This window comes from Marmota flaviventris, chromosome 6 (assembly GCF_047511675.1).
Source record: "Marmota flaviventris isolate mMarFla1 chromosome 6, mMarFla1.hap1, whole genome shotgun sequence".
Lineage (NCBI taxonomy): Eukaryota > Metazoa > Chordata > Mammalia > Rodentia > Sciuridae > Marmota > Marmota flaviventris.
Genome location: NC_092503.1, coordinates 132,591,378 through 132,663,466, shown reverse-complemented (window position 1 = coordinate 132,663,466; position 72,089 = coordinate 132,591,378). Strand labels below are relative to the sequence as shown.

At 39.6% G+C, this 72,089-nt stretch overlaps 2 pseudogenes; one reads left to right on the top strand and one right to left on the bottom strand.

Annotated features, from left to right (window-relative positions):
* Positions 1 to 12,336: 12,336 nt before the first annotated feature.
* On the bottom strand, positions 12,337 to 64,693 carry LOC114079480 (E3 ubiquitin-protein ligase SH3RF1-like; annotated as a pseudogene).
* A 4,192-nt stretch (positions 64,694 to 68,885) lies between these two features.
* LOC114084081 (melanoma inhibitory activity protein 2-like) lies at positions 68,886 to 71,235 on the top strand (annotated as a pseudogene).
* The last annotated feature ends 854 nt before the right edge of the window (positions 71,236 to 72,089 follow it).

The window sequence follows — 72,089 nt, the reverse complement described above, 5'->3', positions numbered from 1 at the left end:
ATCTGAGGCAGGTTTAGGAAGAGGCAGTTCCAGAGGTGCACCTGAGGGAAGGAAAGGACCAGGCTGCAGCCCAGGCAGGAAGCTGGCAGAGAAGGGGGTGAGTGGGGAAGCTGAGGTCTGCCACTGGACAATGCCAGCTTCTTTGTCTGCTGCATGGTTTTTCTAGGCAAAATGAAAAGGAATGGTGAGCTGTCAAAACCAGTCCTGGCTCTCCCAGTCACTTGGTCAGCCGCCTCAGTGCTTACTTTTGTGAGGGTTGCCCATGACCTCATTCTGGCCAATAGAGTCCTAGGAATGATCTTATATGTTGTCAAATTAGGAGTATAAAGAGGCTGCTCCCCAAGTGGCCATTTTCCCCTTATTCTGGGCAAATCCGGGGTAGGTAATGCCTGGTGTCATCCTTCCAGGTTTTGTTCTAAATTTCTCAGCATTCTCAGAACTTACTTAGTTGGGAATGTGGTTACTTGTAGCCCAAAGCATCCCCATTACAGTGCCAGAGACACCTGGACTTTCTGAGGTGGCAACACACCTGTCAATAGAGCCTGAAGAGGATGGGAAGCTGGGGGAGGAGCTGTACTGGAGGTGGGTAAAGAAAAAGAAAACTTTGTTAGAATCTTCCAGGGGGTATGTTGACAGTGAATTTCAAGATCTGGGTCTTGGGACAGAGGCTACAGCCTGTGAATAAGCAGGCAGACCCCAGGCCCAAGGCTGTGGATTATGTCACAGGAGGGGAATCCAGCAAGTTGTCAGGGATTCTTGCTAAATAGGGACTAATTTTTCTCCACATTTTCAGATATTTCTCTTAGGAGTTGGTGAGTTCAGTTCCTGGCTGGTTTACTGCACTTCCAAGCCCTCCAAGGAAAATAAACCACATCCCTTGTAACTATACAGCCACTGTCCATTTCTCCCAGGAGATTTTCTTTCTCCTGTTCTGTGCCGTTGTTTTCTACTTTTTTTTCTCTTTGCATTTTTCAATGTTCCAAATGCAGCTTTTGCCACACTCTCTATACCTGTGCATTACCAGCATGGCCTGCAGGAGGGATAGAGCCTGTGCAACCAGGAGGAGGAGGGCATGGAGGTGTGGGGTGCAGGCATAGTACTGTGTATCAGGAAGCACAGGCCTCATGGTGAGTCAGCATTTGGGGGTGGCAAGGAGGCATGGGAGGACACCTGGTCTGCTAACCCCTCTCTCTTTTAAAATATCCACCTCTAGTGACTTTAAAGCAGGAACAGATGTGGGTAAAGTGAGTCACAGAGTTGCCTTTTTTCTAGAATCAGGGATCAATTTGGCATTGGAGCCAAATCTCCCTCTTGGTCTTGCTGTTTTCCCTTCTTGTCACTGAGAATAAGATGAATAATCAAGAGAGGGCTTGGACCAGAGGACTCATAGGGCCTGCTCCAAGCTGGGGGACATCATTAAGAGTGCTGTCTTAAGCAGAAGAGGCCGGGAGTTGTTACAGGCCTGAAGGGCAAGAGGTAAAAGGCTGGGATAGATGTAGCTCAGATCCAGTGTGGATAGTTGAGGAAAGCTTGTGGCAGGCTTGGTATGTTCCAGAGATGGGGTTGATTGTCCAGATGGACTGCTGAAAGTGATGTGACAAAGGTGACTCCCAGCTTAGGTCCTGAGTACTGGAACTATGATCCTGCCATTGACTGAGATGATCCAGGAGCAGCAGGTTTAGAGGGAGGTTGTCTCCATCTGTGCAGGCTTCTAGACCCAAATACCATAGTCCAAGTAGATTATACATGACATAACTTCATTCCTCACCATCCTGGAGGCTGGACAGTCTGAGATCAAGGTGCCAGCAGATTCCATGTCTTGCCCTTTCTGGCTCATGGAGAGGCATTCTGAATGCATCCTTGCAGGTGAATGAGCTCCTGGGCCTCTTTGATAAGTATGCTAAACTAATTTCACTCATAAAGACATATCCATGTGACCTAATCCCCTTTGAGAGGCACCTCCTGATACTTATGGGGTCAGGATTCAGCCTGTGGTGTGGGGGCAATCAGCATTAAGGCTACAGTGAAGGCATGAAGATTTTTACTTGGACAGGTTGCGTTTTGATTTATCTGTGAAGTTAGGGAATGAGTCAGAGTTCATATGAGATTCAAGCCAGAGATATCAATGTGGGGGCACCTGGGAGGTGTTAAAGTCCTCTAGCTTCAGCAGATATCCTGAGAGAGGACCCTAACCTTCTCAAATGTGCGGGTCCCTGTGCCATCCTGAGCTTGAGCCTTTTTCTTGACTGTAAATATGTAAATTGAAGCATATACTTTCAGCTGCTGTCTGCCTGGTAGATCTCAATTTTGGTTCCTCCAGAATGGGAAATAGACAGGGATTAGAAGTGAAATAATAAAAAATTGTACAAGGAGCTCTGGGAGTATAAGCATAAGGTGGTTTCCATGCAGGAATTTTATAACATTGAATGTTCTGCAATGCTAAAAAAAAAAACAAAAAAACAAACAAACAAACAAACAAACAAACAAACAAAAAAAAAACCACACAACAACAACAACAAAACCATACAATATGAGTCATAAAGGTGGCCCATGCCTGAAATCCCCCCAGCTAGGGAGGCTGAGACAGGAGGATCCTGAGTTCAAAGCCAGTCTCAGCATCAGTGAGGCACTAAGCAACTCAGTGAGACCTTGTCTCCAAATAAAATACAAAATGGGGCTAAGATGTGTCTCAGCATTTGAGTACCCCTGAGTTAAATCCCCAGTACAAAAAATAAATAATTTTTTGCTAACTTGTATTTTTAAACAGTAAGACTTCAGTTTAAGAAAAGGAGCTTTGATTTGTTTTTAGGAAGTTTCTGAATGCAGCATGGTGTGTGCTTGTGAAGTAGCAAAACCCTTCCTTAAATTTCTTTTTTCCAGATTAAAAGTAACTTCAGCAAAAGTGCAGTGAAAATCTTATCTAAAGTGTGTGAATCATAGAATTCTTATTTATAAACTTTTTAAAAAGAGGAAAATATTTAAATATTTGACCAAAATCACACTTAGAATACATCTTTTTTGATTTGTAATCCTGTGATTTTGTGGAATATCTGAACAATCTTCCAAATGAGATATCACATTATACAAATACAACTTAAGTATTTAAGCATGTATCAATGAGACAGGGCACCTATAGTCTGATTTTTGGCTTTAATTTTCTGAGGATCCAGGAACAATCTAACCCAGTTGTTACCAACTCTTGATAAGCTGTGTGGTTGAGTGTAATGGTAGTGTGCAGGTTGTTATGGCATCAAAGTGTGGGCCACAGACCCAGCCTGTGTGGAATTCAGGTGGAGAAGAAAGTAGATGCAGATGTGGAGAAGGTTTCCCAGAGAGATATTGCTTCAGTCCAGCACTACTGTTTGAGAGTCTTCAACTGGGTGAAGAGGGACTATATGGAGCATGTGTATTGGGAACCATCTCTAGATTTCTATAGTTCCAAGCCCTCTTAGAATGCTATATACAGTATCTTTAAGATCGTAGTGAGGAATGAGTTTCAGATGTATGTAGAGAGAGGATCATAGTCTAAGGTAAATTATTTACATTTTATTCTGAAAACCTTTAAAAGTTTTTGAAGAATTTCAAGTAAAAGAATTATTGTTTTTGTGACCATGATTTGAGATGGGTCATTGGGGGCAGGGAAGGCAAGTAGCAATGTTGGTTGCAAGAAGGTCACTTATATTTTATATATTTATTGTTGTTGTTTGTTTGTTTGTTTTGTTTTAGTTGTAGTTGGACACAATACCTTTATTTAATTTTTATGTGGTGCTGAGGATTGAACACAGCACCCTGTATGTGCTAGGTGAGCGCTCTACCACTGAGCCACCACCCCAGCCTCTTACTTATATAATACTAATGGAATAATCCAGGTGAATAATGACAGTTGGCAGTGCAAGGGAAAAAGAAGAAACTGTGTTTACACACTTAGTGTTGCACACATAAAGATGGATGATCATGATTTGTCTCATTAGCATTTCTAGGCTCCGAAAGTTGGAATTATCATCTCATTGAATAACCACACCATTACCAGCATTCTTATTTTTTTCTAATGAAATCTAATTTTACTCCTTCTTTGCCATCCAGCCTGACCTCTCATTATTTAATATCTGAATTTACTGTTAGGATTTCCTGACTTTTCCTCCTGCCTCTGGATTTTCTCAGGAAGCTCTGTAACTGCATACTCATTCTCACCATCCTTCCAGCAGTGTTGCTCCTTCTTTTTGTTTTTAATATTAATTTTTTTTAGTTGTAGTTGGACATAATACCTTTATTTTATTTATTTATTTTTATGTACTGCTGAGGATCGAACCCAGTGCCTCGCACATGCTAGGCAATTGCCCTACAACTAAGCCCTGCATTTTACACTTTTTACACCATCAATAGAGTTATGGGCTATGGGTACTACCATTTTGATTATTATGAGCATTCCATTTGGTCTTAACTGTTGAAAGGAAAGCCTTCAATGCCATTAAACATTATTCCACTGGGCAGAAAACATCCATCATGTACCATATCATTTAAATATCAAAATCATTTGGGAACCAAAAGCAAATATGCAAGGGTTCATAAAACTGAGTGTGTGGCCTCCTTGTTCCTGTTCTGCAGTATTTTGTTGGAAGAGGGGAATAATTCAGGTGACATACTACCATTACCTTTGAGAGCTTTTTACCCAATTCATATGAAAACCTGGATTAGAGAGAAGTTTACAATGCAGAGTGAAAGTGAACAATGGAAGAATAATCCTAGCATTTTGTCTCTCTACACAAATGTACTGAGAGATGATTCTAAAATTAAATAAGTCTGTTTTAGAGTAGAGTGCCTTAGGGGTCATGAATTTGAACTTTTCTCCTATTTTGAAATCCCTTCTGTAGTACCCTACTAAATATCAACTGATTTTTCCTTCTCCATCTCCATTCATGGTAATACACTTGGTTCTTCATCATATTAATTATTATTCCCATCCTTATGATATTAATATAAAAGGTTCTTAATTTTTCATATTTTATGATAGTTGCTTCTTTGTCTTCATCTTCTTCTTCTTCTTCTTCTTCTTCTTCTTCTTATTATTATTATTATTATTATTATTATTATATTTGCTTTTCAGGAAAAAAACGGTTTCCCTTGCCAAAATAAGAGTTCAACATTATGTGTTAAATCTCAGAAGCCAGAACAGCAGATCCTGTTATTTGACACCATCTGTATCACTGGATGTTCATTTCTTACATCTTTTTTCCTTTTCCAAAGTCAAAATAATCAGCTAAAATAAGAAATAAAAAACAATATTTATGTACCCAACATGATCAATTCCTATGTTGAACTTCGCATACCTGGGAGGCCATGCTCATCAATTTTTAATACATTGTAATTTGCCTATCATTAATTGATCGAAGTTGGTGGTGGTCAGGAGATTTGTTGAGGTTACTTAATTCTTCCATTATTAATCTCTTATTTATTTAAGCCACTTAAGTGTCATTTAAAAATGGTACCTTGTGAGGACTGTGAGTCATCCTGTGTGGAGTTTTTGCTTTTCTAATGAAAATACTAAATTACTAAAGAATCTGTTTCTATCATTATGGTTTTAAAATTTGAATTGTAGTTCTTTTATAAATAGGGAGCAAAAAAGACAGATTTTCATATTTTCAGCTTTTATGTATATGATCATCTAATCAATGGATATTTACTGATGCTTCCTTAGGTCTTGCCCTCAGAGGAGAGTACCTGTTGAGTAGTAAGTAAAAGGTAATGTTAGGTTATCATTGTAATTTTGTATTTCTTTTGTTTATGATAATTATGTATGTCTTAATTGCAGAATGACTGTGCAACATGAAAGAGAAATAATCAGGTTCATCCTTTACCTTTTTTTTTTTAAAGAAACTTGAAAATATCTGTCTTTATAGGTAATCATATGGGAAAGTAGCTGAGAGTTCAGTGCACAGAGCAGGATAAAATAGGTAGAAATATTGTCAAAAATAGACATTTCTACTTATTTGGAAGGAAATAACCATCTTTCTTTGTTGAGAATGTCTGTAAAGTAAAGCAAATAATCTGTAAACATGAACAAAATTAAAGTGGAAAACATAAAAAATTACATAGATTTACAATAGTAAATTATCCAACTGTTAATTTTATTAGTTCTTGCATTTTAATTTAATGTGTTAACACAATAGATCAAGTCATTTACTGCTGATATATTACTGGTACTTTTCTTAATTCAAACATTTTTTCATGAATATTTTTCCATCTAAGGGAATAGGAATATTTTAGAGCCCTAAATCTAAAGCTAGTATTAAATTTACAAAGGTTGGTTTTGAAACTTAGAATCTGACTAGCTTATTAGCGACCTTTATGTATGTATGTGTGTGTGTGTGTATATATATATATATATATATATATATATATATATATATATATATAATTTATATAAAATGTAAACACATGTAACTAATTTATTTGAGCTTTTAAAAACCAGAGCAGTTTTACATAAGTGAGATATTTTTACTTTTCTCTATCAAATAATTTCTGTGTTAGAAGCACATATAATGTGATAGTATAAAAAATCTTACGTTTGTACATACAAAGCTCCATATTGCTAAATATTTTTATTAGTTGGCATTCAAAGGAAGTAGTTAGATCAGTACACCCCCCGTTAGAGTTTCTATGATAATGTATTATCAGAATTTGAACAAGCATAATGAATCCTCAAATGTGCAAGCATGATTTTAAACAGTCCACTGTTTGCTTCAGGCATAAGAGTGAGGTAGGGGTTTTCAATTAAAATTAGGTTACAAATCACAAAGTTAATAAATGATTTAATACTTTTTTATTTCACCCAATTTACAAAAGAAGTTGCATTACATAAACCAGAAAATTATTGTGAATATGAAAAGAATTGGCAACAAACATGACTTCAGCATATAGTGAGTTGTGAAGGCACTGCATTTATTCTCTTATGGAGCCAAGAGTAGACATATGCCCTTGAACTTCTGCCAAACTCTTAGGCAGAAAACTAATGGAATTGCTACTGATAGCTCCATTCATGATTTATGATAATGGTTGCTATGGAAGAGTAAATCATTTAAATTTATTGAGCTCATTTGTTGTTGTTTATAATTTCAGACATTGTAAAAGATTGTAAAATCCATTAGATGATATATGTAATACTAAGAATAATAGCATAAAAATATACCATAAACCAATTGGAATTTTACCGCATACAATGGATATTCCTGGTGTTGCTGTAGTTGGGTTGGGGTTATACTTTATAGGCTTGATTAAGGAAGAGTAGGCATTTTTCTGAGGATAGTGAAATGATGATCCTCAGAAATCTGACCAACAGGCATTGTCCAGGTTTTAGTAGTTTTTTTTTTTTTTTTTTCCCCCCCTGGACATATACTTGCAGCTGCTGTCTGCCTGGTAGATCTCAATTTTGGTTCCTCCAGAATGGGAAATAGACAGGGATTAGAAGTGAAATAATAAAAAAATTGTACAAGGAGCTCTGGGAGTATAAGCATAAGGTGGTTTCCATGCAGGAATTGTATAACATTGACTGGCATACGTTTAGCTCTCTTGAATAAAGCAATTGGTCTTAGTTTTTCAGCTTTTAAGAATTGCTTTATAGTGATTTGATTATTTTGAATTGCTGTCACATCCAAATAGGTTTAAAGTAGTGGTCTGTGGGCATATTGTACACAACCTTGCTCAAGGGTACTAGGCAGGATGATGCAACCCTGCTTAAGCTATATTTGTATTTTCTTGGGGGAGTTCTCCTTTGTCTGTACACAGGGAATGACCTGCTGGGATAGGAAATATGTTGGCTCATGTTTTTTTGTGTGTATGCTGAGGATTGAACTCAGGGCTTTGTGCATGCAAGGCAAGCATTCTACCAACTGAGCTATATCCCCAGACACTGGCTCATGTTTTTAACCAAATGTGTCAAGCAAAAAATAATGAACCTTTTTTTTTATGTTATTCTAAAATAGCTGGCATTTTACTACATGGCAATGACTGTGTCATCATTTGATAAACTTTTATAACATTTGTGAGGGTTTAATAGTAGAAAACAAAGATATTGGATCTATATTAGCTAGTTTGATTCCCTTAATACTTTGTTTTAGTAATTCAAGTGTTCCTGGCTGGTTGAGAGGCAAGACCAAATTTCACATGATAATATAGTAAGGTCAGTTCTTTGCAGAAGTTTGAGATGAATTCCTCACTGTCCTATTTGATTCTGTGTTATTAAAAACTCAAAGTGATTTGTGCCTTATTTGTTGATGCTGTAAAAAAATTACCTTGAAGTTCAAGAAGTAATGAAGATGCCATAGTTCTTAATGTATTTAGAAAACAGGCTTAGGCAGCCAATATCAGAAAAGATTGCTAAGAGTGACTGTTGATATGTTCAATCTATGCCTTTTACATATTTCATGTCTTTATTGGTGCATTATAATTATACATATATAATGTTGGGATTCATTACTGCATATTTCTACATATACACACAATATAACAATATAATTTTGGCAATATCATTCTCCAGTGTGCTTCTTACTTAAAAGATAAATTACAAGCCTACTTCAGGTATTTTCTATTCTTTCAAATATAAAAAGTTTGAACTGCCTTGTTTCATAGGTTTAAAGTGTGGACTAAAGGGAAGAACATTGTTACCACTATAACTTTTATTTGCAAAATATGAAAAAGTGAGGGTTATTGATTTTCATGCTCTTAAGCTGCCCTTATGCAGATAATCATGCAAAATTATTGAGAATTAGAACTTGTATTACAGATAGTAGCATGTACAAATTATGTTGACATTAACAATATGAAGAAATGTTATAGAGCCCTTGAGGATCTGTTGTTGTTATAAACCAAAAAAAACCACTCCTTAGTGTTCAGAAATCATAAGTGGACCTATTTGGAAATCTGAGGAAAGAAGTCCTGTGCTAACAATGGTGTGCTTATAGTGAGTAGTACAGTTTACCAAATGAACGAGGGACCAGGATGTGCCTATACTGCCTTAACCAAGAAGAAAGGAAGAACTTAAAGAAGGAAACTTGCTTTTTTTCTTTATTTTCATCTTGGCACTAGAGTGCAAAGCCCCTGAGAGGTCTGTACTGTGTAAGGAGGGTTGAAGTCTTCCCCTCATACATGTTGAGTAGCAATCAGAATGTTATTGTGCATACAGAAGCATCTAGCTATCTAGCCAGGAAGTTGCTTCTGTCTTGATATTGGTGCATCCTCTTCATATAGCAGACAACTTTACATGGGACTCACAAGTGCATCACATATTTCATTCTAATTCTGCTCAACATTAAAGAGTGTTGCCATCCAAGTTGAGGGCAGGACCATTCTGATGTAGAAAATATGAAAAAGTAAAGTTCTCAAACATTTTTGCTTACTTATTTTTGTGGATGTGATTCACCATATTTTTATCTTTATTTTATTTTACTATCCAGTGGAAGAAGACACAGAATAAAGTTCACAATCAGGAAGAGAATCTATACCCACAGCCAGTCATCAGCCTTTGCACTCTCTGTAGAGATAAATGAATGGGAACCAAGAGAAAAGGGACCATACTGATAGGAAAAAGAACAAAACTGGAAAAAAGAAGGAAAAAAGATAAAATGAAAGCCAAGAAGGGAATGCTGAGGGTTTGGGAGACGTGGTCAGGTCTTTATACTATAAACCAGAGCATCCTTAAATATATAGTCATGCACTCAACAACAGGGATACCTCTGAGAAATGCATCTTAGGTGGTTTCATCATTGTGCACACATCTTGGAACTTAATGGTATAGCCTACTATGTGCTTGGGCATGTAGTACATGCATTATATAAGTGGTCTGTGGTTTACCAAAATGTTAAGTGGCACATGACTGTATATTACTGTGACATTTAAACAAAAAACACAAGAAGCACAGATTTCAAAACAGTATCTTTGAAAGCAACAAAAATTATTTTATCATTTCCAGTCTTAGCTACTGCACTTGTACGTTTTTCAGGATTTTGCTTTAGTTATTTCAGCAGCCTTCAACATGATATCTTGCCAACCATGAAGATAACCCTCGTGAGGAAAGAAGAAGTCCTCTGTGTCTTTACTCTGTATAACAGGAAGAGGCCCATGGAAACAAAGGGCTATTAAAGTAGTGCTTGTTCTTTTTTGTGTGTGTGTGTTGCAACAGTGGTTCTTTATCTAGATTTTACCCAGAGTTCAAGTTGTGGTAGCATTTAAAGGTCCATTAATAACAAGTCTAATAAAAAAAATATGTTACACATAGAGCTTCAATTAAGCTGTGTTGATTAACTTAATACTTGTTACTTTAGTCTGCAAAGATTGATTAAATATAATCTCTGCCTATTTCTTGGCAGTTGTCCTTGTGTCCCTAAATTATACTCTAGGATCACCTAGCATATCATTTTTTATAAATCATTGTTGTACAATAAAGGTGACAAGTTGTTTAGAAGTTTCACTGAAACTCCCCCGTAAATGTTCATCTAAGGTGATTTATAATATTCTGGTATTTAAAGTTAAGTATAAAGATTGCCTGATTGTTCCATAAATTAAAGCCCTAAACATATCAAGATGATGGTTTAAAATTGAAATCATACAGCACAGTCTCTTGACTTTTCAAAAAGTTGTTACGCTATGTAATGAAACTCTTCCTTTTAACTTGTTTTTAATTAGAGAATGTGAAGAAGTGTTTTATTTTCATGGACTTAAGATCCTCATGTTGACTTCAATAACTCGGGGTGTTACAGGTCAGATCTGGAAACTTGAAGAATCAGGACTCAGCCAGAAGGTCACACAGCACAGCAGATGTGTTCTGTAAATGTGGTGCAGACAAGTGCATGCAAGAAGCAAACTATAGATTCATCTTAACATAAAATCTGTTCACAGTATTATCTTTGGTTTAAAATAGGATTCATTTCTCCAATCATTCAGAGCAGTGAGATCTTTATCATTTTCATTAGACTTTTTCTTATTTATATACTGCTCCTTCTAAATCCTTCTTCAGTCATATCATCATTCTTCATTATATTCTGTGTCCAAAAATATTCACGGAACAAAATAGCTCTTACTGCTTTTTGTTTCAGCACCTGTATTAGCCAGGCGGCTCTTCTTTCCATATATACAATCTGACACCTCAGACACTGGCACCTACACAATGTACAAGACACAGGCTACTGTCTGTCAATAAAAATTTAAGGAATTTGTGCTGGCGTCATCTTTAAATTAGAGAATAATAGGTGGAAGGAAACTTCCTGCAAGAACGCAGCACAGTCGCACTTCTAGAGCTCTCCTGAAAGCATATTGAAAACTAATGGCTTGTTAGTTTTCATTCATCCACCAACATTTATCTGATAGATAAAAGGGTTTAGAATTGTTATGATATAATGGGTAAACCAATTTCTAGTCTTTTGGGATTACCTTAATTAAAAATCGTCTATGCCTGCAATTTGCAACTTCAATGGTCGACTTACAATTTGGGGCCCAAGGGGTACATTTTGAGCAAAATATATATTGTTTTAAAGGAACCATGAACACTTTATTGCCCTCTTTTTCTTAAATGTTTGCAGAACATTATATGAAGTTTTCTCCAGATGTAAATCCATAGACTTTACCTATAATCTACAAGGAAAGCCAGTCTTGTAGTAGAAAAAATGTTGACCTATTTATAATTTCAAAAACCTGCTTACTCTTGAAAATCAAACTATATATTCTGGGGCAGGGGCTGAAATTTCTTTCATTTTTGTCCTTTCTGTTTTTTTTTTTTTTTTAATTAGGCTAATATTCTTCCAGTACTTGAGAATGGCTGGTAAGAAAATCATAGATACCTAAACTTCTCTGGATACGTGGAATCATTGGTTTGCTAAAGTCAGCCCTCATTTATTTATTTATGAGAGTAGTTTTTATAAATTTTGAAAATCATTGTTAAACCCTACCATTAATAAAATTAAGTAGATAATATAAAAATCAGGAATAATTAATACTCAAAATTCATCCCTTCCTAATTAATTTTATCATACTATAATCCCAGGTTCTGAGATGACCCTTACCTGCTTAAATTTTGAATTAATATATACATTTGGAATTAATATACAGATTTCCACAAATTTGACTGCTAGAATTGTAATGAGATGGCATCAAATCTGTAGATAATTTGGGGGAGAACTAACATTTTATAATATTCAGTCTTCTAACCTGTGAGCAGTGGATTCTGCCATGAGACTGGGTCCCATTCCAGCAGATGCAGCACGGCACCTGGCAGGATGGAAGTGAGAGGACAGTGGTAGCCAGGAGAAGGGGGTGCTGGAAAGGAAGGATTCATAGTTTCAAAGGCACCTAGAAAGGGGACATCAACAGGAAAGTGAATGAAGGGCCAGTTGTCACTGGGCTGTTTGGGTGTGGGGTCACAATGAATGCAGCTGTACTCACATGAATCTGAGAAGGGGCACTGAAGTAAGCCCATACAGTTCTCTGATTCTTGTTGAAGCTGAGGGTTGCTGGAGCTGATGACGACAGGCGGGATGATCTCCATGGAGTGGCAGTTCTGGGAGGTATGAGAGGACTTGTTTTCCATGGTGAAGGAAGTGAAGGAGTGCTGCTTTTTGGTGTTCTTGGTGTTGGAGTGCTTTGTGGCAGTGCTGCTCTGGGCTGCTGCTGAGGTATATTCTTCAGCATCAACTCCTGGCATGAGAGGCTTACCTCATTCTGTCAGCTGCTTAGCAGCCAAGTTAAACTCAATGTAGGAAATTAGAAATTTTTCTATTTTGTCTGCCAACATTCCTTCAGCACAGCTTTCATCCACTCTTTGTATCACAGTCAGAACCTCATACTTAAAAAATGGAAGGCGGTTATTATCTGCTTCTTTTTTGCCTTGCACTTCAAAGTCATAAAGTGCTTTGCACTGAGGTGGGGGCTGAGACAATGGTTTAATAATCTGAACTAAGTTAGTTGGGAAAAAGCCATGGATCCCATTGACTTACCCTGTTCAGCCAGTTTTTATCAAAGTGTCAACAAAAAATGATGATGTCACATTTGCTGAATTTAAGACTCCAGGCTCTTTTTCTTCATAGTTATGTAATGCTTTAGGAAATGGTAACTGGTATACCCCTCACTGGGGCCTCCAGGCTTGCACCCGAGGCTTCCATCCACACTGGGAGCTCTACAGATTTTTGCATTACAGTTAGTAAAAGTGCTGCCTTAAACCATTAATACATTTGTGCAGTTTATTCCACTTCTCCCACTGGCTAGGTTTCCAAAGCCTCTGCTTGATGCCATCTAGAAGCCTGACCAGCAGAATGTTACTTGGAAGCTCATCTTGGGAGCCCACAGGTGTCCTCCACTCAGGACAACTGAGGGAAGTTATCCAGCAAACATGCTTTGTAAAACCTGTGGTGGAAAGGCAAGACTTTTGCAGAAGCACCCAGGACACTCCAAAATATCCAAGGATGCAGATTCATTCATTCTAATATACTTTAATGAGAAAAGGCCTTAAAATGTTCATAGTTGTGTGCAGCTCTTAAAATGATTCATGTAACATCTATTTCAGACTTTGCTCTTGCACCTTGCCTCCTCCTCCTTGTTCTTGGTCCCCAGAATTGTGGCCATGGCCAATGCAGATTCCATCCAGACTTGCCTGCTGCTCCCTATTTCTATGAAGCAGGCGTGGTGGCCCCTGGAGACTCCTCTCTGCTGCCCCCATCTCTGCATAGACACATTACACAGGTGTCACTGCCTCCCACTTAAGCAGCCTTAAATGTTATTTTTTAAATCAACAGAATGCTTGGTGGGTTAGAAACAAATACGTGAGAGATGGAATAGTCCAAATTTCTATCCTGGATTGAATATTTTGTGACTGTGTGACTTTGGAAAAGTGACCTAACTTCTCTGCTTTCTTTTTCTCTGCTGGTAGTAATAGTCCCTTGTCGCAGGGAACCACAGGAAGTACAGAAAAGCTCCAATGCAGTGCGTGCCAGGATACACACTCCAGGTGTGGCATCACTTGTTACCCTGAGTTTAATAATGGATGAAACAAGAGCAGTAATGACAGTGTCTTGTGGTGATGGGAAGCTGACGGTGCAGAGGTAGCAAGGACCTTCACTCTTTCTGTGAAGCAGCTGAAGGATAGACACCAAGGTAGATGGGGCCTGAATGCTTGACACTGGTGACATATTCACACCTCTCTCTCTTTCTTTGCAGAACGTCCTTCAGGACCTGTCCATCAACACCTTTGGCCTGGAGTAGTCCCTCTTGTTGTGTACCCTGCAGGAGATAAAGGCTAACATGGTAGAGAAGTTGGAAGGGGCAAGTACAATTTAGCCTGGAGTATTTTAGTGTGCTCAGCTGCTGTTGGATGGTGGATCTCACAGGTATTATAAATCATGTTTTTGGAGATAAATAAATGACTTTCACTTGTGACTCCCTTGGAGTTGACCTTCTGCTTTACCTAGCATCCCATTATATCTTGAACTTGACAAAAGAAATCCAAGCATAATGTGATCTGTGTGGCTGCCTGTTGTGCTCATGGAAACAGCATTTCTTGGGCATCCGTGTATCTCTCTGTGTCTTCAGAGCTCTGACTGTTCCTATTTTGACCAGTTGTTTTGTGCATGGCTCTTTGTTATTGACCATTATTTATTGTCTAATACCCTTTACTGTGTGGCTATGTTCTAAGCTGTTGTTTAGCGAGTAAAATTTCATGGCTCTGTTACATACTTTAGGTAAAGAAATCACGGTGATATGGCTTTAGTGAATTGCAAATTTGCACATAGCTATCATTTTATTTTCAGAATTCAGACTTTTATTTCTGTCTTCAAATGCAGATATTTTCCTTCAAAAACCTATTAATTTCCATGTGACAAGCTCTTACTGACTGGGTAGTACCCATTTGTAACCAATTCATACAATTTAAAGTTAAGCAAAAAGATAAATGGTCACCATTTAGGGTCTTCTCTATAATTTTTTAGAGGCATTCTAAGTGCTGCATTGTTGTGTAGTTTAATAAACTCTAGTATTTCAAGGAATAGAACCGAAATTTCTCTTTGTCTTTTTAGCTTTTATGTTTGAATCGTTATTCTAGTTGGGATGAGTAAAGGGATTAATAATACATGGTTCCAAAGAAATGAGTGTTTGTGTTGTAACATATAGTTTTGCACCATCCACGAGCAAATCTTTAATCTCTATAGTTTAAAAAATTTAGTGTCACAGCTTATAACTTTAATCAGGCTGTGTACGGATTCTAAATTAAATTTTAACATACATAATTTGATAAAACCTACTATAGGAAAGAGATGCATTTCATGGAGCTGGGTCTTACTTTCAGCTGCTAGTATTTTTTTTAGGTAGAAATACTGTCAAGTAGCTCAAGGGAAGAGTGTTTAAAATTTTAGGGGGGAGAAAGATTCTTATTTAAGAAGCAGTTTTTATGATACCCAGGAGAGATATTCAAAATATTGTACAACTGCCTTGGCATAAGTACCAGTGAATCAGTGGCTTCCAGCCACAGTTCTGGAGGCTGAAGTGGTCTGAGTGATTTCTGAGGGGTCCTGGAGGACCCCTGGGATGATCCAGTAATGTTTACCAAGAGGAATATGCTTTTATTCACTGCAACAATCATTTTAATTATGAGAGATTTACTGGTTATATTTGATCCATGGATGCTTTGGGGACTCATAGAAACCATATTTCAGACTCTTTGGATGCCCATAGCATCTCTTCTCGAGTCTTCTGATGTCTCCTTCAAACTCCTTATGGTATTATCATGGTGAATCCTTTTGTCATGCAAATTGACATCTCTCAGTTATATATATCTACTGTGTATAATAAGCTATACACAGTAGATTCTCTGGAATAAAGATTCTCATTTCCTAGGGTAATGTGTCAGAAAGGAAACACTAATCTTTTTATTTGGTGGTGGTGGAGGGTACCAGGGATTGAACTCATTGTCACTTGAACACTGAGCCTCATCCTTAGCACTTGTTTGTATTTTATTTAGAGTCAGGGTCTCACTGAGTTGCTCAACACCTCGCTTTTTGCTGAAGCTGTCTTTGAACTCATGATTCTCCTCTCTCAGCCTCCTGAGCCACTGGGATTACATGGCATGCACAACCACACCCAGTTCAGCAGTTTCTAATTATAGGGTGCTACTGATTTTCTTCAACACAATGCTTGCATCTTACAAAGAAAAATTTTTGAGTACTGGAATTTTTGTAAGAAATAATATTACAATTTGTGGGAAATTGCATGGATAGCTTTTCCTGAAATCTGGAAATGTTCAGGAAACACGTGGGGGTACTGCAAATGTCATCATCATCTCTGGTGATCTGGGGAATGATGACGTGAATTGTGCAAATCTTTCTCACATTTAAAATAAGTGGTAAGAACAGGTGCCCATGTCTCAAAGTGAAGTCTCAAAGGCAATTTCCCCAGACTTCACTTTTTTAGCTGGGTATGGTTCGGTATCTTATTACTATTTGATATGCTATCATAGTTTCTTTACCATTTGAAAATCCTATAAGCCTTCAAAGAAAAATGATTTTTAAGAATCCTCACTTTTTTTCTTTGTACTAATAAATGAGAAAAGGGGAGAGTGGGAAGGAATGGAACAGCATTTGATGTCTGTTCTTTCTGCACCTTTAATGATGGGAATAACTCTGTTATAGTGAATATTATTATTATTATTATTATTATTATTATTATTATTATTATAAAAGTGTTATTGACCTGCATGTTCAGATGAGGAAAAAGCTCAGGAAGTTCACTTGAAAGTAGGTATTTTGATACAGATGCTGTAGATGCAAGCAAGCTTCTCTCATTTAGTAACTTTTACATCCAAACAGAAACAGCTCTGGCAAGTAAAGAGGAATCTGCAGCCTGATTTTTGTGTATTTTACTTGATGGCTAACTGCTTCTATTTTGTTTGGAACTGAATACAATTGGTTTGAGTTCCAGAAGTTTTGCTTTTTAGTTGTGTGCCTTGACCAGTAATCTCTCTGAAACTTAGTATGATTGCAGTTGCTTATTTGGTGGTGGTTTAGGGTACCAGGGATTGAACTCAATGTCACCTTGAATATTGAACTCAACATCACCCTTTGTTAATTATATAGAAAAGACATTTTATTTAGCTCATGACTCTGGAAGTTCAAGAGCATAGTACTGGCATCTATCTGATGAGGCCTCTGGTCATGAGATGGCAGAGGACAGCACATAGTGTTACAGTTTAATGGATCTGAAATGTCCCTTGAAGGGCCTATTTTTTTTTTTTTTTTTTTTTTTTTTTTTTGAGACAGGGTCTCACTAAATTGCTAAGGCTGGTCTTGAACTTGTGATATTCCTGCCTTAGCCTCCTAAGTGGCTACTAGGATTACAGGTGTGTGACACCATGCCCAGCTGATAATTTCATTCGGATACAAGCATGTACATTGTGAAATATTCAACACAAACTAATTAACATTTTTGTAACCTCACATAATTACATTTGTTAAAAGGTTTCTAAACTTTCATACCCTATGGAACTGGACAAGTGTTTTAGTTTACATTAATAAAACTGGTCATAGAAATAGCAATGGTCTAATCATACATGGTGCCATAATGCCTTTGAAATTTAGAGACACTTAGGAAACCAAAAACTACTAGTGAATGCTTTTCTTCAAACATTAGATTTGGCTCATCAACAATTCAAGCATAACTATGAACAAAAAATATATTAGATGTCTTTTATTTACATCAAGCAATGAACTCTATCTTAACAACGACATAGTTTACCTTTAGGAGCTAAAGCCATTTCAAACAGTCACACCTTATCCTTCTTTTTGGTGTATATTTATAATGACCCAGTTACTTAGAAGTTTTTACATCTTCTAAGATGTCAAAATAGCATCTGAAAATTATTTTGAAAACTTAAATAAGTATTAGTCTAGAAAAACTGACATGTAAACCAACTCAAGTTTCAAGTTTCTTTTTTTAAGAAACATTACATATGCTGTACTTTTTAAAAGCAACTTGTCATAACTGATTTGTGCCCATGGAAGCAATTCTTCTAAAATCACTCTTGAAATAATCTAACTCAAGAGTTTTTCTATAGAAATAAATCAGATGACTTCTATAGAAAGTGTCAACAGGCTGCAGAGAAGGCCTTGGAGCTTAACTCTCAACACTGCAAGATAAGGGAAAAAGAAGGAAGGAAGGAAGGAAAAAAGGAGTGGACAGGAGGTGAGGGAAAGGAATGAGTCATTACAATAAAAGGGCAAGTGGTACAAATATATGATGTACTAGCTCTTTAAATTATTATACAAAGCTTTAAAATTTTGTTACATCAAAGTGGTTGACATTATGACTGAATCGGATAGCACATATTGAGCTTTGCTTGGCCTGGCTGAACTGGCGTGGAGAGGAGTCCGCTCTGGCTCAATTGGGACAGACAGCAATCTGCACTGCTTCAGGATACACAGCATAGTGAAGGGGCCAAGACTTCCCTGACAGGCACTTGAGTGTGCTAATCTCCTGGGAGCCTATGACTGTGGCTTCCCATGCCCATGCCCACAGGTCTACCCTCCCACCCCTGCAGCTGCTTCACAATGGTATGCTCCACTGCCTGCTGCACATTTGAGTTATTCACCAAAGACCTGAGTGTCCACAGCCTGTTTGGATGTGGCTGGGCAGGCTGTGGCTGCAGCAGCAGTAGGCAAAGCAGCATTAGCATGATGGAGTGGCAAAGGGGTCCCCCTCAGCTCTATTTGGGGCTGGTCCTGGAAGAAGTATGCAGGGTTTTGGCATCATTGACTGTGGATATGAAACCAAGCAGTAAGCATTATGTTACATTTTAAACATTTTTTTAGAAATAAAGAGTTTATTTTCTGACCATCTAGAATTTTTTTTTTTAATTTATTAAGACGCAGAAGTTTCTTAGTCATTGGTGACCTACAAATTAAAACACAATATATCACTACTGCCCACCCTGATGAATCACTGAGATAACAAAAGAGACTGTAATAAATGTAAGTGAGGATATGGATAGATTAGAGTGTCACCATGTTACTAGTGGATTGAATTCATACAGTTGTTTTGGAAAGCATTTGGTAATATATACTAAATTTCAAATATGTATAACTGATAATACAGAAATCTTCTCTTAGGATATAAATACCAAAAATATTTAAATGCAATTTACCCAAACACATATACAACAGCAATCATAGGAAAATACTTCTTCATAACTCCAAAGAGGAAGCAACTCAAATGTCCACAGGTGGTCAAACTCTTCAAGCACCACATATTCATAGAAAAAAATAGGAGACTATCAAAAGGAGATGAAGAGACTTGGGTTTAGGCAGTGGGACATTTGATTCTTACAAACAATGTTTAAGTTAAGAAGTTACTTCTTTCACTATATAATTCCTTATACATAAAATATAAAATGGACACAAAGAAATGCATTCCTATATTGCTAATAGGGTCATTTTCAGAGGGTTATGACAGGAAGGGAAAATGGGATTAGAGGCTGCAGGTTCTGCTCTAGTTTGTTTGTTTCAGTTATAGATGAAAGTAGAATGCAATTATGTAGTTTGATATATCAAACATAGATGGGATATAATTTCTCATTTTTCTGAGTGCACGTGTTGCAGAATCATATTGGTCATGCAGTCACATATATACATACAGTAAAAATGTCTGTTTCATTCTACTATCCTTTCTATCCCCACATCCCCTTCCCTCTCTTCTCATCAATTCCCTCTACCTAATCTAAGGTAACACTATTCTTCCCTACTGCCTCCCCCCTGCCTTATTGTGAATTAGTATCTGCATATTAGTAAAAAATAAACATTTGGTTTTTTGGGATTGGCCAGTTTTTCTTAGCATGTATTTTCCAACTCCAATGATTTACTGGCAAATTCCACAAATTTACTCTTCTTTAAAGCTGAGTAATATTCCATTGGGGAAAAAAAAAAAATATATATATATATATATATATATATATATATATATATATATATATATATATTCCACATTTTCTTATCTAGCCTTCCAAGTGTGATGCAGGAGCACATCTCTAGTGCAGTGGTTTACTAGAGGAGTACATGACATTCCCCATGTCCCACTTACTAGAAGCCAGGCTGTCAAATGATGCTGATGGTGGATCCTAGAAAGGTGGCAAGGGCATGGAGCCGGCCCTGCCTCTCCCTGTGCTTCCTGGTAACTGTGCCTCAGAACCCCCAGTGGCTCTCCAAGAAGTCACCACCTTGATGAGCAGAAGAGCTGGAACTCACAGCCCTCTGACTGACTGCATGCTCAGCAATGCCTTTGCTCTTTGCTTGCTCCCTCTGGTCAGAAAACTCTGGGCCTGCTGCTGGCTATGGCCTCCTGGGGTGGCTCCTCAGTCTTGCTTTAAGGAGAAGATGCACTGATTTGTTTCCTACCTAAAGGCTCTGTTATCCTTTTAATTTAATTTTCTTCTTTGCTCTGGCTACTAGGAAACCCAACGACTAATATTTGATGGTTAGAGGGTCTCTAGCTACTCTTCATTCTCATTAATTTTATTATTTTCATTTGTCTGAATTTCTGTCTTTATAATTTTATGTTACTGAATTATATATTTTTATGAAATGCCATGACTTCACTTTTAGAGTTAGGTTGAATAAAATTAAGAGGTAAATCAGTTAATTTTTGTCACTCAAAGAGAAATCACTGTCTTTTCTTTTGAATGTTGGCTATTTGCTAAAGCTTCCATTGTACTGAGGAGAAATAGGAATACTGTGGAAGCAAACCCAGGACCTGAGCCAGAGTGAGTGACCCTCCAGCCCCAGAGGGCCCTTGTGCTCTGTGTATAAGGGTGTAGGACCACTGGGCTTGTGGGTGGGGCAGGAGGGACCGCTCCTCCACTTGTCTCCTTTGAGATCATCTGTTCCATCACACTTAATAAGTGCAGTGAGTAACTAAGATTGTATTTGGGATAGGAGCCCGTTTTTAGAAATCCAGATGTGTAAGTAGTTTTATAAGAGTTCCTCTCCAGGCTCTGTGTCAGGGCCTGTGTTCCATGGGCATTTTAGCCTGACATCTGGAGTGGGGCTGGGGTGAGGAGGCAGAAAGGGGGCCTGAGAGGGTGCTCTTCAGGGCCCCTGATCAGCTTCTGAGGAACATTCACCTCATGCTTGCCCTCCTGTTGCAGAGACTTCTGGGACACACTTTAATTCAAATGCACTTGAAATGCCTGCACCTGGCATAATGCTCAATTTGCTATTTACTTAGGAAGTTTTTAGCTTATCAAAGCCTGGGAGTAACTTCAAATGAAAGAAAAGAAAACCCAATTTTCTGGAGTTGTGGTAGGTCAAGGGCATAGCTCTTCAAGGGTGAGCTATGCCCTTGACCCTGCTGCAATGGCAGGTGGAGCCTGAGGAGCATTCTTCTTGAGTGAGATCACTGCCAGTTGCCTGGTTACCAGAGTGAGAACTATGAAGGGATAGGGCTCTGTGTGGCCATGAAGGAGGGGCATTTTACTATCACCATTATGCCAGAGGAGTGGAGCCACCAGCCAAGCTGCTGGCACGTGCAAGCTTTTGTTACTTCCAGTGAAGGACTCCTCCAGTCTCTTCATGGCCCACATGGACAGAACAGTGGAGAAGAGTGATGATGGATCAATATATAAACTTTATGAGCCTATGTTGAGGATCAGGCAGGCACTCAGTGTGTGATCTGTAAAACTTCATCAGATCCTTCTGAAGTACACACGTTTATTATCCCCATTCTCCAGATGAAAAGACTGAGGAGGAGAAAACATAGCCCAGGGCAGCCTGGCAAGCATGCATGGAGTGTGCCTGCATCTGAAATTGATCTGGCTGTATGCGGCTGGTGACAGGACCTCCAGCAGCTCCACAAAGACAGTGGAGTGAAGACTGCATCAGTGGACTGACTGGACCGACTGGAAATGCTGGCCTGTGCAACAGAACAGCAGAGCCTGGTGAAGCTGGGATCCAGGCCAGACATGTTCAACTTCACTGAGAGGTCCACGAAGCCCACGGGGCTATGAGGCCTCTGTGCCCTCCTGGGCTCATTCCACAGGGGAGGCAGGTAGCTGCACAGGGGGCTGGTGGAATGAGAGCATTTAATGGAGCTCAAGCAGCCACATTGGGCCCAGGCTCAGCCAGGGAGTCCCAGGTGACCTTGGAACAGGTGGTTTCTGTGGCTTCCTTTCCTCATCTTCAAAAGTGGGAGACTTGAATGGTAATTTCTAGGGATATTCTAGGTCTAAAAATCACCCCTCCACCCCAGGGAACATAGACATTGGAAGTGCCATTGTAATCCAGCACCAAGACTGCAGGCCTTGGAAGGGGCTTGCTCAGGTTTGAATCCTGGCACTTTGGACTCCTGTGTAAATCTCATTAAGTTAATCTCCATAAGCTTCTGATATCATGTTTGTAAAAATAGAATGCTGCACTTCCTTCTGAGGGCCCCTTGGAGGATTAAGGAAATAGAGTGGGCAGGACACACAGTTTCCACCACACAGCCTTCCTCATGTGGCCATGCAGGCTATTCACAGGTGAGATGCTTAGATGAGGAGGGCTGTAATTCATGGGTTGGCTAATCTGTTTGATGGATTAATAATTTCAAAGAATTATTGAGTGGTAACTTAGTTGGGTGTGGCTGGAGGAAATAGGTCACTATGCATGTGGCCTTGGATGATATATGTCCCTGGCCCCCTTTCTCTCTCTCTCTCTCTCTCTCTCTCTCTCTCTCTCTCTTTCTCTCTCTCTCTCTCTCAGTGGTGCTGGGGATTGAACATAGGGCCTTGTGCACATGAGGCAGCACTTTACCAACCAGCCCCCCCTCTCTCTATCTTTCTGCTTCCTGGCTGCCAGGAGCCCAGCAACTTTCCTCCATGACACACTTCTGCCATGATGTTCTGCCCCATCTCAGACCTGGAGCAGTGGACTGGGCCAAACATTGACAGAATCTCAAAAACATGAGCTCAAAATAAACTGTTCCTCCTCTATGTGGATCCTGTCAGGTATTTTGGTCATGGTGATGACATCTGACTCCTATCATAATGATTGTTATGGGCAAGGTGGGGTAAGTGTTTTCTAGAGGTCACCATAAAGGACATATCTAAGACATCTCTGTGATAAAATACTGATGAATGCATTTTACCATGGGGCAGAGCCTAGCCATTTGTGGAGTAAGGATTTCTGTCCAGTGTGTGTAGGCAAGAGGGGAGAGTAGTCTAATGGCCAGAGGGTGGCAGGAGAGCCAGGTGTGTGGGGACAGAAGATGAGTATACAATGAGCTCTGATGAAAGATTGTGCCAGTGAGAGAACCCCACAGGTATGGAGGTGCTGAAGGAGGAGAACTAAGACCAGACAAACCTGGAATGCCACCCTTCCCCAAGGCTGAAGGACATGCCTCAGTTGAGGCATGGAAGGAATCACCTGGATGGCCAGGGTTGACCTTCTGGAGCTCGTGGAAGTATGCAGAGAGGATAGGAACACCTGTGTGAGCAGGGTACCAGGTGCCCAGGGTCCTATAAATACTGCTGCACTGACATGGGGTGTGGTGTCCTATGAGGTCCTGGTTTCCCTTTCTGTGGATACAAGCCTGGAAGGGGGCTTGTCAGGTCATCTGGTAGTTGTGTTTGATTTTTTTGTGACTCTTATGCCATTTTCCCTGATCCCCAGAGAGAGGCAGGGTTGCCTTCTCTCCACCTTCTGATAGAAGCTGTTCTAACAGGCAGGAGGTGTTCTTTCATGGGGTGATTTGTGAGTCTTTAATGGTTACTGACAGGAGGCAACTTTTCTGATGCCATTTTTATGTTGTCTCCAGTTCCACTTTCTTCTTTCTAGATATTTCTGCCCTATAGATCCACTTGCTCCTTCTTTACCTGAGTGGGCCTCATTCCATTTTGCACCATAAAACTGATCCTTTTTTCCTCCATTTCTCTGTGTTCTTTTACTCCTTTCTTTTGTTTTGAGAAATACAATATTCCAAGTGGTAAACCCACTAATGGGTTCTCATTTGCTTTATGTGTAGTTCAATTTAAAAACCAAAGCCTTCTAAATAGACATATGCATCCATATATAGCACACAAATAACACACAGTATTTGCATTTTTATGGTTCATGCTGTAAACACTATTCCATGGTTTACTTTTTCCCTCAGTGTCTGTTTTTGCAACACTTCCATGCTGTGCTTTGCTATGTTGTGCTGTGCTGTGCTGTACATGTGATGGTAGTTCTGGCTCCAGCTGCCCCTATGGCACAGTCCGGAGTCCACACTGCAGTCATCCTCCTCTCTCTTGGCTATCTTCCTCTGCCCTGTTTGGTTAGTGCTTCATCATAAATGTTACAGTACATTATGTAATTATGTTTCACCTTGAGTACTGCTTGCACTCTGGCTGAGAGTGCCAGATGTTTTAGCACCCTGAATGGTGGTCTGAGCATCTCACTCCTTTTTGGCCTTTTTGAAAGGTTTTAGCACTTGTGCTGTGTCTGGCTGCTCACTGGCTCCCTCTTTGATTGAGCAGATCACAGGAGGCACTGCCCAAAGCCCAGCTATGGTCTTGCTGCATTGCTGCCCAACTCATCCAGGGTTCCTTCTTTCTTGGAGCTTAAAACCCACTTCCTTAGACTTGAGTGCATCCAGTCAGTCAGTGTCTTTCTCTCCCTTACAGGGTCCTGCTCACCTTGGTCCCCCACAGGGTGCTCTTGCTGGTTGCCCTTCCCATTCACAATGCCTCCATCCTCCCTTCCTGCCCTACCCAGGTGGCCATATCTCCTGGATCTCCTTCCTCCCAGATCTGTGACCCCAGTGCTCAGGCAAGAACTGCCTCTATGTGGAGAAGGCCCAGCCTCCTCACTGCCCCTACACCTGTTTCTGCCTGAGTTTGCATCTGGCTGTCCTGTAGAGTGCTTATGTCCAGGGTTTTGCTTTCTAGACTTTAAAACCCATGAAGAAAGTGGTGGTGTCTTGAATATCTGTGTCCCCACAGCACCACCAAACCAAGCACGGCAGAAGTTGAAGATTTGTTAAAAGAAGTGAAGAAGTTAACAGCAGCTCCTCAGCATCAGGTTCTGGGTCCTTCTAGAGCAGGGTCCTTTCCTAATGAGAAGGACCCCTAGAAACTCACAATGCAGCAGTTTCCCAGTGAAGTCCTTTGTGTATGAAACCACAGAATGTATCTCTTCTTCACAAAATTTCAGGTCTCTGTGTAACAAGGACATTCAAATATTTTCCAAGTGAGGATGGCCACTGTGGAGACCACAGCCTCCACTCCTCATAATTCCTGCAAGCTAACATTTGGAAACATGGGCTGTTTCTCCTGTTGTTGGTGAAAGACAGCATCAGCTCCTGCTTCATTGAGTGTGTATGCTTGCAGCCCAAGACAGAATTTAAAGTGACATTTACCTTGTTGACTTCACTTTGAATTTGCTTCAGATTTAGGTTCAGTGTTGACATTTCTAAGAAAACAACCTGGTTTTGTTCCCAATTTGGGGCAGTGAGATGGGGACAGTTTGCTGGTTAGCAGAGCTGTCAGAAATGTCTTTACCAGACATCCTGTTCGTCTGACCCTGCGTGAGGTGCCACAGGGCTTATAAAAAAAGATGCACTGACACACACCACAACATAAGAGAGGGTTTGATAAGCCATTACTGTGTACAGGGAGTGCTGTTGATTTCTGGATTGAACTACAAAAGCAAGTGTTGAGTTCTCCTCTTTGACCAAAAATGGTAATGGAACAGAAGCTAAGAAAGGTCTGAATTGACTACAAATGGAAATCTTAAAACCCAGCTGATTCTGGTTTCTATAGTGGACAATTACATTAGCATATCATCAAGTTTGTGGGTGAGACTGCGCAGTGGGACCTTTGTCAGAACAGCAAGGAACCAGCCAGCAGGGTTGCAGAGCTCTCAGGACAGCTAATGTTATTATTCATGGTGAGATCTCCTTCCTCTTGTCATTTATGTTTTTGAATCAAGGTAGAATGAGTGCTACTGCTTGACAGTGACAATGACATTCCCCTGGAGGTTTATACATTAATTTACAATGAGACAAAGACAAGGAATGGAATTTCAACAGGACAATTCAGAGAGTAGCATCCTTGAAGAAATGGGCAAATGGAAAGGAGCCAATATCAGAGAGGGCTGGCCCTATGATCTTTGTGGCCTCACAGCAATCCTTGGTGAAAGCTGTTTCTTTTGAGGCATGGTACCTGTAATGGGCCAAGAGGAGCAGCAGGGAAACCTCAGATTACTTGCACATTTGGTAATGTTATCAGGCTTTGTGGTGTATAAAGGCCTTGAATTAGCATGTGAACATTTCTCATTAACTGGGAAAGCCAGTAGTGCAATGTGGTATCTGTCCCTTTAAACAGCCCTTGATAAACAAGCAACACTCAGTGAATAATTTCTGGAACATGTGATTTAGGCAATCATACTTGCTGTTATTCTGGTCCTTAGATAAGTATCAGATATTGAATTACCAATATTGAGCGAATGGCTGTGTCGTCATTTTTACCAGCCATGCTGATGGAAGTTTTCATTTGTATTGTGCTTTAGTAAGACTCCCAGTACTTTGCCTAGATATTCACTATGGACGTCATAACACTGGTTGGGTTTGGGGATGTTACTCTCATTTTAAACATGAGAAGACTAGGGTAGCAGAAGTTCTTGGGTTATTACTGAGATGGTGGTGAGAGTCTTACAGTTGGGAGCTAACTGTTTTTAGGTAATAAAGCTAGAGAATCTTTCCCCAGTCAGTGCATAAGAAGAGTGCAGCAAGGAAGATTGCAGGACACAAATGGACCACATAACCTACACAGTGCTGTGCATCTTTCAGTCTCTTGAGTGACTCTCCTGTTCCTTATCTTGGGGAATTGAGCACGGGTGGTGTCCTCTTTTGGTTTTGATGTACCAGCATCTTCTTGGCTGGCTGTCCTCATCAAGCCCTCCTGGTGCTGGCCAGGGCCAGCTGTGCTCCTTGCATGCAGCTTCCAGTCTTGCTATTGAGTGGTTAACGGCATGAGGTAACAGCCCTGCACCTTCTTGTTTTTCTTATGGAAACTTTTTAAATTGATAATTGTTTTTTGGATATGCACACAGTACAACGAGTTCTCATATCCCCAACACCAGGTTCCCATCTTACATGAGTGGGTACATTTTTCACAATGCTGAACCTATGTGGAAGCATTAGTATCCAGGTAGGTGCTTGATTAATCCAGGCATCCTTGCTTACCTTAGGTCCTTCTGTATCCCAGGACTCCCGCCAGGAACCACCATGTCCCCTTATGCTCCTTGGGACTGTGGAAGTCTCTCCGTTTTTGTGTTCTATTAGTTTTTGTTTGGTTTTGTCCTGGCGATTGAACCCAGGGGTGCTCAAGCTTCAAGCTACATCCCAAGCCCTTTCTGGTTTTTATTTTGAGATGGGATCTCACCAAGTTGCTAAGGCTGGCCATGAACTTGTGATCCTCCTGCCTGATCCCCATCTGGGATTATAGGCCAGCTCCACTGTGTGCTGGACTTTCCTGTTTTTTTTTTTTTTTTGGATAACCTGAATGGTTTTGAGGAATGCTGATCAGGCATGTTGTAGAGTGTCCCTTTACCTGAAGGTTTTTCTCTTTAACACATTCCCACTGGTGTTTGGGGCAAAAGACTGCAGATACCCTTCCCATGCTCTGGTTTTGAGGCTGCCTGCCATCACCTTGACTACACTGCTGCTGTCAGCCTCCATCACCTGGCTAAGGCAGCATGAGTCAGGTTTCTCCCGGATATGGGTGACTCTTGTTAAAAGGGAAAAATCCTGTACAAGCTTTAACTGAGTTTATTTGAGCAAAACAAAAATGATTATAAATCAGGCATCCCCAGGAACCAGAAGAGGTCCACCAGAAGTGTGACCAGGCAGGGTGTGTGGAAACTGGAGCAGGTAGTCAGGACAGGATGTCTGCTCTGTTAGTGCCACCTCTGACTGAAGTCAACCACAGAGATGGGACATCTTAACTGTGTGTTCCAGTCAGTGCCTTCTGCAGGTACTCCTTCACCCTTTTCTCTTCTGTACTATGAACATTGGAGTAGGTGCCATGCAGGGCCCACCCTGGAGGAGTAAGGAACAGGGATGGAGCCTGCTACTTGAGGGTGAACTGTCTGTTGGTCACTCAGAGTACCTCCAGGAGAGGGGACCCTCTACTTGACCCACCTACCTGCTTACGTCATATGACTCCTGGATACATGTCTTCCAGTGGATATTGACCTGGATATTATTGACCCCCACCTTGTGTCACCTTGCCCCTTTGCTCCAGTTTTGTCCCCAGGCATTTTTTGGGTGTTGCTGTGCCCCTTGACACATTCCATTACTTTTCAGGACTCTGTATTCCTAGTTTTCTTTTAGCTCTTCCTGACTTCAGGCTCCACAAGAGGCTCTGGGGACACCTTGTTTGTTTCCTGCCTTTGCCCCACAGTCAGCTGTCACACCAGGGAGTCCTGATTCCTGTTATTGAAGAGTGAGATTGGAGAATGAGATATGGTGAATCTCCATTTTTAGCAAGGAGATATTTGTAGGAAATGGAAAAGAGACAGGTGGCATATGGTAATGTGTGCCTTTTAATCTACTTGGGCTTCTAGGGGTCATGGAGAGTAGCATCAAGTCCAGCTGGGTCTCAGTCCACAGGCAGGCTGGGGGTTTGTGCTACTTTTACAAAATCACTGAAGTGCAGAGCTTATGATTTTATGTCATCAGATACAATAGTACACAATGTGATTGCCAACTTTTCATATAGTTGAGAAAAATCAGATGCTTCCATAAATGGGCTTGCCTGAGGGGTGAAACTGTGCTTGTTCCACAACTCACAGTCCACTGAATTAGTGGCCCATACAAAAGAGGGAAATGTTACATTTATTGGAAAATCATGTGATGTGTATCTGCTAAGCATGGAGGAGGGCCAGCTTTTAAACAGACACATACAAAAGCAAAATACATAAAAAGGAATATATAGTTAAACATAACCATACCAGCAAGTTTGAACTTGCATGACAAAGGACAAGAATCAACCCTCATCTGGGAGGATGGTACACAAAGAATTCCTACAACAACAGTAAAAAGACTACGAAATGGAAAACGAGAAGTGTGAGCCTTCAGTAGATAAAAAGGACAGCCAGAACAGCCAATCAACTTAGTGATGTCCACGTCAGAAAGCATTGAGTGCCTCCCTACCTCAGTACCAGCAAAGTAGGATTGCACGCTGTCAAGGCAGGTACTGTGGGAAAATACAAGGTGCCACGAAAGGTCAGCACTCATGCACACTGCTGTTGGGGTGAGTGACCGGGCTCCAGAGGAGGGCAGTTCACAGAGCCAAACCCACCATAATCATGCTTCCCCAGGCCCTAGCAGCTCAAATTCCTGGAATAATGAACACAGGACTCATATGCACATGACAAGTAAGAATGCTCTACATTACAACAGCAAGAGGCCCTAAGACCCAGGGCCTATCAGGGGAAGGATGAATGGACAAGGAGCAGATGCTTAGGAGGGGAACTAAACAGCTTCAAAAAGATTAAATAAACTCTATCTTTTCATATCTTTTCTATCTGCTTTACAAAATGAATCTCTCTTAAAAATCCATCTGCTAAAAAACAAGGTGTGGAATGAAGCAAGCCCATTATTATAAATTATTATTGCTCTGAGTGATAAAACATGGAATAATGCAAAGTATTTTCTATATTTATATCCATGTGGTTATAAAAGTAATTTTAAGATGGGTAAAAACACTCAAGATACAATAGTAATGGTAATAATTGGGGATGATTGAGGGAGGAAGTTTGGAAATGCAGAATAACATACATTGTGATGATCTAATCTGCAATAAGAAGAATGGATTCCTGTATCAATAGTAAAATTTAAAATTAATTTTATTTATTTTTATGTGGTGCTGAGGATCAAACCCAGGGCCTCACATATTTAAGGCAATCAAACACTCTACCACTGAGCTACAACCCCATCCCTAAAAATTAATTTTGAAAAAAGAAAAAAAAATACAGATATCTCAGAAAAAAGAATAAAAACACAAAGTTTAGCTCTTAACAAAGGCAAATTGTTTTTATAACCATATTTGCCAAAATTCCAAGAGCTGCCATTGATTGCTGAGGAGAAAATAGCTTCATTTTTAGAAGTCAAGTCATTTTCTGCTAAACTCACCTTTCATGCCTTTAGTACAAGGATCACTGTGGTTTTCATTTCTTGTTGCTTTTCAAATGGCTTTTCTTGCTTCTGCTTCCTGATTCGTCCTCTTGCTGCAAATTCACAACTTTTTCAGTATGCATTAAGTTGAAAATGCATCAAATATAAAAGCAGTAACCTTCAGCTAAAAGGGACTAATTTAAGAGGACTGTAAGGAAGAAATCTTAAGCAGGAAATTAAAGAAGTATCCTCAGTCCTCTAGAAGAAATGGAATCAGTACATTCCTCTGCTTGGATTCTGACTAATCAAGACTTGAGCCTATTGCCATCAGCTCCTCCTCTCCTCCCATGGAGGCTGGGGATAGTGACCTGGCTCTTCTGGATCCTCTTTCCCCTGGAAAACATGACCTGTGAACCAAGCCACAGAAATCTGTAAGTGCACCTCTACCGCTGGGAGAGGACTGGAACTGACTCCTGAGGAATCTAGGAGAAGTGGGGACTTGGATGGTTTCTCCAGCTTCCCAGTTCTCAAGAGCAAACCTCATCAAACTGCTCTACTGACCCCTTATTCCTGTGGTTCTTGAACTTAAATAATGGGAAAAACTCTCATGAACATCTGGTGTTTTCTTAATCAGTAGAAACATAAAGTTTTCACTGCTGGTGCACAGAACTTTCTGTGTTCCAGGTGCAATACTAATATGGGATTGTTGACTCAGGTTCCCCCACCTCTCTCTCTTTTAAAGCTGAAAAATAGAACACCTTCTGCCTGAAAACACCATTCATCCATTCCTGCCTCAACTCTTTGCTCAGCACTTGTGATACACCATTGAGCAAACCCGTTTCCTGTACTTATGGAGGTTGTCTAGAGGTAAGGAGACCTTTTGCAAAGGCCAGAAAGTGCAAATCCTTGGCTTTGTGACCCCTGCATCTCTACAAAAACCTCTCAGCCCTTCTGCTGCTGCTTCAAATCATCCACAGCCCTTGAAACCATAGACACACATATCACTCACATGGCTTAAATAAATAAATATTCTGTCCCTGGAACTGCTAAAGTAAGTGAAGTTGAAAAAGACAAATAAAATTACTAATTTGCAACATAAAACATTTAAAAGCACAGATGGCAATACTATAAGTAATATTGAGTCAATATTTCTCTCCAGTATGTGGAGAGAGAAAAATATTTAAGACAACTATAGATCAATCAGATTGTCATGATACTAGGTACAAAGTGATGGAAATAATGACATCGAAAGCATAATATGTGTGTTTAAAGGAGATAGTCAAAGCACAGATTTGTATATAATTGAGATTAAGTTGTTATCTGCATAAAATAGTCTAAGATTTTTATATAACCTGTGGTAATCACAAAGTGAAAATCTACCTCAGAAGCACAAAACACAAATAGAAGAGAGCCTAAGCACATCAGGTGCTGTGGGTCAAGTATGTCCCCAAGGGTTCACATGTCATTTGCATGGGAGCATCAGTCTAGGCTTTCCGGGTACCCACTGTCTTAGTCCCCTGACACCCACGACTCTGCCCAGGCAGGAAGGGAAGTTGAGTGGGCAGTATCACTCAGGGTGAACCCAGGGCTCCATGGTCTGCCTGCCAGGGCTGGAATTCTGGACCCAGAAGTCACTGGTTATGTGATTACCTTGGGCAAGTCACTTAAGCCAATGAAACTCCACTCAAGTCTTGGGCAACAACAGGATGTGGTTTTCAGAATTTCCTGGGAGGATTATGCAGAACAATGTGGGAAGCACTTGACCATTACTCAGGATGACTCTGCTCCATCACATCCCCGTGAACACTGAGCCACTGCCCATGGGATCCAGAGCCAGGTCAGGATCAGGATGCCCAAAATCAGTAGTCAACTGCATAATAGTTCTTGTTACCCATGGAAGTTCTGCTCTGTAAACTCACCTTGAACTCCAAGCCAGGGAATATTTGGTTGCTGATCCTAGGTGCAGCAGGGCCAGGTTCCTGTCAGCCTCTGGTTGCATTTGCTTGCAGTCACCCACCAATACATCACCTTGTGGTCTGTGTGTTTCTGTTTGAGACACCTTAATTGATACATGCTGATAGTTGGTTAGCATGAAACAGGGCCAGCAGTGCCACAACTTGTGTTGGAAGGGAGATTCTGTGATGTATTTGTTCTCCATGAGGCCATCTCAGCCTTCCTTTGCTCAGGAACACAAGAGCACTTAAGCATGATGTGTGGAGGGTGTTTTAAACAGGGCCATGGGAAGGTGGAGAAAAAAAGACACTTTTTACAGTGTAAGAACAAATAGGAAGACAGGGGCCTCATTCAGCCTCAGCTTGTGCATAGCTATCAGGTGGCTCTGTGCATGTGGGCACTGATTTGAGGGTTACAAGTAAGTTTTAGCAAGCAGTAAACTTGCAAATACAGAAGGTGAATAATGAAGATTGGTTACACCTAAGGTGGTAACTTCTGGAAAATGTTCACTGTTAGCATTGCTCTCCTCAGAAAGGCACAGAAGGACAGAGGCATTGCAATACCTTCCTTCCATCTGGCAGTTCTGCAGGATGCTTGGGGGAGCATGGGAAACAGGTTGCTCTGTGCCAAAAATTCCCCAAATTTCTCCTATACTTTCTCTTTTACTTTCCTTTTTTCCATACTTTTTGCCATTTGCATGGGTCTGGCTTGAAGTAGAACAGTGGCTACAAAGACCACAAGCCATCTTCCATCTCCCAGGAATCATAGTTCTGGGTGCTGGAAAGATAAGACAGACATGCCAAGCTGCAGGGGACAGGTGAACTCGTGGACATATTGCTGAGACCAATTGGAGATCCCCACATAATCCTGCTGACCTCCCTGTCCTGCTTGGCTAGGAGATTCAGTCATATGAAAATAAACTTAAGCACTGGCCAGAGTTCACTTCTGTGGACACTCCTCAACACAGATCCCATGTTGACAGATGTCCAGGTCATCTGGGAATTCTTTGAATTTCTCTTAAATTCCCTGAAGCATCTACCTTTTCTATGAGTATAATTTCCTTGTTGGTTGTGTTACTGGATGACAAACTGCCTTTCTGGAGAGGATTAATTCTAAGCATCACTTAAATTGAAAGTTCAAAAAGTAGAATCCCAAGGTTTGAAGATGATAGAAGAGCAAACATTTGTTCCTGCACAGATCCCAACCTGGCCAGGTAGAAGCAAGTGCAATGTCACCAGAGTGTGTGCCCAGTGCAGGCCTACTGTAACCAGAGTCCAAGGCAAGATGACTTCCAGTCAGGCCTGAGAAGAGACCTCTGATGGCTTCATTGCATCTGCACCATAGTGAACTCCTTGTCACTAGTGTGTCCCAACCTACTTGTAGGGTCTTGATGGTCACATGTCAGGATGGATCTCCTGTAGTGTGGATTTGCAATGCTGAAAAGGAGAGGGAGAGAGAGAGACTTATTTTAATGGAACTGGCTCACCAATTGTGGAGAGTAGCAAGTTTAACATGATGTGAAGGGCAGATTGCAGGCTGGAGGCCCAGGGAAGTGCTGAGGTAAAGCAGTCTGCGGGCAGAGGTTCCTTTTCCAGAGGAAGCCCAGTCTTATTTCTTCAGGCCTTTCATTTGCTGAGGCTCACTCACATAATGGAAAGCAATCTGCTTGACTCTCTGTCTGCAGAATTCAGTGTCAATCACATCTTTAAACTACCTTTGCAGAAGTATTCAGGCTGACTGATCACCTGGACACAGTAGTCTGGCCAAGTAGACATACAGGATTGACCATCACACTCCCTTCCTCTCTCCAGGTATCTTCAAACCCAACACCCATGGATCAGCCTGTGATTAAAACCAAGGCCTCAGAAAAAACACCCACTCCCACTGTGCTTGGCATCCAAGTCACCTTCTGGTTGTATAGTTGACCTGAGAAATGTGAATTCTGTAGTTCCAAGAGGAGGAGAGTGGGTCAGTGACAGACTCCCTCGTCCACTCAAGGGCAGGTTCATTTACAAGGTAGCCTGGTATCTGTTGCTTTAGAAAACTGGGTCAAGCAGGAACACAATTTTAACTCAGTGACATTGAGTCAGACAACAGGGTTAATCTGTGCCTCTGGGGCCCTCCTGAAGCCACCAGGGTAAGCCCCTATACAGCAACTTCCACCCCCGGCTCCAATGCAAGACTAAACCCTCAGCCACAAGGGGGCTCTACCTTACTGTTATCCAGGTGATGCTGCAGTGGTGCAGTTTCTGTCTTTCTGACTAACTTAATGTGTTTTGTTCCTACCATCTTTATGGACTTTCAAAGGCACCATGTTCCTCTGTGGTTCCTATTTGTTTATCTCTGGATGAAGGCCCTTATGGATGGATTTCCACTTCTGTCATAACAAATTTCTTTCTTTATATTTAGAAGTCTCCTTAAAATCATGGGCACAGGTGTATTATTATTATTATTACCAAGTCCTTGTTCTTCCAAAATTGAAAACTCTAACGTTCAGTGCAGGTGGTACACCTCCTTTTTCCCTCTCTCCTCCTCTTCCTCCTTTCCTCTCACAGCTTACATTTTTTCCTTTCTTCCTTGCTGTCTTTTTTTTTTTTTTCTTTTAGAAATTGTACTTTTCCTGGATTCTAAACTGGCAGTTGGAGGATTAGCTGTTAGCTCAAATTCTAACTACCCTTGAAGTTCATTCTTTCTTTTAAATAACTCCCAGGATCATTACCTTGAGAAGATTGTTATTATCAGCAATTCTTTCAATGCTACAGAAATTATTTTTATTGTGAATTAATTTATTTCTTCTTAACAGAATAAAAAGCCCAAGATCATATGCTGGCAAGTGGCTTCAAAGCAGAGCAGATGAGGATGTCCTACAAACCACTGACCAGCACTTCTCAATGCTTCTGTGAAGGTCCTCAAAACCCAGGGAAGTCTGAGATACCATGACTGCTCAGAGGAGCCCACACAACATGACCATGCCCCATAACATCACATTCTGGGTGGGATCTGCAGACAGAAGAAAGATGTTAGGGGAGAACTACAGAGTGTGTAATACATGGACATTAGTCAATATGTCAGCATAGATTCATTGATTGTGACAGACATTCAAAGCCATGTTTATGCTAATCTTTGTTGAAACTAGCTGAGAGGTACCATTAACCTTCTGGACTGTCTTTTCAGTTTTTTGATAAACTAAAACTGTCCTAAAACTAAAAGTTTACCTTCAGAAAAGAAGCTTGGGCATGGGGTTCAGGAGATACTTTCGTTTGGCTGGTGCAGGGAGAGTGAGTGGGAGGTGATGTGGGAGATTCTGTTAATAGGAGTGGATCCCATTATGCAGGGCCTCATGGCCTGCCTCGGCCTCATGCTCCACCCATTGTGGACATAGGCAGCTGTGCAGTGGCTCTGAGGGGCACAGCAGTGTGATGGGTGTTACATCCTAGGAGTCTGGGGTGGTGTTGAGAAGGAGGGTTGAATGCTGAGTGACAGGTGTAGCAGGAGCTGTGCTCCAAGCTCAGCAGGAAGAAATGAGGCCTCAGCAAACTCACTCCAGGCAGGCAAGGATAGGAGCTGATGGACATGAGAGTTGTTGAGGAAACCGAATGAATCAAACTCAGTGACAAGCTGTGTGGGGAAAAAAAAAAAGGATAATTTTGTTCCTTTCACTCATTCAATTACTTAACAAAAATTCACTTGCATTCCAAGGAGGGAGGCAGACCACAGAAGGACACAATTTTGGGCTTCTGGACAGGCCCTCTGTTGGTGAGAGCATGTTGGTATACCATGCTTATCAAAGCCATGGTTCAAAAGGGGAATTGATTGCCCAAGAGTGAAATACAAAATGTAGCTGACAGGAAAAAGGAATGGAGCTATTTAATCCAGCTAAACTGCAGAGGTTGATTGAATGCTTGGCCAGCAGACAGCAGCACAGCTGTGTGCACTCTGAATATAGGAGTGAGGGCCACAAAGAGCAGGGCTGGGCCTTGTGACAATTAGGCAGATGGCCTGGCTGGAGGCTACCCAGCTCAATCTCTACTCTCTTTGAATCTCCACCATTAGGGGATGGGCTGTGCAGAATTAGGAAGGTTTCTGTGAATACAAGGATTAATCTGAGCCTGTGAGCTTCGGAAACTTTCTGGGTGTTGTCAGTCTCATTGACTGAGGTCAAGCCAGTGATGATAGAAACCTCTTCTAGAGTGTTCACTGGCCTTCTCCATCTTCTAAACAGCATCCTTCTGGAAAAGAGGACCCAGCTGAAAGGGAATGTTCTCTGTCCTGGTACCCATGATGTTGTCTGAGAGATGGGGCAATTGTAGCTTTCCTGTCCTTCCTGTCACCAGGAGGATCCAGAGGGGGAATTTTGCTTTAAGAAATGGAAATCTTCAGAATGTTTATGCACTGCATGGAGAAACAGGCAAGCAAGAGACTCTACAGAGCAGCGGCCACTGGTAAGGATAGGAGGTGGAATTCTTCTTGAAGATGCAGGAAGTGACGTGAACAATAGTGTGACTTCCTGCAACTGTGTGTGCCAAGATGGGAAAGGGCCATTCCCACCAGATCACCTTCATTCCTGGGAAGTGGGAAGATGTCTGCCCAGAGAGGTTGGCAGGCTGGAGTTGTGTTGGAGAAGCATAGACAGGAGGTGACTGGAAACCGGTGCAGACAGTGCATCATTGGGAGCTAAAGAGCCAGCTAGGCCTTTGATGACTCAGGTGTGAGGCTTCAGTGGTGATAATGGAAATGTCTACTTTTATAATAAATTCTTCTTAAAAATTTGCTTATAAATGACATTTTGACAAATTCTTCCTCTTTCATGCAGAAAGACAAGTCAGAAAGTTGTGTGCTCATTATGCCTGGGGTTGGGCAATAAAAATAATTAAGGCAGAGGATCCAGCCTCATGAAAGAGCTCTGTCTACAGGGATTACAGGCCATGCACAGACCCAGGCCTGCTGCAAGGAGGCATTTTGGAGGCTGGGTTGTACGAGCAAAGTGGAGGGCATGTGTGACTGCTTCAGAGTCTCTAGAAGTTTGATAATTCTATTAGTCTACTTTCAATCATTGTAAAAAATATATGAGGTAATCAGCTTAAGAAGAGAAAGGGTTTTTTTTTAAGCCCAACAGTTCTAGAGATGCCAGTCCACAATGGGTTGGTGCTGTTGCTCTGGGACTGTGGTGAGGTGGCCCATCATGGTGAAAGGATGTAGAAGAGAAGAACCGCTCCTGTCATCAGCCAGGAAGTCAAAGGGATGGAGGAAATGGCCAGGGTCCACACTCTTCTAAAGTGCACACTCCAGGGGCCTCAGGACCACCCACTAGTCCCACCTCTCAAAGTTTCCACCTCCTCCAAGTGGCATCACCCAGTAGACAAGGCCTTAGTAAATTGGCATTGGAGGATCTGTCAATACCCAAACTATAGCAAGGAAAGATACTAAAGGATCCATGAAATGGACAAGCATTGCTGTTCCTTACTCCCATCCTGGTTGTGAGTCTAGTGGCTCTGTGGTCTCTCTGATCATGCTGACCCAGGGATCCATGCTGGTTCTGTCTGGCCCTGTTCTCCACAGAAGAGAGAAACTGGAGGAGTCTGCTCCAGGCCTGAAAGTGAGGAAGATGATGTATCCAATCTACTGTGAAAACTCAGTCACATGCACCCAGCCCAGCTTCAAAGGGAGCTGTGCCAGGAAGAGATGGCAGGACTTGAAAGCACCATCCAGCTGTCCACCTTGATCCTGTCCAGCGTCCCTCAGTATCTATCTATCCACCCACCCACCCCCCACACACATACACATGACTTCAAAGAGAATAGTACACCTACAGCATATTTTATAATTATACCTACAAATACTATGTTAATGCCTTGCCATTATATAACAAAAGTTTCTTTTTGCCAATTGGAAGGTGAATGAGATTATTTTCTGTTGAACTTGAGTCTTGTGAAGGCTCAGTTTCTGTTACCAGTGCATGAACCTGGAACAGTATAAAAGCATGAAGGTATTCAGTACTCTTTAGATTTATGGGTGGTTGATACACAGATCACATCAGAATTGATTTAGTAGTTTTGGAAAAGTTAATCAGCTCGTGTGTGTGTGTGTGTGTGTGTGTGTGTGTGTGTGTGTATCCAGTGTTATTTTAAAATGAGTTCTCTCAAGTGGCCTGTGTAACACATGTCCTTCTTTACTTGAAGAAAGAATTATATTTGGAGCATGTTCCTTTAGTAATTTATTTTGCTTGGTCTTTATAGTGAGTTGGATGATGTACTCCCCAATTTATGTTCACCTTGACTTTAGAATGTGAGGTTCACGGTCATTGCATATGTAATTCATTAAGGATCATAAGGTGAATCATCACAATTAAGGGTTCACCCGGAATCAAAGATTAGTAACCTTCTAAGTAAAGGAGAGGACACAGAGAGAGAAGACCAGGTCAAGACAAAGTAGGACCTGGAATGAGCAGCACCAGCTGAGGACCACCAGCCCAAGCAGAGACCAAGAGAGATAAAGAATCCACCTATGGTCACAGTCTCCAAGGAGCATAAGGTTGGCATCCACCAGGCACCCACCATGAGAAGAACCAGGAGAGAAAGAACCACATTGCAGCCAGTCTTTCCCAGGAGAAAAAAAAATGTTTTTTTTGATCCATTACTAATTTTAAAAATAATTTTATGCTGCACATGAAATTATATAGATACATAAATAATACATGAAGAAATATTTATCCATATGTAATAAATCACCCTGACAGTAGAAAATGTGTGACTCCCAAACTCTAAAACTGCTGAGCTACATCTGTATAAACAACAAGACTATTGTAAGGCCAAAAGAAAAAAATGCCTAAAAGTTGGCAAGCAATGATAGTTCTAGGCACTTTGTTATGTAGTTCTTGATGAAGTTTTCATTGTCAAGTTCCAGAGATAAAAGTGATCTCCTGATAGCACATGAGTATCAACATTGCCACTGGTTATATCTTTTCAGACTAACTAAAATTTTATTTGATAATAAATTATACTTACTAGTACAACTAACGACTTATTTCCACATATTATTTCTCTAGGAGCTGATACTCAGTGGTACAGTTACCTTCAAGGTGTCAGGTTCTTCCTGTCCTATATCTTTAAATTCTCTAAGACCTACCAGTATAGAGTGGTATTACTTGTGTTCTCTCATTTTACATGAGATCAGTACCTCTCCATTTACACTACATAAAACTGGAATGAACTTTATATTCACAGAAGTAACTATTAGTTGACATTTGCTGAAAACTATAAAACACACATTTTAATAGACACAAAACTATAAAAATAATTTTCCCTGCTACATTCTTTGCTAGGTCTTTGGATCCAATAAAGAATGTTAAGTGACAAGAAAGAACAGCCTTAGATGCTTTGTGAGAGCTATAAGTGAGAAAGAGCTAGTTAAGCAACACCCCAGAACCTCTTCCTGTTAATAACATCACTGACATGAAACGGGAGGCCTCACCTTTTGCTCTTCCAAAAGTGAAAACATGTTTTCACTGGGGCATTTCTATCAGAAACTGCCTGAGACTCACTGTGATCCAGGCCATTTTCCAACCTCATCTAATTTCTAGAATGAATAGCTGGCAGGAGGACAGTGCTGGGGGGCCCAGGGTTAGAATGAGGCTGGTTTCAACCAGTGCTGTTGGCTACTGCAGCCCAGATTTGACCTCCCTGATTCCTCCCAGCTCTCTCCATGGTCCAGTGAAAGTTCTCATGCAAAGAACAAGAGTGGGTTCGATCTCCATTTGACCATGACAGCACAGATATATTTACTGAGCAGGATTCTGGGTGCAGGGGACCTGCAAATAAACAAATACAGGCCCCACCCTCCTACATCAGACAGACTGGCTGGGGAGAGAGTTGTGAATGAAATAATCAGACAACTGAAGATACATGGAAGTACTGCCAAGCCAGGTGATTGGAGAGCATGGGACAGGAGTAGGGACAGGCTAGAATGAAGGTGGGTCTCCCTAAGGAAGTGGAGTGCATCTGAGAGAACAAAGAGGAGTGCTCAAAGAGGCTCTAAAAGGAGCTTGAGTTGGGAACAATGATAGTGAACTTGGAGCATACTGAAAATGAAACCAGCTAAAATTAAGCCCAGTGGGAACATGGCCAAAACCCAAACAAATAAACAAACAAAAACAAAACAAAAAACCGTGTCCTGTGGGTATATAATACCACTCAGTTCCACATAAGTGTAGCTCAAGTCCCAGGACAGTAGATAAGAACGAAATAGAAAGACATTTAAAGAAATAATGGCTGAATATTTCCAAATTTGACAAAAAATCATAAAGTCACACATCCAAGGAGCTCAAGAAACCCAAACAGAATAAGCAGTGAAAATGACATCAAAGCAGGTTGTAATAAAATTGCTAAAAATACAGTTAAAAAAAAAAAAAAAGAGGATAATATGGGGGGAGGACAATTGTCAACCTGGAATTCTATAACTTGTGACTCCGTTTCCAAAGTGAAAGTCAAAGGCAGTTTTAGACACAAAATCCAAGAGACTTAAATGAATCAGATTTAAATAAGTGCCTAAGGAAACTCAGCAGAGATAATTTACTCAGTTTATTAAGTTAACAGTGCATCTTTGTAGGGTACAGAATAAAATTCCATGATTCACAAGTAAAATTTAAAAAAAAAAAAAAAAAAAAACCTCCTAAAGTAAATTTACCTAACCATTTATTTTTATTTATTTTAAAATATTTTTTAGTTGTTGATAGACATTTATTTTATTTATTTATATGTGGTGCTGAGAATCCAATCCAGTGCCTCACACATGCCAGGCAAGTGCTCTACCGCTGAACCACAGCCCCAGTCCCTAACCATTTATTTTTAAAGGATGAACATTCCAGAATCTCATTAGCAATTTAAAAATGATTCCATCAGTAATTTCCATTATGACGTCTATACCTGAGAGACACATATGAAGCAAGGATTGACACATTTAATATGGACATTTACTTTAAAAATGTGTCACAAAAATAAAAGGACTAAAAGTTGTTCAATATTGTCAAACCTTAAAATTATCTGATCTCTTTCCTGTGGCTCACCATTTAACAATAGGCCATTAAAAAAAAAAAAGATTAATACATGGCAAGTAAAATAATTTTAAAAAACACAATAGAGATAAGTTTGAAAAAGGCACATATAAATTTGTAAGTTATTTTCAGAATAATTCAAATACTCCTAAAAATGTTTGATTAAACTTGAAATATATTTTATGACATAAATTTGTCAATGTAGTCTTATTAGCTTATTTCTCAATCCACTGGAAATTTAGTCAACTACTTTCATTTTCTTCTTTCTTACATTCCAATTATTGTATTAAGATAAAACCACTCTAGAAAATATTTATACACATTTTACTAAGAAATTTGTCATCTTTTTAAAGGATTAAGTAGTCTTGATTTATTTTTTTTAAATAACACTAACTCAAAGTGGGTACTGTGTTCATAATGAGGGAGAGAAATTCTTAGTTCCTGGGAAAACAGGAGTAGGGTAAAAATGTTGCTTTGCTGCAACAGTGGGTTTGTCTCTTTTCATTCTCTTGGTTTGGATAAGCCCCAGGCCTGGTTTTTATCAGGTTTCCATTGAACTGAAGAGAAGAGGGTGAAGGTAGAGACCAGGCATATCTTTAAGCATGGGACTCACTAAAAAAGGCTGCATCTCTTCTTTTAAATCTGTCTTCAAAGAGGGTAATGACAGAAGGTAATTTAAACTCTCAAGCCAAAGAAAGGCACATGCCTAACACCTATCAAGAGGGCAACTTACAACTTGATCATGTAACTGGAAGAGAAAAGGACTCCTTGACATTATAGTAAGCAAGCATAAATACAAATAATTGACAAAATCTGTCAAAGCTTCAAGTGGTTTCACCATTCTTTGGAGGATTTTCTGTAAAAGGTGCTCCTGAAATCCAATACTTTTTAGAAGAGGCTCAAATTTAACACAAACCAAACAGAATAATCTTCCTCGCTAAACTGTTGGTCTATTTTGACTCCTGTTTATGACAGAACCTGGTGACTGTGTTCTATTTATACTTTGTTCTGTTATTCTGTGTGTGTTTTTAAAGAAATGAGAATGGAATGACCTCACTTAATGACCTTATAGTATTATTTCTTAATAAATACTATGTAATTCAGAAAAAAAAAAAAAAAGAAAAGGGAAAATGTCTCTTGGAGGTTTGGAAGGGAAAATAGAGAGGGGCTGAAAATAAGAGTCCCACAGAAATAGAAAGTATCAAATAATTCCAAGAATTCGAAACCCCTCACCCCAGGAGCACAGTTGTTTTTTTTTTTTTTAAACTTCACTTCACTTGATCCACAGAAGAGGGCACTCTGAAACCAGCACCTCAGCCCTAGGGGCTGAGCCACCTGTGACTGCTGGTCAAGAAAAATCCACACCTCATCAGGAGCAGAAATAGATTGACACACAGCACACAGAGTCTAAATCAGCTAATGAAAGCAGTTAATAAAAAAATTATAAAAAGTTAGAAAATACCCCAATATGAATTAAATTAAATCAAACAAATTAAAAAAAAAAAAACTGTAACTTTGGATTTTAAAATTCTAAATAGAAATGGACAATTGCACAAAGATGTGACAGAATATTGGAAAGAAACCAAATATAAAGATGAACGTTTTTTTCAAAATGACAAAAATAGTTTCCTTGACACAGAGATGAAAAATATTTAAGTGGAAAGAAAGGGCAGGAAAAAAGAGATAGGAACCAAATAATACAACTATAAATCAGAAATATGAACATCAGATTTTCTTTTAAAGGGCTTTTTTTCTAATTTCATAAAAACATTGTTAACTCTTGGATGAAACAACAATAACAACAAAACCACAAAATTAATTATAGTACATTTAAAAGTGATTTTAGAAACTTACTATATGTCAGAATTTACATGATAAAATTAAAGTACTAATCAGAGGAAAAGTCGCACGTTTAGGAAGATATGCCAAAAAGGAAAATAAGTGAATTAAAAAGCTCAATTCATAGATATAGAAAAATAAATTTCATGGGAAAATTTAGAACAGAGAAAATAATAAATAAGAAACTATGTTTATGCATTAGGAAACAGGACTAATCAATCACAGGAGACTGACTTGCAATACTCTATGCAAAGTATTTGGAAATTTATATGAAGTCTGCATATATTTAAAAGAAATTATTTAATTAAATTGACCTCAGTAAAACTAGAAAATGTAAATTCATAATTTTAAATAGGATACAGTTATTGAAGAAGTATCCCCATACAAAAGTGCACTGGGCCCAGATGATTTCATAGGAAAATTCTTTGGAATTCTCAAAGGACATAATGTCAATGGTACTTAAATTCTCCAGGGCACAGAAAAAGAAAGAAATATTCCACATTATTTTTATGTAGTAAGTAGCTGTAACAATCATACCTAAATGTGAAAAGATTAGAAAATACCAGAAATTTTAGGCTGATCTTACTTGCGAATGCATGTTGTTATAGGGATTGGTGTGAAACATGATATCAAAGGGAAAGAGCCTTAGCAGGCACCTGAATGTGTGCAGTGGCCAGCTGATAAGCTCTTAGGAGGTCAGTCCTTGCCTCCTGGACAACAGTCCTGGCTCACTGCCACATAAGTATGCCTAGTGCTGGGACCTGGGGAAATCCCTCTTTTCATTACTTCTTTAGAGTGAACTATAGAAAACATATTTTCATTCTGACATAAACATGTATGTGACTAGAAAACTATATTTTAAAATCATGAAACTCAAAAAATACTGTACCTACTTCCACAATCCCAGTTCATTCCCACAAAGAAAGCCCTTGTTGCCAGTTTTGTATATTCTGATGTCTTTGTGTATCTTCTACATCATTCTGTATTTTTATATGAACTTCCATTGTATTCATATGTATGCATGTGTGTATCCTTTTAATCTTTTGCACAAAAAGGAGGATATCATGACTTCATGTGACAATTTGATCCTTTACTTGATTGTATAACACAGATTGTGGCCCTCCTTGTCCATGCAGATTTCATTGATTTTTTAAATTGATTTTAGTTAAATGCATTACAATTCTTATTGCACATATAGAACACAAGTTTTCATGTTTCTATTTGTATATAAAGTATGTTCACACCAATTTGTGTCTTCATACATGTACTTTACATAATGATATCCCTCACATTCCACCATCCTTACTAATCCCCCATCTCTTCCCTTTTTCTCCCACCACTGTGCCCTTTCTAGAGTTTTTCTATTCTTCCCGTGCTCCTCCTCCCTACCCCACTATAGTCAGTCACCTTATATCAGATAAAATATTTGCCATTTGTTTTCTGGGGATTGGCTAACTTCACTTAGCATTCTCTTCTCCCACTCCATTCATTTACCTGCAAATGCCATGATTTTATTCTCTGTTATTGCTGAGTAATATTCTATTGTGCCATTCATATTTAAAAAGTAGCATCATATCCAATAGTAGCTATGTTCCATGATTTATTTGACTAAATTTCTATTAATTGATGTTGATGCTTTATCAGGGGTCTCTTTTCTTGTTTTTGTATGTTTGGGTACTTGGTTTCCAGAAACAATGCCTTTAGCCAGGTTTGGTGGCATACAACTATGTTCCCAGTTACTTGGGAGACTGAGGTAGAAAGGTCACAAGTTTGATGCTAGCAAGACCTTATCTCAAAATAAAAAGTTGTGAGCATGTAGATTACTCTTAGGGTGCTTGTCTAGCATGCATGAGCCATGGGTTAGATCTCAAGTACCACAAAAACAAAGAAAATAAAGCTATAGTATAGAGTCTTGTACATAAACTTTAGCATATATTGGGAAATATAGCTTTAATTTAAATTTGCAGAACTGATGTTCCAGTAAACCATAATATGCAGGCTGTTCAGGAATTGAACAAAATCCAAATGTCTCCTTGTAGATTGATAAAATACAAAGAAATCAGTACATAATATTATAAGACTCCCTAGCTTGTCAGAGCTGCCACATGTGACTTGGAAAAGTCACAAATTTATAATGGCAAAGAACCCATCTCCTATTTATTTTATTATCTCATTTAACCTGCAAAGCTTAAGCAAAGAAAAGCAGGTCATCTTGCATTGTATAAATCATCTAACTGAAAAGAAAGGCTCGAAAAGGACTACTGAGGAGTTCAGATGAGCTAGTTTTAAACATACTTGAGGCTGAACTTCAGATCATGTATGTGGCTACTCTCTCCCTGGGGATCTGGGGCTCACTTCATTCACTGTCTTGGGAATGACCTGCTTCTGAAGAGTGAAGAAAAGTGGAGAAAGTAACTTCACAGTAGAGAAACCTTTGAACAAGCTTATTCTCACATGTGATGAGCTATGTTAAATGCATGTGTCCTCCAAGAAATGATGAGAATATCACCAGTAGGCTTTTCTTTCCCAAAATCCATAATTAAGAGACTAAACATTATGTACATTATATATCATACATATTAGAGAACTGGGGCTCCCTTGCCTGGGTATAACCCACACTGGTTTCCTCACACATTGGCCCCAAGGACATTTTTCACTTTATAATAAGAATAAGGAAGGACATCAGAAGTTTCTGGCTTCAGTGGATTATGGAGGCAGATATTTATGTGTTTATAAATTAAGATCTGTAGGAGGCTTCAATGGCTCTTCCATTCCAAGTTTGAAAATCCGTAATGACTTTTGCCTTTTAAAGAACTGATCATACTTAAACTCAAGGTGTGCAATTTCTCTCTTTTCCAAATCAAAACAATTGGTGTCCAAAGAATGGTAGTGCTTCATTCACATCCTGACACTGGCACAAATGCTCCATTCCCTAAGGCACCAAAGGGCATGTTGTTCACATCTATGGGGCTGAGAGGAAGGGTTCTTAGTTATCATTTCCTCATAAGGTCATCATCACATTTCTACTCAGAAACCTTGGAACACAGGAGACAGTAGGTTGAAATATTCAAAGTGATGAGAGACAAATCTGTCAGCCAAGAATCTTCTGGTCAGCCCATGTGTCCTTCCCACAGCAGCGAGCATTGAATGGATTCACTGTTCAACTATGTCAGAAAAGAGAAAAATAAACTTGAGTGAATTACAAACTCAAATTCAAATCATTATAAAAAAATCATATATGGTGAATGAGAAATAAAATTAATAAGCATTATGCAATTAAAAACAACCAGATACAGAACTTTGACAGTGAAATAAAGGAATAAAACAAGACACAAGAAGACTCCCAGCTTCTTGTTCTACCTAAGAGGAGATTGGAAGTTTTCCACCCTTGTAATAAGTCAAACACTGAACTAATCCAAAATTAGCCACTCTTCTTATATCCATCAAAGAACTAAGATCTCAGGGCATACTGTTGGATAAAAAATTGTGGATACAAGGGCTGAGGCTGTAGCTAGTGGTAGAGTGTGTGCTTAGCATACATGAGCCACTGGGTGAAATCTAGAAAGACACATTGATGGGGAGAATTCCTACTCACCACAGCCGTAATCCATAAGTACAACGAGGGTAGGGTTTCTACAAGGGTAGGAAAACCCAACCTATAATAGACAAATTGCTGGAGTCTCAAAGGTGACAAGTCCCAGAGTTAAAATCTTAAAACTGCTTACACTGAGAAGAGGTCCCACACCTTTTCAGGTTATCTCCAGGAGCCTATCAGGTCCTCAGAGTGAAGTGTGGAGAAAAAACACTTATGCTTCTTGAAGATCAGGGTGAACAACTCTTAAAATACTCCTAGAACATTTGTTGCTTCTCAATGAGGCCTGCCATCAAGAGAACGTATTTGGACTGATCTCACCTGACTGGGTTTAATCAGGGAAATTTCAACCTGGAGAAAGAAATGCTCAACTCCAGTCCACTCAATCCTTCCTGTTCCACTTGAGGGGCAGGCAAAACAAAGGAGTTTTTTTAAGAGCAAACTTGGGGACACAGGTTCAGTAATAGTACACAACTTCATCAATGAACAGTGACTCCCCTCAACCCAAACCTCACAACCATGTAACTAACCACGTCAATATCTCTCTGCCTGAATTCCTTGACCTGGAAGTCATGCCCAGCATTATCAAGAATATTAAAATGGAAGCAGAGAAGGCAGAGACAGAGAAGTGTCAGAGCCAGACACAGATAAGGCAGGATGTCAGAATGATCGAACCAGGGAATTAAAACAACTGTGATTTGTATGGGAAAGACACTACAGGAAAAGCAAACAACATGAAAGAACAGATATTTTATGTAAGTATGATATACAAATTCAAAGAAAAAGCAAAAAGAAATGGTCTACAGCCAAAACAAAACAAATGAAGAATGTCTTCATGGGGATTGTTAGTAGACCAGCCACAATAATGTAAATTTCAGGAAGCTTGAGAATATATCAATAGAAACTCCCAAAATTTAAAAGCAAAGAGAAAAACACTACAGAGCAAGGTGGCACAAGCCTATAACACCAGATACTCAGTAGCTGGGGCAGAAAGATCATAAGGCAGACTAGACAGCTAAGTGTAATAGTGTCTCAAAAAATAAAAATTTGATCTGACTTGTTAGAAAGTTAGGGAAGTTTGGCCACTTCCCAACATCAGAGTCCCAGGCTGGTGCCATCCCAGGGCTTCAAAGCTGCCTTGCTCTCACATGCACCAAGACAGCAGAGGACATTTAGGAATACCCAGAAGCTGGCAGTACAGCCCTGAGGTGGCACCAAGTTCATCCACTAGCATTCCCTAGCTTAGTCACCCATCACAGCCAACCCACAAGTTCTGGGGGATGGAGCACATGCCGTTCTTCATGAATAAAGGGACCGTGACTTTTAGTGGACAGGCAGTGCTATCCTTTGCTCATTTTTACTAGTGTATGTTTTTTGGGGTTGCACATTTTCCTTGAAACCATTTTCTTTTCTTTTTTTCTTATATCTCATTTGTTCTGATAGACTGCATACCTTATTTTCTAGATGTTCCATTATTTTAATCTTTAGCACTTTTTAAAAAAAATACTGGGTTTTTATTGAGTTTAAAATTTTTTTTGAACAAATGTTTTATTTTCTAGTTGGGCTATTAGCTTCAACTTTTATTAAATTATGATCAGCACATAGTATTTTCATTGTTTTTTTCTCTTGAAGTTGATATTTGCTTTTTGGAGTGTATGACCTGATTTTGTGAATCCTTGAGAATGTTTGAAGTGATGGAACATTCTATATAAATGGGTACACTGTTGGGCTGGGATTGTGGCTCAGTGGTAGAGCATTCATCTAGCATGGGTGAGACCCAGGTTCAATCCTCAGCACCACATAAAAATAAAGGCATTCTGTTGTGTCCATCTACACATAAAAAAGGAGGTACACTGTTGATGTGTGTGTGTGTGTGTGTGTGTGTGTGTATTTATTTAATATTAGGTAATAATTTTGTACTTATGTAATCTGCAATGGATACAGAAAGGAGAACTGAACCTTCTTTTGCTTTCTCCTTTTTTATTCCAAAGGTTTTAACTGATAAACTCTTATGTTCTCTTCTTTTGAACATAGAAATTCAGAGCTTCAAAATTTGTATTGGGCATTGATTTTTAAACTGAAGCTAATTTATCTCATTTAATGGTATTATTTCAGTGGATTTTATGTGATGGGATCTGGGCCTGCCTCACTCTACCCAATATGTTTTTCCATATGGCTAGTGTGCTTTGTCTGCCCTATTATCTTTAGCCTTCCTGAGATGATCTTTTTTGAATGTATAAATAACAAATGCCTGGATTTTCCTTTCTGATCCACACTGAGTCTTTTTGCCTATAATATGAAAGTTAAAGCCACTTACACTGCAGATGTTATCAATGTATTTGATGCCACTTTTGCATTGTATTTTTAATATTTTTTAAGTTGTAGTTGGACACAATATCCCTTTTTATTTTATGTGGTGCTGAGGATCGAACCCAGTGACTCACATATGCAACTTGATTTTATAAAAACAGACTGTCGCCCTCCTTGTCCATGTAGATTTCTTTGATTTTTTTAAATTGATTTTATTTTTTAAGTACATGACAGCAGAATGCATTACAACTCTTATTACACATATAGAGCACAAGTTTTCATATCTCTCTATATAAAATATGTTCACACCAATTTGTGTCTTTATGCATGTACTTTAGATAATGATGTCCCTCACATTTCACCATTCTTACTAACCCCCTGCCCACTCCTTTTCTCTCCCACTCCTGTGTCCTATCTAGAGTTTTTCTGTTTCTCCCATGCTTCTCCTCCCTATCCCACTATGGGTCAGTCTCCTTATATCAGAGAAAACATTTGGCATTTGTTTTGTTGGGATTGGCTATCTTCACTAACTATTTTCTCCACTCCTCCTCCCCACACTCTTCCTTTCTCCTGTAATAATTTTCTAAGTCAATATTTTCTAAGTTAAACTAGTCACATATTAGGAATTCCCACAGTCTCCCTGTCCTAATTTTTATTTCTTTTTGTAACTACTGACTGAGGTTAGCCCACAGGGTCCCTGTTCCCTCCAAGTTGTTCTATCTGTTGTCCCTGTGAGCCTCCCATCATGATGCACCATCATTGCTTCACCTGCAGCTCAGGTGGGGGAGAGAAGGACCCCTTCCTGATCTCCCTGGAGCTGCCAATTTATGGGCAGCTTCAGAATCAGCACACTTCCATCCTCTTCCAGCTCTATGCACATCAGAAACACATCACTTTCTGTTCTCGATCCTTTAGCAAAAGTTTTGGGGTTTCTGACTTTTAAGCTGATGGAAAGAAAATTGAAAAATTAAAAAAAAATCCATTCAAAAGAAGCCAAAAGAGAGCAAAGAAAAAGAGGTATGAGTTGACAAGATGATATAATTAAATCCAGAATTCTTACAAGAGCTATACTAAATGCAGTAGAGTAAATTTTCTAATTAAAAGCCATAAATCAGACTAAATAAAAACTCATGCTTCTTATATGAAACAACCTAGAACATAAGGACACAGAAAATTGAAAAGAAAATGATGCAGAAAAATAAGCCATACAAATACTAACCTAAAACCAGTGGTGTGACTGCTTAATATCACTCAAAATAGACTTTAAGTAGAAATATTATGGAGAGATGCTACATGATCACAGAAGGCTTGGTTCTTCAAAATATTTTTTTTAATTATTTGGTTACACCTAATTACATGGCGTGCATGTATGTATATGTGTATATTTTTATAAATACCTATTATGGGTATGATGATTTTTCTTATTTAAAATTTAAAATAAAAAGGAGTAGATGGACAGAATGCCTTTATTTTATTTGTTTATTTTTATGTGGTGCTGAAAATCCAAGCCAGTGCCTCACACAAGCTAGGCAAGCACTCTACTACTGAGCTACAGCCCAGCCCTGATTTTTTTTTTATTTCTCATTTGTTCTAGAGAAAATTCTCTGAAAGCTGAATTATTTAACTTATTTGAAATTCATTGAGGCTTGATTTATGTTGAAGAATATGGTCTAATGTGAAAATATTTTGCAAACATTTTTGTGTATGTATATGAATTGAACAAAATTTAAAAAGAGACAGACAAGTAAAACATAGAATTTTTCTTTTTAAATATTTGGTTTTTAGTTGTAGGTGAAAAATAACCTTTATTTTATTTTTATGTGGTGCTGAGGATCAAACACAGTGCCTTACTTTTGTAGTTGCTAGGAAAGTGCTCTAAGGCTGAGCCACAACCCCAGCCCTAGAAGTTTTTGTCTCATAGAAAAGCAGGTCTAGTGATGTAGCTCAGTTGTAGAACACTTCTCTAGCAGGCATAGGGTCCTGGGCTCCATCTGCAGTAGTACACACATGCACACACACACACGGACACATACATGTGGAACAAAAATTGGTATAAATAAATAATGGAACAAATTTTAGCAGATTTAACCAATGTACACTTAGAGAATAATGCACCCTTTCAGAGCATATAAACCATTGTTTTTAAGCACATTTTCAAAACTGATCATGTTCTTCATCATAGATTTTCATCAATCACTCAGAGTTTGTTCTTTGTAATTCAATGAGGAATCATACATTTTTAGAAAATGCTCCTGTGTAATTGTACCTATTTGGAAGCAATATACTTCTAAATAACATAGTGATATAAAGAATGCTAATAGAATATAGATATTATTTTGAACTGAACTATAAGAAAGGCTCTCAAAATTTGCAGGCTGCAACTAATACCGCTGTTAGGGGAAAACATACAGGTTGTCCTGAGTACACAGGGTGGACAGAGGGAGCAAACACAGATGAGAAGCACCTGTCTCAAGAAGTAAGAAAAAGAGCAACAATGGAGCTCAGACATGGTGGCAGGTTGGGAAACACAAATAACACAAATTAACATATAGAACCCTTGATAGAGGAGGTCTACAAAGCCCAAAGGTTTTTGCCAGGGAAAAAGTAAGCAGGGAATGGATCCCTGATGACTGATCCTGGAAGAGTGAGAAGGGCAAGAGGAGGATGAAAAGGCTCACTTCATTGCCTGGCTCACAGACATTTTAAAAGTCCACAAGAGGACAGTATGAAAAACTTTATATCCATACAGCAGGACTCTCAGATAAAGTAGATAAATTCCTAGAAAAATATATTTATGAAAACTTTTATAGCACCACAGAAGGCAATTCCTGTAAAGTGGACAAATTCCTAGAAAAATGCATTTACCAAAAGACAAAATAAATATTCAAATGGGCTAAAATCATTGAAGAGACTGCATTTAAAATCTGCCTGCTTGCTTCTTGGGGAGTAGTTGTTCTCTAGGCCTCCTCTTTGTGAGTTGTTTTTCAGGGAATTTTTTGAAGTTTCTTTGTCCTGTTTCCACAGTTTGCTCCTTGGACTCGGACTTCTTCTACCCCAATGTATTGTCTCCTTTTTCATGCAGCAGGCATTCTATCAGCTCTGAGGGATGATGACAGGCATGAAGCAGGTCTGTGGTGTCCTCTGTGGTTTAGATGAGGGTCATCCTCAGTGCCTGACTGGTTTGGGGGTATTAAACCAACCTGGGATTCTTGGGCAAATTCTACATGATCATATTATATACTCCTTGTCAGTGCTGCTCTGCTCAGATGACCAGTATTTTATTAACAATTTTTGCTTTTCTTCAGGAGGGACAATAAATGGTATGTGGTTTTCTTGTCATGTTTCCACTATATTTTGTATAAGAGAATATTTGCCTTGTAGAATGAGTTGGAAAGTGTTCTTTCTTCCCTATTTTCTGAAAATGTTTGCAGATGAGAATACCAGCTCTGTTAAGAGCCACAATTTCCTTTCACTTAACAACTGCTCTCTGTAATAACAGCCTGTTGTTCTATTTTAAAAAGAAGGAACCATCCTTTAAATCTTAGAAAGACCAGTCATTATAATTTTTAAGCATCTCTCTTGCTTTTCTTATTCATCATTCATGGGGGTCATTTTCTCAGGGTTTTTAGCTTTCAAACCTTTTTTGTTGTTCCTGGGATTGAATCCAGGCACACTTAAGCATGTCCCCATCCCCTGCTATATTTTTATTATCAGAGACAGGGTCTCACTGATTGTTTAGGGCCTCATTAAGTTTCTGAGGCTGGCTTCCAACTTAGAATTCTCCTTCCTCAGCCTCCAGAGTCAATGGAATTATAGGCATCACCACTACAAGGGCTCAGACTTAATTATATTAATAATTTTTTTTTTTACTTTTTGTTCAGAATTATGAATGAGGATCTCTAGACTTAAGATCTGTAGCTAGAATTACCTCTGTGATAAATTTTCTAAATCACTCATTTATATAGCAGGTATGATTTCACTCATCTGCTTATACTGAGAGGCCTCAGGGAATAAAGTTAGCAAGGAGGGCTCCCTGGGATCCAGGGTTTAATGCAGACTAAGGATGAGGTCTTGCTCTTGAGCAACATGGATCCTCAAGCAACAAAATTACCTCTTGGTTTAAGGTCTGTGCAGGCAGATCATGGAGAGGAGCCTTGTAGTATCCTCTAAACATCCACAGCAGAATACAAGGAGAAAATCTTTGCTCGCTTGGATGTGGCATCTTTTTTAGTTGGCAGTAGCTGTGGGCACTAGTGCTGCAATCCTGCAGTCCATAGGTACAGGAAGAAGATCAACTGGAACTTCAGCCATGGGGAGAAAGGCGAAGAAGGGGCAGTATGCTACCTTTGAGGAGCATGTGAGACCTGAGGGCATGTGGGAACTTGCAAGAGTGCTGGGAACCCCCAGGGTACACCTCTGGTGTGGTGTTCCAGGGGCAGCAGCTGCTCTGGCATGTGGGCCCCAATCAACAGGGACTGGTACCACTACCACCAGTAGAGGAAGTTTCAACAAAAGCTGAAACCTCTACCTGGGAATGTTCCTGCTGCTGCTGCTGCTGCTGCTGCTGCTGCTGCTGCTGCTGCACCTGGTGAGTCCCTTGGTACTTAGGGTAGGTGGAAGATTAGGAAGGATCTACAGACCCAGGTCTGTCTCAAGACAGAAAGCTGGTGTGTGTGGGAAGGATCATGATTCTTAAGAGATGGGAGCAAAAGAACTTCTGGAATTTGGGACAGAAAATGTGAGGGGCACTGGGATTCACCAGAACAGAAAGACATAAAGATGACTTGGGGGGTCTGAACTCATTAAGAATTGATGCTGGGTGAAAGGATGCATCAGACTCTGCTTGTCACCAGGAGTGTTGACCTATTTTGAGGTGCATAACCTGAGGCCTCATAGCTTGTTATCCTGGGACTGTATTTGGTATAAAATGTTGTACAAGATAACCAGAAGGCAAAAGGAAATGTCAGAGCTAGCCTATTTCAGTGGTTGGCCCTCCACTCTTCCCATTTTGCTTTGAGAAGGCAGGATCAATGATCACTTACTCCCCTTGCAATTTCCACACCACTGAGAGATAGTGATCTGTAGAAAGATATAATGTATCAATGTAAAGTACTTTGTGCTAAAGAAGCATTGCAGCCCCTTGTTGGGGTTTGACACTTTCACGAGGTTGTGATAGGTGAATGCTTACTGAATATTTATGTTGATGAACTTTTTAGCTAAGTTTAATATATCTTACTTAATATTGAACTTTTAAAAATTTACAACAGCAATACCAAAATTTTCGTATCCCGGTTCCAGTGTGCCTTTAGTTTTTAAAGAGTTGTAGGTGGACATGTTTGTTGTGAGGCTTCTTTTTCATTAATCGTCTGTCTCATTGAAACAATGTTTGCTAGCCTATCCTTATTCTTGCCTTCTGGTTGCCAAAAGTGCTCTCAGAAATAGAAGGGCCCAGGCTGGGGTTGTGGCTCAGTGATAAAGCACTTGCCTGGCTTGTGTGAAAGACTGGGTTTGGTTGTATAAAAAACAAATGAATAAAATCAAAGGATTGTGTCCATATACAAGAAAAAATAAAAATTAAAAAATAAAAGAAGGATCTCTACCCCACCAAATCTTCTCTTCTCTTGTCTTGAGCCTTAACTATATTTTTCTGCACTTCAAGGTTGCTTGTGATTGTTAACATCTTTTTCATTTTGTTCTCCTGATATGAATTTGGTTAAAAACAATACCTGACTGCATACTGATAGCAGGGACTTATTCTTAGTTCTGTTATTTAATATGTCCTGAACATTTATGTTTTTTGCACAATTTTACATATCTTTAATCAAGGTAGACCCACTGTTGGAAGGATTCACCTTGTAATTAAATAGGAACCTTGAATACCTATGTAAAAATTGTATTAATTACTAATTATTCAAACACTTCTTAGCACTATAATTTATTTAGATTTGGTTGGTAATATGGAAAATGAGTTATTTGTTTACAAATGGCTTATATGTTTATGATTAAAATACACAACTAAAGCATTAAGCCAAGTTGGGAAATTTTCAGGTTTTATTAACAAGTGAATTTTCTGAAAAATGTACTATATACAGAGATATTTAGACTTCCATTTTTTGCACATGGTCCTGTGTGTATTATTTGAAGTTCACAACTGAGGGAGGTGAAGGTGGAGCTTGGAACAGAAGCACTGGGGGCCTGATGCTGACTTCCTATGTGCTCCATGAGCCTTGGCTCATGTCCAAAGACCTTGTTCCCAGTCTTCAGCTCATCAGTTGTATGGCCTTGTGTAAGTTACCCCACTTCTTCAGATCTTGTTCTACCACCTGTAATGCAGGGATACTGTGTTTCTTTTGGTAAAGTAGCATCTGAGGTCCCAAGAGATCAGGTTATTTGCCCAAGGTTCTATAGAGAGGAAGTGACAGGACTTGGAATGTTAGCCAAGGTCCGGTTGTGTCCAGGTCTTTGGCCTTATACAACACCATGCTGTCTGATATGGTGTACATCAGATCACTATGAGCTCCAAGAAAACAGTAGATTCACTTATGTTTGGGTTATGACAATCATGGGCCATCATGGTCAGCCTTAGTGGAGAGGAGGAGCTGAATAGTGAAGAATGGAGGGGCATATACATTCTTCATGACACAATGAAGCAGCAGCATATACAATGCCCAGGCCTGGTAGGATGTTCTACCCCTTCTTACCTGTAGAGAACCTGTGCTTTCTCATGGCCTAAGAATTGTTGCCTTTCTTGTGTCTTCATTTGATCCAGATGTGCTATTTTTCCAATTGTGCTTTTTGAATTTTCCATAGTAAATTTCCTTGGTAAGAACCCCTTTATTTCTAATTGCTATAAGTCTAATTAAATAGGATACTCATTCAAGTTCTAGCATAGCCCTGGACATACAGCAAGTCTTGGGCAGGCTAATGTTTATTTTCACACCTAGTTGATGGCTCTTCCATGATAGACTGCAGCCACTCCCTTATTCTGCAGCAGTAGCACCTCTGCTTACGTCCTGCATTTCTTTGGCCATTCTTCCTTCCACCCACTTCTCATAGATGTCAGATTTCCATTGCTGTCAAAAACAACTGAGAAAAATGAGCTTAAAGGAGTGAAGATTTAATATGGCTCATGGTTTCAGAGTTTCAGTTCCTGGTATGTTGGCTCTGTTGCTTTGGGCCTGACAAAAGGCAGCACATCATGGCAAGAGCCCATGGCCAAAGAGGCTGATCATATCATGGCAGCCAGGAAGCAAAAGAGAGAGATAGGACTGGACTCCCAATATTCCTTTTGGAGGCATGTCCCTGGTGATCTAACTTCCTTCTACCAGGTTCCAGCTCCTATAGATTTCACTATCTCCAAGTAGCACTGACAGGCTGGTGACCAAGTCTTAAGCACATGGGTCTTTCAAGGACTTTTAAACTATAGCAGATGCCTTTGTGTGAATTATGTAAAGGATGGTTCAACCAAAAAATATCATTTGCTAGCACATTTGACTGCAGCACTTGAGATCTCTGTGTAGGATACTACCTGCACACCCACTAGCAAGTCTAGCCTGTTCCACTCAATGTTATTTTGACCAACTTCTTGATGTGTTGCTGTTTCCAAAAGGATTGCCTCTCATCTTGGTCATTACTAGCATTTATATTCAGTTTCTCTGTCAGAAAGCCTCTTGATGTAATTGAATCACATGGTCCACATTTTCTTTACTCCTTGGACTCTCAGACCCTCATTATCTGGGCCTTCCACCTCTAGGCCTTCATTTACTCTCACATTGAGATTTCTGACCCTTTGCACTTTTCCTGTTATTCACTGGAACATGGCAACTCCCTCCTCCTGCCCTACGCTGCATGAAGTAGAGTGGGGATTCAGGTGAAGAGCTCACAGCCTGGCAATGCTGAAAATATATTGTTTCCTGTTCCCTGGGCCTCCACAAGAAGTGCAGACCACCAGCTGGATTTGGGGTGAATGACATCTATGGAAGTTGTCCTAAAATGCCCTGCTTTAGATGACTGCTTGAATGTGGGTGAAAAGGGCCAGGTCTATGCAGGTATCCACTTTCCTGAAGTACACATTTTAATGAAGGACTTCACCCACAGTCCCCAGGGCACTTATCTTCACTCTTCTCACGCTGATGCTACCTCCTCTGAGTGATGAGTCCACTCTTCCACAAAATCCCTCCCATGTACTCTCACCCTCTCAATAGACCAGGCACATCTGCAGTAGAATCTCTGCACTTAGCTTATGTTTCTGTATCTTCCACAGAGGGCCCAACCCCTGCTGCACTGGGAGGTTGGGTGAAACACCCTCCACAATGGGGTCAGTTTCCTTTCTGTTATAGTTGTGCAAGTTCACCACTAGGTTCCTGGCAGCTTTAACTGTGTCTGACACCCTGTTCCCTGAGATCCCCCTTAGCCATTGGTTAGGGGTTGAGTAAGTACTTTCCTGAGATAAACCATGTTTCCTGTACTCTTCATCACTCTCGTGCCCTATAATTTTGTTTTAAGTGGAGATGCAGCTGACTCATTTTGATCTCTTTTGCATGGTACTAGGTACTTATGGGTGATTATTGTTTTCTGAATTTAATCTCTCAAATGACATGCTCTAATTAATTAATGTGTTAATTATTTATTTAACCATTTTATTTAACCCTGAATCACTTCCTGCTCCCTATGAAAGCAAAACATGGAGTGGCTCTTCATGGTGCTAGATTTTATTTTTTCTAATGGATATTCCCCCTTTGTCCCAGAAATTGTATTATTTTACTATTATTACTGGAATAGATAACACAACAGATAATGCCTGTTGAGTACACATGAGGCAGGTGCCTTTGTAAGAGTTTTGCATGAACTATATCATCACATCCTCATCATGCCCTGGGGAGGCCCTGTCCCTACTCCATTTTCAAGCTGATAAAACTGGCACAGAATAGTTGATTCACATGTTTGTGGATGCACAGCCAACTATGCCCTCACCAAGCAGCTGGAGTTCTTACCCACCAACCATTCCCAACTCTCCCAGGTCATTTCCCAGCATGCACTTGTATTGGCATACATGGGCAGGAAGACACACAACACTGACAGTGTGCACAAGAGGAGGGGGCAGAAAGTGAATTTCCCTGCCATGCTTGTCCCAGTGTGCCCCTTGAGGGGCAGCCTCCACAAAGCCTCCTGTGTTCTCATCCTATGACATTGTGTACACAGGTGAGTGAACATTTGCATGTGATGGCCCCAGGTTTGATCATGTAGCACCTTTGTTACCCAGTGTCCCATTTGTCTGTAGGGATTTTCCCTACCCTGAGTAAAAAAACATGGGCAAACGTTGTGGTGACAGGCACCCAGATTCTATTCCTGCTCTCGGAGACACAAAGAATTGACCTGGATGTCAGAATTTCCAGCTCTACACAGCAATAAAATTAATCAAAAATACAAGTGCTCAGAGAATTCCCCAGCCATTAAGGGGTAGGAGGATGGCACATTCTTCCTCCCTCACAAAGGGACTCATATTTCCCATGTCCTTGTGCTGGAGAGAAGGGCCTTCTTGGCTTATGGACATAGTGATAAACTGTCCTGGGGCTTCAGAATATGGCACATATTCAGCTGTTCCTAGGTCTGCAATCTTATTTTACCACTTGAAACAACTCCTGGCTCTAGAGAGCTCTTATGTCCATGTGGTGTGTCACCTCATATAAAGGTAAACTCTCTGACTTATTTGGTATTTAGATAGCCTATTTGCCTATTTGAATTCGACTCAGAGTTGAACACACATGTATCACCTGAGATAAGCTGGTGTGTAATGTAACAGCCTGCCACAGTCTGGGTGGGCACAAATCACGAGCTACTGAAGCAGGAACAAACTTTATTTCTGAACTCCACCAGCACACTCCACACATGCTCCAGGGAACTCTCCCGAATGCCATGCGGCTCCTCCAGCAACCAGCAACTGGAAATATCCCTCCTCCAGTACTTCCCCAACCAATGGGAACTCTCAGGAAATCCCGTGAGAGCTGAAGCAGAACTCAATGGGAACTCCGCCAGAACTCAAAAGTCATCATCTTAATGGCTCGCTAGCGTCACCTCTCAACCACTACTTCTGGCAAAAATGCCATGCGTCATCCCAACTTGGCTGTGGCCCTCAACATCTCCCCCCTTCTGTTTAATTAAACAACAAGCAATGTGGCTTAGGGACTGTGCCTCTTAGGCTGTCCAATACTACATATGGTCCTTACACGTCATAGGATGAGCTGACCTCAAGGCGTCAGCCTCCTGTCTTAGGTTGGTACCACTGCAATTGGATCCTACCCATCACTGACTATCAGTCCAGCATACAGCCATACTTGTGGATAGGCCTTTGCACAGTGGGGGGTGAGGTTCTTTGCCTCACATCTGTTGGCCCTCAAATTTGGCCTTTGCACCAGTGTGGGGGGGTGAGGTTCTTTGCTTCACTTCTGTTGGCCCCCAAATTTGGCCTTGGTGCCACTGGGGGGGTGAGGTTCTTTGCCTCACCTCTGTTGGCCCCCAAATTTTAGACCATCACTAGCAGAAGGGAGGAGGATACAAAATGCCATGACACCAAGCCAATTGATGGCTCCTTTTGGAAAAATTGTACCACCAATGACACCATCTGCAAAGATACACCAACACTACCACAATTCGCTGCATCAACAGATAGTTCACAATGCATACAAGTGATACATAGTCCAGGCAAGTTCTACAAGCAGTTCAAAGCAGAGGAATCCATCAATATGTCCATTTCCTCCCAAAGTAAATCAACTCCTTGATTGAGCATTATTTGTTGAGTTATTATTCATTGATGCATCAGTTTATACAGTTTGTTGTGATAACTATCGAAGAAGCTGTAGTTTGGTTTTATCTTTGTCTTCACCGGCACTGGGATGAAGATAGGAATTCTGGCAATGATGGCTAAAAAATATATGTAACATTCCAACAGGTACTAAGAAAACAATTTCCTGAACAGTTGATATTATCCTGAACAGAATTATTAAATATAATGAAAAGGAAAGGTGAAAGTAAACAAACAGATCTGTTAACCTGCTTTTTTGTTCACATATTAAAACAATCCTCAACAGCTGTTTACCCAATTTAAATTAAACCATTTAAATCACGTGAATAAAAAAAAAAAATTGGATCCATTTTTTTATGAGCGCTCCTCATATGTGATATATGGACATACGCACATACAGACATACAACACAAAACACAAGTGTGCACATATAACATACAACACATAAGGCAATAGTAAAGGCCTTGTAGCTTTACACAGGTGAAATCTCCGTTGCAATGTTTAAAAACTCCATAGTCAAAAAATAAAACTGATCAGAGAAAACATTAACCTAGGTCTGTATGAGCTCAAAAAATAAAATAGAACTTCATGATGTGGGAAAGGGCACTAATAAAATAGATATTGAAAAAAGCATCTCGGTTAATCACTGTTGCAGATGTAAGAATAGCCAACCTGGAGCTCTGGATATCAGCTGTTATGGATTTGAGTCAAATCATCTTCTTTTTGGTCTGTAGAAATTGCTTTGGGTAGTCTCTCTGGAATCCAAATCGGCTGCTGTTCTCTCTTTGGAAACACACAAACAGAACCCCAACTCCAGACAATCACTGGGTCAGGACCTTTCCATTGTCCTCTTAGAATATCCTTCCAAAGTACCTTAGGCTTATGTACATTTTTGGACACATATGCCTTTCCACAGCACTAAGCCCTGATGAATCCAAATTTAAAAAGTTTAGAGTAAAAAGGGTTATTTTAATTTTATCTTTGGGGGATATATACCCCTTTTCAAATCCCTCTTTTTGCTTTAATAAGTACATTTTAATAGTTTGATGAGCTCTTTCAACTATGCCTTGTCCCTGTGGATTGTATGGAATTCCTGTTATGTGAGTAATGCCAAATGATGAGCAAAATTGTTTAAAAGATATAGAAGTATAAACAGGACCATTATCCTTTTTTAACTGTTTTGGAATGCCCACAGTGGCAAAATTTTGTAAGTAATGATCTATAATATCTTTAGTTTTTTCTCCGGCATGAAGGGAGCCCATCAAAAATCTGGAAGAAGTATCAACTGTAACATGCAAATATTTTAATTTTCCAAATTCTGGCAAGTGTGTGAAGTCCATCTGCCAAATATGATTAGGTATCAGTCCTCTAGGATTGACTCCAAGATTAATTTGTGGTAAAAAGGTAACACAATTTTGACATTGTTTTATTATTTGTCTAGCTTGTTCCTTAGTTATTTTAAAATGCTTTTGTAAAGTATTAGCATTGACATGGAACCCTTTATGAAAATTTGTAGCTTCTTCTAGTATAGAGAAAATATGTATATCATGTGTAGTTTTATCTGCTAAATCATTGCCCAAACTAAGGGCTCCAGGCAATCCTGTATGAGCTTTGATATGTCCTATAAAGAATGGATCTTTTCTGTCCCAGATTAGACTTTGTATAGTGGAAAACAAAGAGAAATCAGTAGAGGAAGGAGAAATCCTACCAGCATCTTCAAGGGATACTATAGCATTAACTATATACTGACTATCAGAAAATAAATTAAATACAGAATCTTTAAACATCACAAAAGCTTGTAATACTGCCTTAAGCTCTACCTTTTGAGCTGATTATTTGGGTACTCAAAATGTAAATATTTGATCAGGGGTAACTACTGCTGCTGTAACATTATTTGACCCATCAGTGAATATATTTGGAGCATTCATGATAGGTGTTTTTCTTGTCATTTTTGGAAAAACTATAGGATGCCAAGACCAAAAAGACAATAAAGGATTAGATGGTAAGTGGTTATCAAATGAAACATTAGATTTGCACATGATTATTGCCCAAGTTTTTAACTCATTAGCTAACTCATCAATTTGATCCATAGTATATGGAATAATAATTTTATTGGGAGAAATTCAAAACACTCCCTTTGCTGCTTTTATTCCTTATAGTATTAATCATCCTGAAGCCTCAGGATACCTAGTAAGAATAGTGTTAGGAGAATAAGATAAATGTATCCACAATAATGGACCTTCTTGCCAAAATACTCATGTAGGAATATTTTTGTTGGTATTACAATAAATAATAAAGGCAAACTTATATCAATTCTATCTAAATGCATATTTTCCATATATGTTTCAATAATTTTTAATGCCTTTCTTGCTTCAGGTGTTAACATTCAAGGTGAATTTGGATCTGATGGACCTTTTAGGAAATCAAATTAAGGTCTCAACACTGCTGTTGGTATGCCTAGATAAGGCCTTATCCAATTTATGTCTCTTAATAACTTTTTAAAGTCGTTCAGTGATTTGAGTTGATCTACTTGTATTTGAATTTTTGGTGGACAGATCATGATTGAGGATAATAGAACTCCTAAATAATTAATTGGAACATTTAATAGTACTTTATTGCTATCTCTGGATTATAATTTTTTTAATAAATTTGTAAGTGCAGCATAACATTCTAGCAATATGTTTTTATCTTTATGTGCTAATAATACATCATCCATATAGTGAAATATTTGTAGTTCAGGATTTTGATTTCTAAGTGGCTGGATTGCTTTGGTAACATAAATTTGACACATACTTGGGCTGTTAGCCATCCCTTGAGTGAGTATTTTCCATTCATATCTCTGATCAGGACCTTCATGATTTAGTGCAGGGATAGTAAATGCAAAACATGGACTATCCTCAGGATGAATTGGAATTGAAAAACAAAAACAATCTTTAATATCTATAGCTAAAATGTACCAGGTGTTTGGCAAAGAAGAAAATTGAGGAATCCCCGATTGAGCAGGTCCCATAATAACCATCTCATTATTAATGGCTCTTAAATCTTGCAGTAATCTCCATTTACCAGATTTCTTTTTAATGACAAAAATGGGAGTATTATAGGAAGATACGGAAGGTTGTATATGTCCCTCCTCTAATTGTTGTTTGACCAAGTCATGGGCTGCTTGTATCTTTTCTTTAGTCAGGGGCCACTGAGGAACCTATACTGGTCTTTCTGATTTCCAAGTAATTTTTATTGTCTCAGTGACCTCTTCTGAAAACCCAATTCATGTCTCTCTATTCCTTGATCTATTTGAATTGGTGCTGCTATACCTTGTTCTTGTTCTCCTAATCTTTTTCCTTTCCTAAAACATTGTCTAGTCCTAATAGTGGGCGCATTTGGGTTGATGTTATTTGTTAATGTCAAACCTAATTGATCTAGGACATCTTGTCCCCATAAATTTATAGGAAGATGATCCAATATATATGGCTGTATAGTTCCTTCACATCCTTCAGGATCCTTCCAATCTAATACCATTGCACTTCTATGGGGATTAGTCACCACTCCTATGCCTCAAAGCTTCTTGTAATGGCCAATGTTTTGGCCATTCTTGACGAGATATGATGCTAAGGTCTGCATCTGTATCCAGTAGCCCATTAAATTCATGTCCTTGAATATTTAGTTTTAGCATTGGGCGAGAATCTAGATTTAAAGACAGCATATCCCAATCTACACCTGTGGAGCCTAATCCCCTGGAACCAATGCAAGCATCCATTGATGGAGGAATGGATAAACATGTTGTCCATCCACACAATGGAATATAATTCTCCCCACATTATGTTAAGTGTAGTCACACAATCACAAAAGGACATTTAGTACATAATTCTATAGATGATGTATCTAGAGTCATCAAACCCACAGAAACAGAAGGCAGGGGACTGGATGAGGGGCAGTGGGATGGCATTATTTCATCAGTACAGAGTTTCTGTTATAAAGATGAAGTCTAGCAACAGATGGTGGTTATAGTGAATTACTGAGCACTTCTGAATTCTGTGTGCACATAAAAATGGTTAATATGGGCTGGGACTATGGCTTAGTAATGCAGACAATATTTATAGCAGTTCAATTTACAATAGCTAAACTGTGGAAGCATCCTAGATGCACTTCAATAGATGAATAGATAATGAAACTGTGATATATATATATATATATATATATATATATATATATATATATATATATATATATATACACATACATACATACACACACACACAATGGAATATTACTCAGCATTAAAAGAGAATAAAATTATGGCTTTTGTAGGTAAATGGATGGAGCCGGAGAATATTATGCTAAGCAATGTAAACCAATTCCAGAAAAACCAAAGACTGAGTGTTCTCTCTGATAGTGAATGATGATCCATAATGGGGGGGGGGGGAGGGAAGAAGACACAAAGAAGGGAAAATGACTCAAAGTTGAGGGAGGATGGGAAGGGAACATGGGAATGAGATGGACATAATTAACTAGGTACAGGTATGACTGCACATATGGTGCAATGCTACATTGGGTACAACCAGAGAAATGAAAAGCTGTGCTACAATTGTATAAAAGGAATCAAAATGCATTCTTCTATCATATATACCTAATTAAAATAAATGAGTTAATTAATATAAAGGATATTTCTTATGTTACTATTAACAGGTTTATATTGCCTTCAAATGAAGTCATAAATGAAAACAGTATTGTTTAAATTTCTCAGTTTTAATTTCTATCAGGGCAAGTATGAAAAAGGACACCCACATAAATGGAGCACTTGGGGCTCTCGGTGTTGGGAAAGGGCTGTGAACCTTGTATCAGTTACCTGTCCAGGGGGCTGCTTAGGAGGGGCAGTCACCTGTCTAAGGCCTGGATGACAGCATATTGGGACTCACATGGGTGAGGTCTGCTCCTCCATCTTAGGATCAAGGTGCTGCAGCTCCACAAACATGAGTGCTTCATAAGTGCTCAGCACAGAGGCCATGCTAAACACCTAGGATCCTCTACTGCTCCTCTCATGCCCACACCATCCAGCAGATTGCCCAAAGGCTTGGTCTGAGTATGTACTTGGCTTCTTCCACTTCATTTACTTATTACTCACTTCCATTGTATGTGACACCAGTGTTGGTGTGCAAAAAGTTGGACAGGCTTAAAAGTCACCATTAAGCCTGTAGACAAGCAAAGCCCTAGATTAGATGTACTGCCACTACACAGCAACTGGGTGTTCCCTGAAGACATTAGGAAGAGAAACTCCTTCTGGATCATTAACAGCACTCAAGAGGGCTTCCTCTACACTCACACTTCTGTGATGTACATCAACACAAGCCTTCTAAAGACAGAAATTGGCAGTGACGGAGGAAACTTACCTTACTTTTTGACAAATACTTTTCCCATAAGTCTTAGAAATTGACTATATTCATTAAATTCATCTTGGCTAACCTCTGGAAAGAGGAAAACTTTTTCCTAATTCAGATCAGGAGCTAGGGAAGTAGCTCAGTGTTGAGTCTGCACATAGCATGTACAAAGTCCTTGGATCTGAACCCAGCACCAATAAATAAATATTTTAAACACTTACTAAAAATTAATTTTAAGCAATGTCCCATTATGGTAATATCAAAGGGGAAAGAAAAACATTTACTAGATTCCCCATCTGTCCCCAGGACAGTCAAAGCCAACCTCACAGCTGCTACACAGGAAGTGGGTAAGAGTCTGCCTTCCACCTCCATCTTCCTCTCACACAGGCAGGTCTAGTCCTGATTTCCATGAGCTTCCTCATCAATAAGAAGTCATGAGGTCAGGCCAATGAACAAAGAGCTTGTAGATGCCTGGTCTAGTCCCTATTTGCTGCTTACTAATTGTGTGCTTATTGCCAAATCCCAGCACACCTTCAGGCTTCTATTTTCTCTCCTACACCATGCAGATCACCTTTATCTAAGGTCCTTTTGAGGATAGCAGAGCACAGTGAGTGCAAAAACCTGCCACTGGGACAGCACACTGTGGTCACCAGGACCATCTTCTAGAGCTGCTGACCCATCACTGAAAGCAGCTCCCTGAGCTGAGTGTGTGAGGGACTGAGTCAAGAGACAATGCCTAAATTTAACCTGGGTTGAGCCACTCCTGAGATGTGTGACTTGGGCAACTCATGTGTCCTCTCTCGGTGACAGATTCTCTTCTATTACATATGATTCTGCTCATGCCACAATCTAACTGTGATACTCAGAACATGTCTGAAATCCCAGAACATGAAGAAGCTCTTTGTATCAGGTTGTATCTCTGCACTAAGCCACACTCATGGCCTGGAGAACTTAGCTACCACCTCTTGATTCATACCAGTGAATGGCCAGCAAGCCTGTCATCACTGCTGGATCCTGAAGTAATCCCACCAAGACCTGAACTTCTCTGGCCTTCTGAACTTCAGGCACTGCTTGGCAGTCAGCACTGCATGAAGATGTGGCTTTGAATCTATGGCTATTGAGCAGGGATGGCTCATGAGCTGGTGGGTCAGGAGCCCTACCTGTCCTCTTGGCACCTCTCACCAAGTGTCTCAGGAAGGTCTTAAGAGGCGTTTTCAACCTTTCCCACCCTCTTTATACCCCTAACCAGCAATTTCTCTCCTGTACAATGTGCCCAGAAATGCTTCCTCCTCTCTAGCCCAGGACTACAGGCTTCTGGGTCCATCACTAGCCACAAATGACAGCTGATTTAAAGGAATTCCTGACTGCATCCATCACAATCCCACTGTCAAGATAGTTTAAAAGAAAATGTGCAGGAGATTCCTATCACTGCAACCCCTCAGAACAAGGATGTCCCTTGCAGAATGCAGAGTGGCTCCACCCACTACCACACAACTAGCCTTTAAAACCTCATGGGTCACCTAGGCCTTGGGAAAATGGGCTGTAAGAGAGAAAGCTTATTCTGATACCACTGGGCAAAGCAAGTGAGAAAGGTAAGTGGCTGGCACCTAGATAGCCTTCAGCCTCCATCAAAGAGTAACTACTACCTCAGGGAGGAAGATCCTGGACACAAGGGTGAAACACCTGTCTGGCAACAACGGCTAAGTCCCAACACCATACGTAACAGCCCAAAGGGAGTCTACTGGGTAGCTCCAAGGCCTTGACCTTGTCAAGGTCAAGATAGACTGCTAGAAAGACTGAATCCCCTGCCTGGAGAACCTCCCCAATTCCAGGTACTATAATTGAAGCCCTCAGTGAACTGGAAGGCATAGATGTCCGATGTAAATAAAATCCTCCAAAATCAGGGCCTTGAGTTATCCCAGAAAACAACCACAACCCAGGGATGTGGAGTGAAGTCAAGGCCTGAAATCAGGGCTCAAAGCCCTATCTTTGGAGACCATTCAAAATCTCTGCATCTCAGATACTATAGTTTCTACCAGGGAGTTGGTTAGTACAGCCTAAGAGGAAGGGGTTTCCTCAAGAGATCCAGATGTCAACTTCTGCCCCCCTTCAGAATTTTCTCCCCACCAGGAAACAGTCTTCAAAGTGGTGAGATGCCAGACAGGAACTTAGGAATGCTTGTGATTGCAGGTAGAGAGCTGCTCACTGCTAACATTACCTGAAGTTCACTGCTATCATCATTTGAAGTTGTTTCTTTGTTTAGAACTGCTCTTTAGAAAAGTCCTAGCAGAACCAACTTAAACTAGTCAAAGATACAGAGCTCCTCTTCTAAGGAACCTAGGGCAAACTTTACTCACTCTATCTCATTATAATGCTAAATTTTCTGCCCTAAATGAAGTGCATCTGGCATTTGTTTGGTTTGGTACTGGGAATAGAAGCCAGGGATGCTTTATCATTTTGTGGTAGAGATTTCTCAGAAAAAAGGAAAGAGAACATGATGCCATCTGTATCATTGTGAGCCCTTGTGAAATCAGTTTTGAACATTCTTGCTACTTTGTAGTATAGAAATAGAATGCCCAAACAAGAATATGTATTACCTCATATGAAGACAAAATTAGTATGTAAAAGGAAACTAACCAGACTATATAAGGGATCACTCCCTACACTAAATTATCAGCCTTTGGATAATAATCCACTGAGCCTGGATGGACACAAATAAACACTGCTTCCTGTTGAATACACTGGTGTCCCCTGTCTGTGTGAGAATCCCATGCAACATTTTATTTGGTTTTGTTTGAGGCAGGATCTCACTTATCTTATCCTTCTCATTGCTATATATTTATAATGACCAGCTTGCTTAGAAGTGTTTACATCCTATGAGAAGTGATAAGAACATCTGAAAAATGATTTTGAAGACTCTTAAATAAATAGTAATCTTTAAAAACTGACATGAAAACCAACTCAAGTTTTAAGCTCCTTCTTTAGAAACATTAGATATGCTGTACTTCTTAAAAAATAACTTATTCAAACTACTTGTGCCAATGTTTGCAACTCTTCTAAAATTACTCTTAAAATAATCTAATGTGAGATTTTTTTCTATGGCAAGAATTCACATGGCTTGTATAGAAAGTCTCAACAGGGCTGTAGATGGAGCTTACTGCTAGAGAGATTGCCTAGCATGTACGAGGTCTTGAAGTTTAACCACCAACACTGCAAGAAAAGGAAAGGGAGAAAGAAGGAAGGAATGAAGGGAGAAAGGAAGGAAAGAAGGAAGGAAGGAAGGAAGGTGGAAGGAAGAAAGAAAGGAAGGAAAAAATAGGAGACAGGGCAGGATGGAAAGGAATGAGTCATTAAAACAAAAGGGCATGTGGTACAAACATAAATATATGATTTACTACCTTTTAAAAATTTTTACAGAGATTTAGAATTTTACTGACATCAAACTGGGTGACATTATGACTGTATAGAGTTCTGCTTTGGCCTGTCCTAAACCAAACTAATGGGTGAGTGACCTGGAGATGACTCCTCTCTGGCTTGATTGGGACAATCTTGAACCTGTGATGCTTTGGGATGCACAACATAGTGAAGGGGCCAATATTTCTCTGACAGGGAGCATGAGTGTGCTAGGCCCCTGGGAGCCCATGACCAGGGCTCCTCATAGGCATGCCCACAGGTCCCCTCTCCACTGATGGTTCACAATGGTCTGCTCCGTTGCCTAGTGCATGTTTGTTTCTGACCAAAGGCCTGAGTGTCCACAGCCTGTTTTGGTGTGGCTGGGCATGGTGTGGTTGTGGAGGGAATAGTCAAAGCAGCCTTCACATGATGGATGGGGCAACGGCTGCCCCTCAGCCATAGTTGCAGGTGGTACTGGAAGAAGTAAGCAGGGTTGTGGTTTGCATTGTCTGAAGACATGGAAACACACCCTAGTCCTTATGGATGTTCATGGGAATTGGTGATATGTATAGCTATTGGATTTTTTGTTGTTCTCTTGTTTTTGTGGAGAAGTTATCAGTCTGTGAGAAGCAGGCATTACATGAGAAGAGAAAAAAAAACTTGCTCTAAAACTTTCTGGACAACTTGGAGAAAAATGTGAACTACTTGAAACAGCCTTGTTCAAAAACAGTAGAAGGCTTAGAGTCATTGCTAAAAGATGGCATTTTGTTGAAGAAGTCAATAGAAGCAGAAAATTTGGAGGCAATATATGAAAACCTGGATAGGTCCATATCTAAACTTGAAGATGAAATACTCTTTCTAGAAAAAGAGCTAAAAGAAGAGAAAACTAAACATTGTCAACAGGATGAATTGAAGGTGGATATATCAAAAAGGATTAAGTTCCTAGAAGATGAATCAAAATCCCAAATATCTGAAGCTAAAAAAAGCCTTGAGAATATTTCAAATGAATGAAGAAGAAGTTATGGTTGCTATAAAAGAGGCTTGGAATGAAAATTCCCAACTTCAGGAATGTCAGAAACAGCTTTTGAAAGAAGTTAAGGTATGGAAAGAAAAAGTAAATGGCCTTAATAAATAAAAAAAAAAGTTATTTGAACACTCTAAAATACATGCAGAACAAGTTCTAAGAGATAAAGAAAATCACATTAAGTCTCTGACTGAACACTTGCTGCAGATTCAAAATTGGGCCCCTGTGGTTGGAGAAGTCCTAAAAGATGAAGGTAACTTGGAGTTTGAAATGGAGAATGAATTAGAAATTGGTGCTCACTTAGAAGATCAGCCAAAAGGGGCCTTGAAGATTCTGGTTTATTTTGCTAAGTTAAAGGCCTCTTTTACAATCTTAGAAAGAGAAAGAAATCATTTTTTTATACTTTATTATCTGAGGTAATTAAAACAAAAGAAGACATTATACAACATCTTAAAAATCTTAAGACAGAACAAGCATCTTTGCAAGCAGAAAATACACAGTTTGAAAGTGAGAATCAGAATTTTCAGCTGAAAGTTAAAGTCATGATGGAACTATGTCAAGAAAATGTAATGGAACTCCAAAGGAAATTAATAGGAGAGGAATATTACTGAGTAGAGCAAGAGGAGAAACTTTCCAAAGTGGAAGAAAAGATCAGCCATACAACAAAACTGCTTGAGACCTATAGAAAGTGAGCCAAAGATCTTGAAGAAGAATTGGAGAGAACCATTTATTTTTATCAGGGGCATGTTATGTACTGTGAGAAAAAAAGCACATGGTAATGAGTTGGCAGCTCAGAGTGATTTAAGGCCACAAAATGCTCAAAACAGAGAAAAAATAACTGAAATGGGGTTCAAATTTAAACTTGTAGAAAAAGATCCTTCTGTGCCTGATGTTTCAAATACACCCTTTGGCAGAGAGAATTCCCCAAATGGTCCCTCACATTTGGGTCAAGTTTCATGTGAAATAAGTCCTTCTCATTCAGAAAATAAGGGTCCACTCATACTCTCACCTTTGGTACAAGAGGGAGGAGATAGAGGTTCAAGGTCCCAGAGAATCCTCTGGAATGTCCGAGTAGCAAGAAAAGAAGGGAATCAAACTTTGATAATTTAACTGATCCTCAGAGAGCACTTTTTGACACTGGGCCTCTGGCACCTCCATGGGAACAGGCCCTTAGGATAATGATCCCTCCACCAGGCCAACCATACTCTAATCCACAGCTTCCTCTACAAAGGCAAGATGGATGTTATTCTAATTATGGTAGAAGACCTGGATCAGTAGAACTCAGAAGTTTCATCTATGCCGCCTTTGGATAAAATGGATGGGCCTACATCTTCAGAAGTGGAATCCAGTAGAAATGAAACCAAAGTCAATCTTGGTGATTCCAATGTGCCTGATTCATCTCTCCCTGCTTAAAACCAAGGAATTGGCTCTGATTTTGCTTTCTTACCTTTTCCAATCAGAGGTCCTTTGTTTTCAGTGGATCCAAGAGTCAGTTCATGAGAGAGCCCTTTTTCCCTTCACCTCCTTCAGGAAACATGTAAGGAGAAACTCAAGAATATCTTCCACCAGGCCCACTACCCCCTGCATTTCCAATAGGACCATGGTGTTTTCCTCATTATCTCCCCCCAAGAGCTGGATTTCTTCCCCCACCTCCCACCCCCGCATTCTGAAAGTATAAGTGAGTTCCCTTCAGGGTTGATTCCACCTTCAAATGAGCCTGCTACTGAACATTCAGAAGCACAACAAGAAACTTGACAATAGTTTTTATCTGCCTTTAAAAGTAATATATCTCTTATTTTTAGTTTAAGTAACTGCTTTTAAGTGATTATATGTTTGTTCCAATTGAAGCTCAATGGAATGATAATTCTTAGGATATATTTTGTAAGTAATTATGGTTTAAATATGAATCTTATGAATAAATTATTTCCATTTTATCTTATTCTAGAGAGTACAGCATTTAATTTGAATAATGCATTATTATATGAGCAACAACTGGATTTTTTATATATGTAATCTTGCAGTTGGGGATATTTTAAACTCCAAACAAAGGCTGCCCCTTTATACAAAGAAACATATTTACTGTGATTGTAGCAAATGTGAAAGTAACTTTGTGCTTAATGAAAGATTTTAGTTGATTTAAAGTCTGTTTGGCTTTAATAATGATAATAAAATTCAGCTAGTTTTTCCATAAAAAAAAAAAAAAAAAAGAATAACTAGAGCATATTAAGAGTAAACCAGAAAACACAACTAAACATTTCATGGAAATAGGAGACTTCAAAAAAAAGTTCCAGTTCTCAGAAAACTTGTAGGAATTTGGAAACTATAATTTAAGTTCACTCTTTGCATATTTCCCCCTACATCTTCTTTATTTTATGCCTATTCTGCTGTGGTTCACTGATAGGAGGAGTGTCCTAGTCTTTGTTTTGTCTTCAGGGAGACTTTTGTAAAATACAAATGAATTATGAGGACTCTGAAATGAAGAAACAAAGACATAACTCCAAATTTGTTATTGTTACATTAGATAGTCATGAAATGACTCTGCTAAACTACTATAAACCCAAATTCCCACAACTAAAGAAGAAATCTCCTGATTTTTGAGCTGTTATAAT